General features: G+C 42.1%; 1 pseudogene; it reads right to left on the bottom strand.

Annotated features, from left to right (window-relative positions):
* Nucleotides 1-40020: 40020 nt before the first annotated feature.
* Nucleotides 40021-40590, bottom strand: LOC123796760 (ER membrane protein complex subunit 3 pseudogene; annotated as a pseudogene).
* Between the last annotated feature and the right edge of the window lie 31499 nt (nt 40591-72089).

Raw genomic sequence — 72089 nt, 5'->3', positions numbered from 1 at the left:
AGGAAAAGGACACAAATATGTCTATATTTGCCTATAAAAATGATTCCACTTATATGTAGTGTCCAGAGAGACCCACCGATATGGTTTAAGTCAAGGAATTCCCCACTTTCTATGCTGACCTCCAGAAAGTTCTGTCAGCTGGGTTTGTGTCCCAGACCATCCCTCCCATTTCCCTGTTTCTTAGTGTTCAAGCTGCAGTTCAGGCTTTTGCCACAAGGCGGCTCCAAATTACCATCATCATCAAACTCCGCTCTTAAGTACTGTCTGCAAGGTGTAAAATTATTAAATAACTAAGTAAATGAATTAGTAAGTAGATAAATAAATAGAATGGTTGATCCTTGAAAATATTAAGCTAAGTGAAAGGAGTCAAAAATACAAAAGACACAAATTGGTCTATATTTGTCTGTAAAAATGATTCCACTTATATGCAGTGTCCAGAGAGAGCTCACTGATATGGTTTACTCAAGGAATTCCCCAGTTTCCATGCTGACCTCCAGAAAGTCCTGTCTGGCGGGTTTGTATCACAGACCCTCCCTCCCATTTTGGGTTCCTTAGTGTTCAAGCAGCAGTTCAGGTTGTTGCCACCAGGTGGCTCCAAAGTACCACCATCCTCAAACTCCACCCTGGAGTATGGTCTACGACGTGTAAAATTAATTGATTGATTGATTGATTTAAAAAAATAAATCTCCCTTAAAAACCAAGATTTGAACGTATACACAATATTATAATTCTGTCTCAAAAACTGTTAGGTGTAAATAAAAGACCGTGGAAACATATATCCCAGGGTCTGCTGATGATCAAACAACCAGTGTCAGTTGCACGCTTTGGCGGCCGAGGTAAGTGTGTGAAGGACCGTGCAGGTCAGAAGAGGGGGCAGGTGCCTGAGACAGGTTAGGCCATCAGAGCGGGGTCTGGGTAGCCGTGTCCTGTGTCATGGACAGGGGATGACAGACGGGGTGGGAGAAGGTCTGGACAGCAGGTACAGGGGTGGGGTAATGCAGGACGAACGCCCTGTTCTCTGGCAACGACCCAGTGTACAGTCCACACTGCACGTCAGCTGACGGTGATGAGGGGAGAGAGAAAACGAATATGAAATTTAGGCTCAAGAGCAAATGGAACTGCTTTAACATACTCAGGAATTTCTGAGCAGAATTGGTATCACCGGAAACAAACTGTTTCATGATTTTTTAACTCTTTGTGACATGTACTTCTTTCAGTGAAAAGAGAACAACAAAAATGCAGAGAAATGTCATGCTACCTGGTGGTCAGATCCAGGATGGCAGCTCAAAGAGTCCCAGACCAGGGGGCTCCAGAAGGAGAAAGGAAGATGGAGGTTAGGAGCTTGACCTCATGCGATCAAGCCCCAATATCTGGATTTTCACATAACTGGAACAATTCCTCTGTATCCATCACTTTTCTAGAACATAAAGAAACACATTTTGGGGGATGCTGAAACTTGAGATTGGAAGTCCAACTCTGGCCTGAACTGAGAGTATAAATGAAATGTGAGCGTGTATGGGGGTGGTAGAGCTGGCGGGGACAGAGGAATACCCACCACACAGAGTCAATTCAAACAAAAACTAAAGAGAAAACGGGTTGGTTTAAGTTGTAGAGTCAAGAGTTGTGTGTTCTCTATTACAGCGTTCAGTAGAAAATTACATACACGTGTTGGTATAGAAATGGCCGCCTGCCTCTTTTTTGGTACAGTTGATCCAGATGGAGTTGTTTCCGGGCCACCCTTACCTATGTGTCTGCCAGCAACTGTCCTCACTACCTTCTTACATACATACGTAAACTCTCGCTCATGCAGAATGACTGGGAACTGAGATCTTTTCCTCAACTCCATATCCATATGCCGTACAAACCATTGATTTTTCAGGAAGTTTGGATTATTCCGAATACCAGATCAGAAACTTGCATTAACTAACCTGTCTTTAGTGATCCCAAAGGCGCTTTAGAATCCAGCAGGGTCTCAGGGTCACTGATTTTTGCCGGGCAGTAATAAGAGATACAGCATGTTTACTAAGTCTGCTCTGGCTCCGTGTATTTACTCGGAAAACAGTTTACTTGAATGAAGCTTTGACACGTTTGCTCTGTCTGTCATTCCCTATGCTCAAAACAAACAACACAGGGAGCTTCCCTTTGTTCATGCACAGTTGCTACATGTTCAGAAACAAAAACACATTATTTGTACAAAGAAACTATTATAAGAAAAACTAACAAAAAATGAAAGGTAAAATGCAAGAACTTTGTATCCCATAAAATCAAGAGTTTACTGTGGATAGAAGTCAGACTAAGTGAACATAATAAGGAGGCATAATGACAATGCTTTTCCCATGCACCAAAATTTTGCTAAGTTTTGAACGTTGTCACTAGCTTCAGGTCTTTTTCCCTTTCATGATTTTCACTACTGGAATTACCAGTCTGTAGCCACGAGCTCCTCTTCCACATCACTAGTGCCTACTGGGTGATCTGACAGCTCCGAAGCATCCCACTCTGTCTTGCAATCATTACTGGTGTCTGCAGGCATAGCCTTGGCAGTTCCAGTTGCGTACAACCACCCAGTGCTCATCTCAACACGTGCCCCCCTTAATCCCCATCACCCAGCTACCCACCCCCACCCCCTCCCTTCTCTAACCCTCGGTTTGGTTCCCAGAGTCCAGAGTCTCTCATGGGTTGACTCCCTCTCTGATTTGGAAGGGCCCTTGTTACGATGCCTTTCGTCATGTCTGTGAGCATAATGGAATGAGTCAGAGGAAAATAGGCACTACCTTCCTTTCACTTGTTTTTAAAAATCCATCCTCTGACTTGTTGATGTAATATTTTCTGCCTAGTTGCATGGGAAACATCGCTGTGCCTGTTATTTGGAAATTGCCTATTTGCTGATGTATCAGGTTATGATGAGGTTTTAGGGTGGGCCCTAATCCTATACGACATATGGCGTTATAAGAAGTGAAAATGTCTTTGAAGATAGGGACACTAAGGGAGAACGTGTGACAACAGAGGCAGAGACTGGAGTGACATTGCTTTAAGCAAGGAACATCAAGGATTGATGGTTGCCACCAGAGGCTAGGAAGAGGCAAGGAGAATTCTCCATGGTGTCCCAATGTGCAAGGCACTAGTGACATCTTGATTTCAGTCTTTTATCATCCAGAACGGTGAGAAACTCAATCCTTGTTGTTTTGAGGCACTAATTTGTATAGTTGACTACAGCAGTCAATGGAAACAACGACAGAACCTTAGTTTTGTTTCTTTTCTGGTTGGATTGGTTGCTTTGCTAAGATAAACCATAAGGCTGTATTTTATGATGTGGGGAACAGTAGCATATACTGGTCAGATATATTCACCCAGAAGCCACCCAGCCTGTGTTCACGGCTAAGCCTTGAAACTTACTAGCCCTGCCCTCATTGCTCCTCAGTTCCGTGATGTTGAAAGTCAGGCAACAGTAGCTTCCCCTCATAGGTTGTGGTGAGGATTAATGAGTGAGTATAGGTTTCTCACGTAACAGTATCGCACAAAGGGAAGGTAACAATAAATATTAATCATGTGATCATTACTATCATGTCAGAATGGACCTTTAACGTTTTGAGAGCCATTTTTATTATTTTGTGTATTCATATTGTGTGGTGTCGAGTGACCTTCATAATATAATATTTATCATCAAAAGCAGTTTAAAAAGCTACAAATTGGAGGCTCCTGGGTGGCTTAGTCAGGGAAGTGTCAGACTCTTGGTTTTGACTCAGGTCATGATCTCAGGGTCGTAAGATGGAATCGTGAGATTCAAGAGAACCTGCTTAAGATTCTCTCTCTCTCCCTCTGCCCCTCCCACCCCACTCATACTCACTCTCTTTTGCGCAAAAAAAAAAAGAAAAGCGGTAAGTGGGGTATTATTTCATTTCTGTCCTTATAGTTACATTTGCACAGTGAAATTTCTTTTTTTTTAATTTTATTTATTTATTCGACAGAGAGAGAGAGAGCACAAGCTGGGGGAGCGGCAGGGAGAGGGAGAAGCAGGCTCTGGCTGAGCAGAGAGCCCAACGTGGGGCTCGATCCCAGGACCCTGGGAGCATGACCTGAGCCCAAGGCAGATGCTTAACAGACTGAGCAGCCCAGGCACCCCTAGAGGATGATATTTTAGCATCAAAATAAAAGATGAAACAGGGCACCTGGTCGGCTCAGTCAGTTGAACGTCGGACCCTTGATTTCAGCTCAGGTCATGATCTCAAGGTCATGATTTCGGGGTCTTGGGATGGAGCCCTGCATTGGGCTCTGTGATCAGTGGGGAGTCTGCTTCTCTCCCTCTCCCTTTGCCCCTCCCCCAGCTCACGCTCTCTCTCTCTCTCTAAAATAAATAAATAAACCTTAAAAAATAAAATGTAAAAAGTGAAAAAAGACAGAAATCACATCAAATGGAAAGCAATATCTGCTAAAGGGTTAAGATCCAAAATATAGAAGCAACTCATGCAGCTCAATAACAAAAACAAACGAAACAACCCAGTGTTTAAAGGGCAGTAGGTCTGAATAGAAATTTCTACAAAGAAAAGATACAGATGGCCAAAACTGCGTGACAAGATGCTCAACATCATAGCCATCAGGAAAATGCAACACAAAGCCACAGTGTGGTATCACCTCATGCATGTTAGAATGGGGATTATGAAAAAGAAGATATAAAGAGTGTTGGTGAAGATGTGGTGAAAAAACCCCTCATACACTGTTGGTGGTAAGTGGGTACAGCTACAATGGAAAACAATATGAGGGTTCTTCAAAAACTTAAAAAGAGAGCTACCACATTTTCTGGCAATGCTGGTTCTGGATTTCTCTGATGAAAACAAAAACACTAACTTGAAAATATATATGAACCCCACGTTTATTACAGATTGATTTACAATAGCCAAGACGTGGAAACATTGATGGGTGAATGGATACAGAAAATGTGAAATATAATACACACACACACACACACACACACACACACACACAGAGGCACAACTGACTATTACTGAGCCATAAAAAGAATGAAATGTTGCCATTTGTAACAACAAAGATGGATTTTAAGGGCATTATGCTGAATGGAATAAATCCCACAGAGGAAAAAAAAATACCACAGATCCTTACTTACATGTGGAATTGAAAAAAACAAGCAAACAAAAACAAACAGAAAAACCAAGAGGAGAGATACTTAGAATAGATTGGTGGCCGCCTGAGGTGGTGGCTGAGCGGTGGGCAAAATGGGGAAATGGGTCAAAACATACAAACTCTAGTTATAAAATAAATAAGTCACGGGGATATAATGTACAACACGGTGACTATAGTTAATAATACTGTGCTGCAAATGTGAAAGTTGCTCAGCGAGGAAATCTTGAGAGTCCTCATCACACCCACACAATCTGTAACTATGTAAGGTGATGCATGTTAACTAGACTTACTGTGATGATCGTTTCAGGATATACAGGTCAATATCATATTATGATGTTCCACACACACAAGTAAAAAGTAATCATAATTTGCTTCCTCTTCCTCACTGTCATGAGGTGACTCATCTACAAAGAAATGGCACCAAAGCTAATCCAGCATATAAATACATGTCCACTTCCATTTCTTCTGTGTCAAAGCCCAATCATCCCTACGAGATGTTCATAGCTAAGTCCTCTCTTTTGTTGGGGCGTGTGGAGAACACAGGAGTGACTATACATATATTTGTTGAAATTTTACAACATTACAAGTATGGAAGTGTTGAATCACTATATTGCACACCTGAAACTAAGTTTACCTGGTATATCAACTAATTGGAATTTCAATAAAAACTTAAGATAATCCACAGATTCCAAAACAAAATGTTGAAGAAAAAATAAGTTTATGTAAAGAATAAAAACTAAAAAATTAAACAAATACAACCCAGAAATGAAAAAAAAGAAGTCAGATACTTGTTATTGCTTTGCTCATTTCTCTTCACAGCACTCTGTGCGGTAAGGATCAACCCGCCTACTTTACAGATCGCCCCCTACAAGGTCACGCGTATCTATGTAGAGGCATCATTTTCATTTTCTGCAGGTTATTTTTTCCCAATGAAAAGACGTGATTTTAAACGCAGCAACAAAAACTTTTCTTCAAACCAGATCACGAAACAATAACTATAGGGTGATCCCAATACTCTTTGAAAACTTCATGTGTATCAAAGGAACGAAGGAACATACACAAAGTTTCACATCCTGCTTACACCTACATCTACACGTCACAGTTATTAAATGTGAATTAGAGGTCTCCTGTGTGCCAGGCACTGTCAGTCCCATTCCACACCCACATCCATGTCTTCCTTCTCTCTATATCTAGACCGGACAGCTGGAAAGGTCCACAGGCAGCCAGATGGATGGTAGTATCCGCCAATTGGGGTGGTGAGGTTTGACCTCAAACAGACTCCATTCCAAGCTGGTTAAGGCAGGGCTTAACCATGAGTCCTGCAAACCCAGCAGCTAAATGGGAAATAATGCAGTTGAGAGTGGCTAGACTGTACCTTGGGAAAGTGAGGCAACTTGTATCCCATACTTTTACCCTCCTGAATAAGACTCAGAGGCTATACCTTCCTCTGAGGAGACCTCACTACCAGATACAGAGTGAAGGACAAGGTTATATTGTGTGGTGTCAGTCTGCTTGTCTCAGGGGTGGGAAATAGAAGGTTTACTTTTTAGTCCATGGTCAGGTTGTATGGTAAATTTGGGGAAATATTTTGTGTTTGTTTTATGCCTCGGGTGTTGATGTTCCCATTTAGTCCTGAGAGGGGTCCATGTGAGATGACATGGAGTTACTGCTTCATGTAAGACCACATCTCCCTGTTGTGGGGGCCTGGACTCAGATCCATAGGGGAAAGAGGAGACACGAGGGTCTCAGAGACAAGCACGAAACCAGGACCCTGACTTCAACATCAAATTCTCCTGACTTAGTAACATGGTTTCCACAGATTTCTCACAAGAAAGTCACCTCCCCAACTATTCCTCTTAGAACAGACACCCCAGTATGATCCATCTCTCTCTCTCCTCTCTCTCCCTCTCTCCTCTCTCTCTCTCTCATCACTTTCCTGTTCACAGAACTAGGCCCAGCAAAATTCCTTTATAACCTAGTGGCGCAGTAAACTTTTCCAACTATGACTAACAACCCTGAAGCGATTAGGGAAAAGGGTGATGTACTTGATTTCATTTAAAAATTGCATGACAAAAGCAAAAGCATAAGCAATCTAAATTGAAAAATTACACTTTTGAAAAACATTTATAACTTATGTCACAGAAGGTTTGATCCCCTAATATATAGGGAGTCATGAAAAAGTAAAGGCAAAAATACCCCCAAGGAATACAAGAAGAGAAATAGAGGCAATAGATATAAAACAAGGGTTTGACAAAAAAAAAATTCATTACCTCTTCTTAACAATATGAGAACAATATGATAGTCTCTAAGGAAATCAGCATTCCCATGCATTATGGGAGGTAATGTAAAATGGTACAAACCCTGTAGATGGAATTTGTGCTATCTAGTAAAATTATATGCAAATTTCCTCTTGGAACCAGTAAGCTTTCTTATAAAAAATATATCCTAAAACAAAAACAAAAACAAAACAACAGAAAAGACAAAAAGGCATAAATACAGGGCGATTCCTGTATTTAGAGAAATTTCTAACAGCAAAACCTAAAAAGAAGACGGATGTCCCCCAATAGGGGGCTGGATGAATAAGATACGACACACCGACCTCCTAGCATGATACGCAGCTAGAAAAGTAATGAGGGCTCCCTTTCTGGACTGCTGTGGATTGATCTCCAGCTTATATTTGGTGAAAAAAGCAACGTGATAAAAACGTGTAGAGATGCTGCTGTTCAATATGGTAGACAAGCCACACAGTAACCATATTTTAGGGGCTCAACATACACGGGTATAATATTTTTTTAAAAAGGACAAAAGTGATCACCTATATGGTGACAGAAGAGCAGCCCAAGATGGAAGGAGATGATGTATATTCTCCTAACGATTATAATACATTTTCACAGGCTCCATGTCCAGAAAACCGCAAGAAACAATGACCAACCCAGTAGAAATGACCAACTCCAGTTTCCCTGTGACGCCCTACCTTACTGGTGCCGACCAGAAAATTCCTGACTGACAAGTTAAGACAACATTTCTGGAGGAGGTTGAAAATGTAATTATGTGAGGTATTAAGGCCCAGTTTGGTGACTTGGCCCAGCATAACCGACTGCATTTTGGCCCTGTGGTTTTCTTTTTGACACCACTGAAGGAGATAGAGCCCTGGCCTAATGTCACCCACCATGGGCCAACACAGCTCAGCAAATGTCTTGTTCTTCTTCCTCCAAAGGGTACTGTTTACTTGTGGGAGCTCTGTAGACAGACAAGGCCTAAAGCCTAGTTCTCCACTTGGAAACGGTGTGAGTTTGCTTAACTTTTCTTTCCCCTTACACTAACTCAATGGCCTAAACTGTAAAATTGCACTTATGCAGTACTGACTACAGAAGAAAACTGTTTAAAACAAAAACGTATGCTTGTGTTTTGATTTTTACAAGGATGAATGGTGAGGAATTGCGTCATTTTTAAAATGCTACTGCAGAGACATTGGGATAGCTGGCTCTCTCTGAGCCCTTTAAGAGTGAAAGAACTTCTCTGTGCCTCAGTTCCTTCTGTAAAATAGGGAAAGTAACTGGACCCTTTTCTTGGGTTGCAGTTTTGAGAACCGATTGGATGAATACACAAACACGCTTAAAACACAGCAGGGCACACCGTACTGGCTCAATAAATGTCAGATGTTTTTCTGTTGTTATGAATTTTCTTCAACTACATGGAGTATCCATTATTATTATTTTTTTAATTTTTAATTTTTATTTTTTTGATGTAAAGTTCAATGATTCATTAGTTGCGTATAACACCCAGTGCACCGTGCAATACATGCCCTCCTTACTACCCATCACCGGTCTATCCCATTCCCCCACCCCCCTCCCCTCTGAAGCCCTCAGTTTGTTTCTCAGAGTCCATAGTCTCTCATGCTTCATTCCCCCTTCTGATTACCCCCTTCTTTATCCCTTTCTTCCCCTACCGATCTTCCTAGTTCTTATGTTCCATAGATGAGAGAAATCATATGATAAATGTCTTTCTCTGCTTGACTTATTTCACTTAGCATTATCTCCTCCAGTGCCGTACATGTTGCAGCAAATGTTGAGAACTCGTTCTTTCTGATAGCTGAGTAATATTCCATTGTATATATCGACCACAGATTCTTTTTTTTTTAAAGATTTTATTTATTTATTCGACAGAGATAGAGACAGCCAGCGAGAGAGGGAACACAAGCAGGGGGAGTGGGAGAGGAAGAAGCAGGCTCATAGCAGAAGAGCCTGATGTGGGGCTCGATCCCAGATCGCCGGGATCACGCCCTGAGCCGAAGGCAGACGCTCAACCGCTGTGCCACCCAGGCGCCCCTAGACCACAGATTCTTAATCCAGTCATCTGTTGAAGGGCATCTCAGCTCCTTCCACGATTTAGCTATTGTGGACAATGCTGCTATGAACATTGGGGTGCATATGGCCCTTCTCTTCACTATGTCTGTATCTTTGGGGTAAATACCCAGTAGTGCAATGGCTGGAAACCACAGTCTGTAAGAAAGAGCACAGAAACTGGAAAAAAAAAAAGGATGTCAATATATTAATTTTTGTGTCAGGAGGACACAAATATTCAGACTATTAACACATTGGTACTGTAACTACAGAAGAGGCTGGGAAATAATTATTCTGGGAGTTTGTGTATTCAGCTAAAAACTGAGTTCTGTTACTCCAGGAGGGGAAACCTGTAGCTTAGTAAAGAATTACCAATTCAACTGTAAAAAAAATAAATGCAAGGTCAGGTTCTTTTAGTTTTGATAGTTTTATAAAATGTTTTCATGTGTTTTTTAAATTTACTTATTTTAGAGAGAGAGAGCATGCTGGGGGAGGGTAGGGGCAGAGGGAGAGAGAAATGCAAGCAGATTCTGTGCTGAGTGTGGAGCCCAACACGGGGCTCGATCCCACGACCCTGAGATCAGACCTGAGCCAAAACCAAAACCTCAGCACTCAACCAACAGCACCACCCAGGTGTCCCAATTTTCATGTGTCTTTAATAAGGCTTAACAATTTTACAACTGAATCCTATTCATCATCTGAGGCATATTTCAAATCACTAACTTCCACTATAATCACTGACAGATACCTAACTAGTTATGAGAATATCTCGGCAGCACTTGGAACAACCAGTCTTGGGAAAGACCACCAGCATCTCTGCACTTGAGTAAACAACATCCAAGGGCTCATCCTGGATTCAGCCTCGTGCCAACAAACCCCTGGCCACAGCCACTGCTGGACCTGCATGTCCTATCTCCAGCAGGCTTATTCCAAGGCCACCCTTGCCCCCCGCACCCTGCTGCTGTACTGAGACAACCCACCCTCATCCCTCCCTTGACTTCTGGAAGATTCTCCCAATGCTTATCCCCACAGCCATCTTATCTCTGTCCAGTCCGGTCTCCACACAGCGGCCAGAGTCACCTCCTAGCACATGAATCTGATCACGTCACTCTCGTACTGTAACCCTCCACCTTCAGAAGGACCCCATTCCCTTACATGGCCCAAATGGTGTGGCTCCTGCCTGTCCTGCAATATCATGCCCTACCATCTGATTTTGTCTTACCGGGCTCTGGCCACTTCAGCTTGTTGTCTGTTCCTGGAATAACTGGTACCATGCACATCACAAGCCAAAAGGCCAGCCCAGGCCTGGTTTTCTCTAGGTCATCAGAACTCAGCTCAAGTGTCACTTCATGAGAAAGAGTGTCACGGGCAACCCCATTTATAAAAATCCCAGGCCCCATCATTTCCCACTCAACGGATTGATTTACTTTCTGTAAAGCACTCATTCCCATATACACTGTCCCGCTTACGGGCTGGCTCACCTGCTTACTGCCAGTTTTCCCAGCTAGAAACAAAGCACCAGGGACGATACCTTGTCTTGTGCGCTGTGTTGTGGCTCCAGCAACTAGTTCAGCGGCTGTTATGGGTTGAACTGAATCACCCCCAAAAAGATGTCTTGAAGTCTTAGCCTAGTACCACAGAAAGTAACCTGGCTGGAAGTATGGTTAAGGCAGATGTAATTAGTTAAGACGAGGTCATCCTGGAGTAGGGTCGGTCCCTAAACCAATGTGACTAGTGTCCTTATAAGAAGACAGCCACGTGAAGACAGAACACATGTTTTCATGAACGTTCAAAACATGAACGTAACGCAATGTGACGAGTGCAGACGTTGCAATCACACAGCTGTAAGCCAGAAATGCAGAGATTGCCAGCAAACTACCAGGAGCTACGGAAAAGCAGGGATAGATACCCTGAAAGGATTCTGAGGGAGCACAGCCCTAGCAATACCTGGATTTCGGGCTTTCAGCCTCCGGAAATGTGAGATGATAAATTTCTATTGTTTAAGCCACGTAGTTCATGGTACTTTGTTATAGGACCTTAGGAAGCTACTGCAGCCCTTTCCCATACCAAGCACTGAGTAAGTATGACTGAAGAGAAAGAATTGTTCCCTTTTGGCTCCTCTGGGAGCAGACACAGGTAGTGAAAACTGAGTTACAGGAGAAACCGACACCACTAGAAGACATGAGAGGATTCAAAGTTTTAAGAATAGCTTGTTACAAGTTCACAGCAGTGCTTTTCAAACTTGCATGAACACCAAAACACGAAGGAGAAATTATTCCAACTGTAGACACAGCCAACCTGATTTCTCAGTGTGGGATACGGCAGACCCAGGGTGGCCCATGTAGCCGCTATTTCGATGTGCACTTCCTGCTAATTATGATGAGGTAGCCCAGGAACCACGCTTGTAAAACTCGTGACCTAAACATTGGGCGTGCATTTGTGTATCATTAGTGTAATGTCTACCGTGCAGAATTCTGTGATATATGGGATGTGTCTGTTAGTATAATTATCCAATGGACACGGGCTCTTCCCTCCCAACTATGACCACAGATTGCATTCCCACACGGATTCACAATTAAATTCCACAATATCCCCGTGTTGTTGCAGAATTGTGTATTGTTATCCTGTTGTAAAAAAAAGACACTGGAAAAAACTTGCAGTGACGTAACAAAAGTGTCCCAGTGAAGGGACCCTGATATCCTCACTCTCGCTCCAAGAAACTGTCTAGCACATTGTGCTGGACATCGTACTTGATTTTTCTCTATCAGCTCCAATTCCTGGGGCTCAGAGTCCACACCCTTCTCTGCTGTTTCACTAGAAGTCAGAGTCAGGGGGTCAGCCAGCACATGGGATAGAGAGGAAAGGGATAGCCAGAGCGCATGAAACACAGGGGAAGACGAGCACGTGCTTGCCTGTCCCACTAAGGTCACTGGAGGCTGGGCAGTGACGCTGTGCTCTTCCCCAGCTCCATCACACAGCCCCCTCCCGCACACAGCAGTGACACCGCAGCTCTCACATCACAGAAATGTGGGATCATGCCTGCATGTTGCTCCATGTCCAGGTATTCTCTCTAGCAGTCATGGTAGAATGTTCACATCCAAGGCAGCCCGTTGACGATGAAGGAGCCAAAGCTGGAATGGGCAAATAACCTGTTGAGGGCTTTCTGTATGCCACATCGTGTAGATTGCTGTTTTCAGGCTTCTCCTCTTTAAATCCTCAAAGCATTGCTCTGAAGTTTGCAACAGTACTTTCTTGCTACAGATTGGGGGATACTCAGGCTCAAAGAGCAAAGTACATGCATAGAGAATTCATGGGAGGTAATAAACAGACACAAATGCCAATCCGAAGGCGCTAACGCTGGCTAATTCTGGGACAATTTGAGCACCAAAATACATAAACATAATGTCAGATGCTAAATCTTTGAGCAAAACAGGAATCCAAGCATCACACCAATAAGATAAATACTGAAGGGAAAAAATAAGTAAATGACCCGGGAGAAGCGAAAAGCTCTATTCAATATTTGAATGTCAGGTTTTAAATCTAGAAGGAATGACAGCATTATAAAGGCAACACGTAACAATTATCAGAATAATGAGTGAGTCAGGCAAGAATCATAAATGGATTTTCAGTTTGTACCAAGTTTCACAGCAGTCACGGAGTCACCATGGTAATCATGCTGGCTCAGGAAAGCTGAGAGAAAACAAACTGCAACCATCCTGCCTTGTCTCCTAACATGTGCGTGGAACTGAGGACAGACAGAACCCACAGTAATTCACCTCACACATTCCTCACAAGAAATACTCCTCACAGCTTCACCAACACAGACACACACACACAGGGACACAGACACACACACGCACACACACATGCACACTCATGCATGCTCTCTTGCTCTTTTTCTTACCACCAAAAAACTCTGGAATCCATCCTGGTGCATTTGTTTAAGGAAAAATCCATAACTCCATTCTAATCACACAAAGTGGAAAGCTACTCAACTATTTCATACTAGTGAATAATTTTCTAAGGACGACCTGTAGAATTTTCTGTAGGTCATTTTACTCCCTAGATTCAGTACGTTGCTAATCATATCTAAAAGCTACTATGAAAGTCTTGGCAAATGAATCTGGTGATCAACAATTTCAGGTGTCAACTTGGTGAGGCCACGGTGGCCACATATTCGACCAAATACTTTTCTGGACGTTTCTGTGAGTGTTTTCGAATGAAACTTACACTGAAATGGGTCAACTTTGAGGAAAGCAGTTAGCTCTCTTTGTGGGTGGGCCTCATCTCATCAGGTGAAGTTCTCCCTAGAAAGGAAGGATTATCTTCCTTGAGCCAAAGGGAATTTTTCAAGTGGAGTGCCTTCGACTTCATGACAACATCTGCACCTTTTGGTTCTCTGGCAGACAGTTTTCAGAGTCCAACTGAAACTCTTTCCCGAGTCTTCAAACTGCCAGCCCCCCCCATCAGATACTGCCAACCCTCCACAATCCTGAGTCAATTTTTTAAAATTAATCTCTATCTATATGCCAACATCTTCTTCATTCTCTTTCTCTGGAGAACACTGACTAATACAGGTATTAAGCAGCAAGCGTCTTTACTATACTAGACTAACTTGTGTTTTCAAATAAAAAGATTCCCCAACAACATTTGGCTCCCGACAGTTCAGTGAAAATATGATACCTGAAAACTGTAACAAAAATTACCACCATTGACAACAGCATAAAGAGTATGAATGACACAGAGGTAAACTATGCACAGATGTGCAAGGCCTGTATTCTGAATACCGCAAAACATCACTGAAGGAAATAAGGCCTAAATAAATGGCAGAACCTACTGTCTTCAGAGGTCAGAAGACTTAGTATTGTTACGTAGACTATTCTTCCCAAATCCATCTATACATTCAACCTCATCCCAGTAAAAATTTTAGCATATATATATATATATATATATATATATACACACACACATTTTAAAAGAATATGACAAGCTTATTGTAAAAGTCACCTGAAAATGCAAAGGGCCTACACTATTAAAATAACTTTGAAAAAGAAGAATAAAGTTGGAGGATAAACACTGCCTTATTTCCAAACTAAATATAAATTTACAGTAACCAAGACAGGGTGGGATGGGGATGAAGGTAGAAATGTATATCAGAAGAACGACATGAAGAATCCAGAAATGGACCCACACATATACGGACAACTGATTTTTGACAAAGCTACAAAGGCAGTTCAATGCAGAAAGTACAGTCTTTTCAACAAATGGTGCTGGGGCAAGGAGGTCTCCATATGCACAAACATCAACTGGGATCCACGTATCACACCGTATTTAAAAATTCAGCTAAATATGAATTACGGACCTAAATAGAAAAGCTAAAACTATACTTCTAAAAGAAAACACCGGAAAAAATCCTTATGACCCTAGCTTACCTGAATATTTTGTAGATCTGCAAAATCAAACCATAAATGATAAATCGAAAACTCAATTTCCTCAAAATTTAAAAATAACAACAACAAAACAACATTTTGTTCTTCCATAGACTTGTTGAGGGAATTAAAAGACAAGCCACTGACTTGGAGAAAATGTTTCTAAATCATATATCTGATAAAGGACTTGTACCCAGAATTTAAAAATCTCACAAAGGTCAATTAAAAGAAAACCAACACTCCAACAAATAAATGGGCAGTGTATTTGAAAAGATAGTCCACTAAAGAAGATATACAAATGTGAAACACACAAGAAAAGATACTGAACATGATCAGTCATTAAATGTAATACCACTGTATCCCTGAGAACAGCTAAAATAAAAAGATTGTCCATACCAAGTCATGGCAAGGTGTAGAGGATGGAAGTCTCATACGCTGTTGGTGGCAATGAATAATGGTGTGACCGCTGAGGAAAACGGTCAGTTTCTAACAAAGTTAATTTTATAACTCCTCTCAGTAAATACACTTAAGTATTAGAGAAAGAAAGCATAGGTCCAAGCAAAAACTTACACCTAAGTGTTCATAGCATCTGAATTTACAAGCGCCCCAAATTAGAAACAACCCAAACAGCCATTACCAGGCAAATGAAAGACCAGTGACACATCCACATGTTGGAATATTAGTCAATGATTTAAAAAAAAAAAGAAGGAAATATTCATACAGGCAACAAATGGGTAAATCTAGAGATAATTAGGTTGAAGGAAAGAATACTGACAAAAAAGGAATACACATTGTAGGCTTCCACTCACCTAAAATTATAGAAGAAAACGTCTCCATAGTGAGAGATCAGTGGTTGCCTGAGAATGAGGTCGGGTGATGTGGAGAGGGAGGCTGGCGTGAGGGGGCTGAGGCCATTAGGCAGGGGCACAAAGAGGCTTTTCAGGGGATGGATATGTTCATCATCTTGACTGTAGTACTGGATTGATGGGAGCACACACATACCAAAGCCTTTAGAGCATATCCTTTAAATAGGTAGTGTATTGTATATCGACTGTACCTCATGAAGTATTTGACATTTATATATTCATAATTGTCTGGTGTATTCGTATGATTATGTTTTTATAGCATGACCAGACACACGCCATATCTAATCAACTGGTTCACACTACATAGAACCAAAGTAGAAATCGTCATTTCCAATTAAATGGATTCAAATATTTAGAGAAAGTTGATTTTCCTTTCCTTCTGAAGTACAGAAATAAAAATGTTATATTTAAGAAAATAATCCTAATGATATTTAAGAGAACTGGTTATTTTGTGGAAAGAGGCTGAGTATCATTATAATTGAGCAAACCCTGGGGTATTCAATTTTTTTTGAAATATTCAATTTTCAGGGGAGTGGGAGGTACAGGCTTCCGGGTGTGGACTGACTGAGACATAGGGACGAAAAGTGCAGCATGATGAATATAGTCAATGGTGTGGTAATAGCATTGTGTGTTGACAGATGTCAGCTACACTTGTGGTGAGCACAGCACAACAGACAGAGTTTTCCAAACACTATGCTGTACACCTGAAACTAATGTAACTTTGTGTGTCAACTCTACTTCATTGAAAACAAGATATTAAATTCTAGTCATTTCAAACTATCATTTGGAGGGGTTCTGGACCCTTAAAGTTTTTTATTATGTTGTGGAAAGAATCGTGGGCACCAGGGAAGAATTTACCTTGTAATATCAAATTGTTAGGAAGGTCTAACAACCGCACATTTCCACACCCACCTAGGAGATACATGGGAATCGCTGATTATTATCTCTACAGTGAGAACAATTTAAGTTTATTTATGCAAATGGCTATTAAAGACCTACTACGTGGTCGAACTGGACAGTTTATTACATTCCAGCAATCAAAGGCACCGCGAAAATGGGCCTTGAGGGCTACTGCACAGCATGTAGCTGCTGATGGAATGAAATTCCACCTGCCAAACCTCTTCTCCCATGACAAGATCAGAGCAGCTTTTTAAATTTTAGACTAGTTGATGAACCTGGAAGGAGTTATTCCACATCAACATCACGCTTTTGTTCAGATCTATGCACTCACTAGAGCTGGGACTCATATCCAGCCAGGGATGTGAGGTGCTGGAGGCTCCTCAGGACGGTTGCCCTTGAATCTGGAGTCAAAGTTTCAGGAGCCAGCAAGACACAGGTCCTCAGAACCTGCCTCTTTCAGGTACTTGATATGAGCCGGGCCACTAACATGAAGAGCTGCATAAGGACAGACGGATCCAGAAGGCACTCTCCTTTTCTGGTGTAGCTATATGCCCAGCAACCATGCTGGGCACTAAATTAGTGACAGCGACACAGATACAATTGGTCACGATCATAACAATCACAAGTTATAACGGACTTCTCACCTGATGCTTTTCTTCTCCTTGCCTCATGTATCTTCAAACAACAAAGTTGAAAAGGAGTAAGAAGTGGCCTGAATTCATGCAGACATTCACAACCCCACCTTAACCACTGGACCGTGGGCTTGCTCTGTGTATCTCTGACTGTTCTCAGCGATCCAGTGATTCTCATCTCCTATTGTACAGGGGGGCTAACTAGGGCTCAGAAGAGGCCACTACCTGTCTTCCCTCCCGGGCCCTGCCTTTAGACAAAAGCAGCTCCAGGACACTCCCGGAGGAGAATCCACACTCACCAGGGCAGGGCAGGACCCCGATGGCTTTACCTACAAGACTGCCTGGACACCAAGCCCCACAGCTGGAAAGAGGCAACTTGGATCTGGATGCCTTTGTCTCCCCACACCCCAGGGAGATTTGGCCGAGCCCTGGGGACCCACACCCTCAGCTGAGACCCAAACACCTGAAGGCTGGACCCTGCAATCCTCTCCAAGCACGTCTGTCTCCACAAAAAGTCAGCACAACTGCAAGGCTGACTTCTGGTTTCTATGGCAACGTGAAGCACAGGCTGCCTCTCCACACAAGAAATGCCTCCAGGTTAAGTCTGCATGGCCTGGTCTTTCCCTAAAAGCAAAACACCTTAGCTCTTCAGGCCAGCACGTTAGAGAGCATAGTAATTATAATCTCTAGACTGAGACCCATGCAATTAAGGGAACTCTGCCGATGTTGATGGCACAAAGAGTATCTCTGTCCTCAGGAGTTTCGACTAAGGGAAAGCAGGCAGCAACCTCTTTGATCTAGGCTGCAGCCACTTTTTCTTCTTTTTTAAAAGATTTTATTTATCTATTTAAGAGAGAGAGTGAGAGAGCGAGCACATGAGCACGGGAGGTACAGAGGGAGAAGCAGCCTCCCCTCTGAGCAAGGAGATAAATGCAGGGCTTGATTCCAGGACTCCGGGATTATGACCCAAGTGGAAGGCAGCTGCTTAACCAAGTGAGCCCCTTGGATGCACCTTGCAGCAACTTCTTACTAGGCATGTCTCCAGAGGCTTGGGAAACAAAGGCAAAAATGAACTATTGGGATTTCATCAAGATAAAAAGCTTCTGCACAGCAAAGGAAACAATCAACAGAACTAAAAGGCCACGGAGGGAATGGGAGAAGATATTTGCAAATGACATATCGGGTAAAGGGTTAGTATCCAAAATGTATAACACCCCAAAATCAAATAATCCACATAAGAAATGGGCGGAAGACATGCATAGACACTTTCCCAACGAAAACATCCAGATGGCTAACAGACATATGAAAAGATGTTCAACGTCACTCATCATCAGGGAAATAGAAATCAAAACCGTAATGAGATACCACTTCACATCTGTCAGAATGGCTAAAATCAACAACTCAGGAAACAACAGACATTGGTGAGGATGCAGAGAAAGGGGGAACACTTTTGCCCTGTTGGTGGGAATGCAAACTGGCGTAGCCACTGTGGAAAACAGTTTGGAGATTCTTCAGAAAGTTAAAGTAGAACTACCCTATGACCCAGCAATTGCGCTACTAGATATTTATCCAAAGGATACAAAAATGCTGATTCTAGGGGACACATGCACCCCAGTGTTTATGGCAGCACTGTCAACAATACCCAAATTATGGCAAGAACCCAAATGTCCATCAACTGATGAATGGATAAAGAAGATGTGGTGTATATATATATACACACATACAAACATACACAATGCAACAACATGGATGGAACTAGAGTATATTATCGTAAGCGAAATAAGTCAGTCAGAGAAAGACAAATATATGATTTCACTCACATGTGGAATTTAAGAAACAAAACAGATGCACATAGGGGAAGGGAAGGAAGAATAAAATGAGATAAAAGCAGAGAAGGAGGCAAACTATAAGAGACTTTTAAATGCCAGGGCACCTGGGTGGCTCAGTCTGTTAAGTGTCTGACTCTTGGTTTCGGCTCAGGTCATGATCTCAGGGTCCCGGGATCGAGCCCTGCCTTGGGTCTGTGCTCAGTGCAGAGTCTGCTGGAGATTCTCTCTTCTTCTGCCTCTGTTCCTCCCCCTGCTCTCTCTTTCTCTCTCTCACTCTCACCCTCAAATAAATAAATAAAATATTTTTTAAAAAGAGACTCTTAATTAAGAGAACAAACTGAGGGTTGCTGGAATGAAGGTGGGGGGGATGGGCTAAATCAGTAATGGGCATTAAGGAGGGTACTTGTTGGGATGAGCACTGGGTGTTATATGTAAGTGATGAATCACTAAATTACTCCTGAAACCATGACTATAGTATATAGTTGTAGTATATAACTTGTGTATATATATATATATACACACACACACACACACACACACATATATGTGTATATATATAAAATAAGGGAATATACATATATTCCCTTATTTTAAAATTTTTAACAGATATACATATATGTGTGTGTATATATGTATATGTATATATAATAAGGTAATAATAAATTTATATATATAAATAAATATATATATAATGAAATTTTTTTAAAGCTTTTATTTATTTATTCGACAGAGAGAGAGACAGCCAGTGAGAGAGGGAACACAAGCAGGGGGAGTGGGAGAGGAAGAAGCAGGCTCATAGCGGAAGAGCCTGACGTGGGGCTCGATCCCAGAACTCCGGGATCACGCCCTGAGCCGAAGGCAGACGCTTAACTGCTGTGCCACCCAGGCGCCCCATATAATGAAATTTTTAACAACTCTGAATTCCTTTGTGTTAGGTATAGCTCTGGAAAAAGGATAGTTTTGGATTTCCTTCAATAGGCCATTTGAAAATGCTTTACTTTTACTAAGGGAATTCAGTGTACTTACATTAACTGATATGATCAATGTGTTTGATCATTTGTGCTCAGTTTTGTCACATAGTTAATAAGCTCTTAGAAATTATATATTTTTACATGAGACTGTGTGTTTCATTTGTTCTCTCTTTTTACTTAGTATTTAGGATGGTTGTTGTTTTGTTCCAGTGGTACTTTTGTACTAAACCATTGAGTACCCTACTTAATATCCTGGATATGGAATGAAGTCTAACTAATGAATAGAGAAATGGTCAAATGATATGAGGAGATAATTCACATAATAAGCAATATACATGCTCATTAAACCTAAAAAAACAGATCCCCAGTTACAATACATAAAGGAATGAAAATTAATATCTGGGCTACCATGCCAAGTTAAAAAGACAAGTTGCTGAAAAATCAGTAAAATGGAATAGTAGGGGCTAAAATATATGTAATGAACATATTTTGTAGAACCGCATTCCTGCCTCTAAAGATGTGTGTGACAGTGGAGTTGTGAATTACCCTTTGTGAGCTTGAACTTGCTCATCTTTAAAATGGGCATAATGATATTAAGCTTAGAGAGCTGTTATGAGAAATGAGCAAAGCTTTAGAAAGCATCTGATACATATTATTTCAGCAAATATGTATGATCTTTACTGTGTTCTTCTACTCACAAAAGACATGTGTTGAAAATAATGAACATCTCATAGAGATTTTTTGGATTGAGCAGAAGGAAAGAAAATGCATACATATTTACATGATGGGTAAGCTTAGGTGATATTTCTTTATAGGGCAAATTACCTGAAGATGGTGGAAATGATGACATGAAACCGCCTTTTTATTGTTTTCAACGTTTCTGAGCTTTTTACCTTCCATGTTAACAGTGGAATGGCACCTTCCTTTGAGCTTCAGAAAGGAGACAGTACAGAGTAACAGAGTATCAAGATGGGTCTGTTGTACAACAGACGGAAATCAAGAGGTCTGAGTCCCAAATACCACATTGGTTCCTCCTATAGTATCATGGGTGGTCACTTGCCCTGTGACATTTGTAGTGTATGTATCTAGATCATTCAGTCACGTGATTATAAAAAGTTTCTTAGTTTTCTAGCACAGATGGCTAACTGCTCAGCATGGCCATGATTTTGGCGGTGACCCTACAAGGACCAGCTCATCTCCAAGAACCCTAGGATATCACCCTGTGGATCTGTGCCCTGATAATAGGCTCCCTAGTGTCTCTTAATCAAAATTCCTTTTTAAAATTTAAATTCAAGTTATATACTATACTGTAGTTATATACTATATATAGATACACAATACTATATACAAGTTATACAATATATATACTGTAGTCATGGACTTGCCAATAACAAGAAAGAAGGGGTTATAATCTTGGTATTTGAGAATTCAGAATTGAGATTAAAATGAGTGTAAAACGACAAAAAAGTCGTTTCTAATGATAACAGCTAAATATCACAAGGAAGATGTGCAATATTTATACTCATATGCACAATACACAGCAAAATATGTGTAGAGCAAAAGAGCAAAAGACTACAGTAGGTACAAGGGGAAACAAAAAGAAACACACTAATAATAGATGATTCTAACACACTTCTCTTTTTTTTTGTTTTTTTTTAAAGATTTTATTTATTTATTTATTTATTTATTTATTTATTTATTTATTTATTTGACAGAGAGAGAGAAAGCCAGCGAGAGAGAGGGAACACAAGCAGGGGGAGTGGGAAAGGAAGAAGCAGGCTCCCAGCAGAGCAGGGAGCCCAATGCGGGGCTCGATCCCAGAACCCTGGGATCACGCCCTGAGCTGAAGGCAGACGCTTAACGACTGAGCCACCCAGGCGCCCCTCTAACACACTTCCCTTAATGCAAAAATGGTCAAGTGGAGAAATATTTTGTCATTGTAGAGAAGAAATAAACATAATCCCAAGGGCAGATGTTATAGACAGAGATACTAAATGGAGATCCCTGTTAGACAAGACACTTTTCAGAAGAGCATGGAATATTCATGAGAATTGATTCTATTTGAGATCGTTAAACAAATCTTGGGCCCAAGTGGAAATACATATTGAAACTGCCAAATCTTGGGAGAATGATGATAATGAAAACACGACGTATCAGAATCAAGCTAAAGCAACTGTCAGAGGATTTTTGAAGTATTAAATACCAACATGACGAGTGCTGAGTGGGGAAAACGGGTGAAGGAGTCAAAAGGTACAAACTTCCAGTTATAAAATAAAGAAGTCATGGGAATGTAATGTTCAGCATGGTGACTATCGTTTGAGAGTTATTGATACTCTTTTACATATCTGAAAGTCACTAAGACAGTACATCTTAGAAGTTCTTCTCACAGAAATTAAACTTGTAACTATGTGGAGTGATGGCTATTAGCTAAACTTATTGTAGAAATCATATGGCTATATATACATATATCAAATCCACTATGTTGTACTCCTTGAACTTATACAATGTTGTATGTCAATTATACCTTGATCAAACTAAAGACAAATTAAATAATAAATACCTATATCAATAAAAATGAAAATAAATGATTAAACATTTAGTTCAGAAAGCATGATAAAGACCCACAATGTAAACTATAAGAATGAGATGGGAAAATAGTTAAAATGAAGGATGAGATAAATGGGTTAAGAAACAACATCCGTGTTAAAGCTCAGAGCAGTTGAGATGGAAAGGCAGCAAAAGTTGGCATTGTGGCTGATGCAGCAAATACTGCCCTGGGACGTGGAGGGAGGTTTCCTCTTGCCTTCCTCACAATGCTTCCTTGAGGGTAAAGATCAAGTGTGTGTGTGTGTGTGTGTGTGTGTGTGTGTGTGTGCACGTGCTTGCACATATTACACATATACACATTATATACACATGCATAAACATTATATATATGCACATTATATATATGAATGTATGTATGGACACACAATGCTAAATTAGCAAGTTGGAGGATGAGGACACCTGTTGTGTTTATGTGTATATGTGTTTGCATGTCTTTGTGTAATGAAAACATACAAAACAATACTATATTTTATTTAAAAGGAATAAGAGGGTATTTCTTCAAACTGCTTCCTGAAACACACGGAAAATCACTTCCTCAGAAGATGGCTTGGTGAGTACGTAATCAGAACAGGGTTATTATTCATTTTGAGAAATGTTCTCAAAAAGTGTCCTGAAGGTTTTTCCTCTGATTGATACAGGGATAGCCTCGCAAGGCAGCCACTTTTCTTGAGTACACATAGACAAATCTCCTCCGTCAAACAGAGAAAACATATGCACTGCAGTCCTTGATGTTTCTGACTGTCCCTATGCAGCACTGCTCATTGGAAAGCTTTGCTCAGTTCTGGGGTTCATTAGTAGGAAGCCCACCTGCTTGTGGCAAATCTAAGCCCCATTCTCCAACATCACCTTTATAAGAAATAGAGTCAATGCATTCTCCTTCTTTTGTCCTACTTTTTAGTTGGCCTAGAGCCCAGATGTGGAGGAGAGTGGTTTTTTTTTTGGGCGGGGGACTCTTAAAGGTCAAAACATTTTGGAGCAAGACCATAGGAAGAGTGTGGGAGCCAGCAAGACATAGAAAAGTGGAGAGGAGCTGTGAACATATTTTTAGACCTACCTCTGAAGGCAGAGGAAAACATGTGCTTCATCAGGGCAGCTTGCTAAAAGAGTTTTGAAGAGAGGGGCCTGTGCAACCCATTTGTCCCTCCAACCTCACTGATCAGATAAGTGATTCTCTAGGTAGAGAAGCAAGTGTGTAGAGCAATTAGATGTGTTTGGTTGTGCATTTCCCAAACCTGGAAGAAAATATTGGGAATGGAGGGGAAGAATTCTCTAGGAAAAACAATCACATGGTTTAATTGGCTAGATTTCTGCTTACTGACTATAATAGTTTAGGCCTACCTCACCGATATAACTCTGAGACTTCTTAAGTGATAATTTTCTGTGTATGTATCTAGATGATTTAATCACACGATTATAGGCAGTTTCTTAGTTTTCTGCCACAGGTCGCTAGCTGGTTAACATCGCCTTGATTATCCATGTTGATCCTCCATGGGATGGCTCATCTCCCAGAACCCTATGATACTTCCTTGGGGCTCTGTGTACTGGTAATAGTCCCCTACTGTCTCCTTAAGACAAACAAGATTCCTGAGAACAGAGAAATTCTTTGTTCCATCAACCAAGGCTGAATTTTTCCCATTGCCTGGGGTCCCAGTCTAGTGCCTCCAATTACTGTGCTTTTTCATGTGTGCCTAAAGAACTAAGGTGTTTTCTTTTCAGGGAAATAGGCGGTGGTGGATGAGTGTGTGGAGGCTTCTCTGGTGTGGGGGATCAGCCTAGGCTCCCGGTTGCCATAGAATCCTGATGTCTCTTATGAAAAACAGCATGGTACCAGCACAAAAACAGACACACAGAACAAGAGAACAGAATAGAGAGCCCAGAAGTGGACCCTCCACTCTATGGCCGACTAATCTTCAACAAAGCAGGGAAGAATATCCAATAGAAAAAAGGCTCCTCAATAAATGGTGTCGGGAAAATTGGACAGTCACATGCAGAGGAACGAATCTGGACCATTCTCTTACACCATACACAAAGATAAACTCGAAATGGTGGAAAGACCTCAATGTGAGACAGGAATCCATCAAGATCCTAGAGGAGAACACAGGCAGTAACCTCTTTGACCTCGGCCACAGCAACTTCTTGCAAGACACATCCTAAAGGCAAGGGAAACAAAAGAGAAAATGAACTGTTGAGACTTCATCAAGATAAAAAGCATTTGCACGGCAAAGGATACAGTCAACAAAACTAAAAGGCAACCTACAGAATGGGAGAAGGTATTTGCAAATGACATAACAGATAAAGGGCTGGTATGCAAGATCTATAAAGAACTTATCAAACTCGACACCCAAAAAACAAGTAGTCTAGTCAAGAAATGTGCAGAAGACATTATCAGACACTTCTCCAAAGAAGACATACATATGGCTAACAGACACATGAAAAAATGCTCCACGTCACTCGCCACCAGGGAAATACAAATCAAAAGCACAACGAGATACCACCTTATGCCAGTTAGAATGGCCAAAATTAACAAGACAGGAAACAACAAATGTTGGTGAGGTTGTGGAAAGAGGGGGACCCTCTTACACTGTTGGTGGGAATGCAAGTTGATACAGCCACTCTGGAAAACAGTACAGAGGCTCCTCAAGACATTAAAAATAGAGCTACACTATGACCCAGCAATTGCACTACTGGGTATTTACCCCAAAGATACAGAGGTAGTGAAAAGAAAGAGTCCATGCACCCCCAATGTTCATAACAGCAATGTCCACAATAGCCAAACTTTGGAAGGAGCCGACATGTCCTTCAACAGATGAATGGATAAAGAAGGTGTGGTTCATATAGACAATGGAATATTACTCAGCCATCAGAAGGTGAATACCTACCATTTACATCAATGCGGATGGAACTAAAGGGTATTATGTTAAGTGAAATAAGTCAATCAGGGAAAGACAATTATCATATGGTTTCACTCATATGTGGAACATAAGCAATAGCGTGGAGGACCATAGGCAAAGGGAGGGAAAACTGAAGGGGAAGAAATCAGAGAGGGAGACAAACCGTGAGAGACTCTTGACGCCGGGAAACAAACTGAGGGTTGCAGAAAGGGAGGTGTGTGGGGGGATGGGGTAACTAGGTGATGGGCATTAAGGAGGACACATGATGTGATAAGCACTGGGTGTTATACACAACTAATGAATCATTGAACACTACACCAAACACTAATGATGTAGTGTACGTTGGCTAATTGAATTTTTTAAAAAAAGAAAAAGGAGGAGGGGAGGAATACTGACGTCAAGATGGCGGTTGTGAGGACATTTAATAGAGATGCACTTGCCATGGTGGGGATTGCAGGGGCGCAGTTCAGTTGTCTGGATCTTAGCTGAGGGCATGGGTACCATGGTGCGGGGAGACGAAGGGATCCAGATCTGAGTTGCCTCTTTTCCACTTTGGGGCTCAATACCCAGTCTCATAGGTAAGGCCATTGGGGTCCTGCCTGTCCACAGTGAATGTGCGGCCTGCTCCGGGAGTCTCCTGGAACTACTTTTTTCTAAAAGCAGTGGCACTGGATGTAAGACAGGTCACAACTCTGTGCCCTGGCTTCCCCCTCTGCAAAATGGGGATGAGAATGCTTCACCTAGGGGATGGATCACTGAGAACAGTCAGTGATATACAGGAGCAAGCCCGTGGCCCTGTGGTTACTGCGGGATCATGAAATCCTGTATGCATTCAGGTCACTTCTATTACATTTCCCTAATGACTAATGATGTTCGGCATCTCTTCATGTGACTATTTGATATTTGTATATCTCTTTTGGTGTAGTATCTTTTCAAATTGTTTCCCACTCATTTATTGGAGTGTCTGTTTCCTTCTTATTGTTCTGAGATTTTTTTTTATCCTGGATACAAGTCCTTTATCAGATATATGATTTGCAAATATTTTCTCCCAGTCAGTGGCTTGTCTTTTAATTTTATCAACCATCATAGGGAAGGGAAGGAAATCTGAAGCGGGAGAAATCAGGGAGGGAGATGAACCTTGAGAAACAATGGACCCCAGGAAACAAACGGAGGGTTTCAGAGGGGAGGGGAGTGGGGTGATGCTATAACAGGGTGATTCATTTTTATTTGACTTTTGGGTATGGTGCAATACAAGTTGATATTTGTGTATATGGAGACCCACTTGTCACAGGACCCTTTGTCGAAAAGGCTGTTTTTTTTCTTTATCGAATTGCCCTTGCAGCTTTGTCAAAATTCAGTTGTCTATACGTGTTTGGGTCTACTTGTGGACTCTTCATGTCCTTCCTTTGATATATATTTCTACTTTCATCCCAAAGCCACATTGTCTTGATTACTGTGAATTCGTAATTAGTTATGAGGTAAAATCGAGCTTATCTTCCAACTTTATTCTATTTCAAATTTTTTTCATAGTGTAGGCCCTTCCCATTTTTACATGCATTTTCACATGACTTTAGAATAAGACTGAATTTCTTTTTAAGTATATATGCTAGGATTTTTATTGGTATTTCATTTCATCTATAGATCAGTCTGGGAGAATAGAAATTTTAACAATACTGAGTTTTCTGAACCCTGAAGAAGATGTGTCTCTCCATTTATTGCGGACTTGTTCAATTTCTCTCAGCAATGTTTTGCAGTGTTCAGTGTATAGACCTTGTACATCTGTAGACATGGATATGTTACATAGATTACTTGTATGTAGGTATGTATGTATTTTTAAATTTTATTTAAATTCCAGGTAACGTACGGTGTAATATTCATTTCACGTGTACAATACAGTGATTCAACACTTCCATACATCACCCAGTGTTCATCACAAGTGCATTCCTTAATCCCCATCACCGATTTCACCCGTTCCCCTACCCACCTCCCCTCTGGTAATCACCAGGGTGTTCTCCATAGTTAAGAGTCTGTTTCTTGGTTTGCCTCTCTCTCTTTTTTTCCTCTGTATTCATTTGCTTTGTTTCTTAAATTCCCCATGTGAGTGAAATCGTGTGGTATTTGTCTTTCTCTGACTAACCGATATTGCTTAGCATAATACTCTCTAGCTCCATCCATGTCATTGCAAATGGCAAGATTTCATTCTTTCTTCTGGCTGAGTAATATTCCATTATACATACACCACATCTTCTTTATCCATTCATCAGTCAATGGGCAATGGGGTTGTTTCCATAATTTGGCTTCTATCCATAAAGCTTCTATAAACATTAATGTGCATGTATCCCTTTGAATTAGTATTTCTGCATTCTTTGGGTAAATTCCCAGTAGTGCAATTGCTGGATTGTAGGGTTAGCTCTATTTTTAACATTTGGAGAATCTCCATACCGTTTTCCAGAGTCTCTGCACCAGCTTCCATTCCCATCAGCAGTGCAGGAAAGTTACCCTTTCTCCACATCTTTGCCAACATCTGTTTTTTCTTGTTTATTGACTTTAGCCCTTCTGACAGTGTGAGGTGATATCTCATTGTAGTTTTTAAAAATTATTATTTAAATTCAATTAGCCAACATATAGTAAGTACATCATTAGTTTCAGATGTAGAGTTCAGTTATTCATCACCTGCGTATAACACCCAGTGCTCATCACATCCCCCGCCCTCCTTAACGCCCATCACCCAATTACCCCATCTCCCCACCCACCTCCCCTCCAGCAACTCTCAGTTTGTTTCCTATCTTTAAGATTGTAGTTTTGATTTGTATTTTCCTGATGATGAGTGATGTTGAGCATCTTTTCATGTGTCTATAGTCATCCGTATTAGCATTTAGCTGTGATTGGCAATGTACTGAATATAGGGATTGATATGGGCCTCACAAAATTCTGAAGGCAGAAAAGCAGTCACTAGTACGAAATAGGGTGGATTCTTGGGTGGTAAGAAAAAGAGGGAGAGAGCATGTAAGAGTGTGTGTGAGTGTGTGTGTGTGTGTGTGTGTGTGTGTGTGTTGGTGAAGATGTGAAGAATATTTCTTGTGAGGAACATGTGAGGTGAATTACTCTGTGTTACATCAGTCCTCCTCATTTCCGAGCACATGTTAGGAGACAAGGCAGGATGGTTGCTATTTGTTTTCTCTCAGCTTTCCTGGGCAGCATGGTTACCATGGTGACTCGGTGACTGCTGTAAGATTTGGTGCAGAATGAAAATCCATTTATGATTCTTGCCTGAATCACTCAACTCTGATAGCTTTTAAGTGTCCCTTTTATAATTTTGTCACTTTTTCAAGACTTATAAATTGTCATTCAAATGTCAGTCAGTGGTTGTCCCTTCTCCCCTATCAATTATGTACTTATTCATGTGTTTATTTCATGGGTCTAACTCATGGATTCCTACTTTAATCAAAAGATTACCATGTGACATAGTAATTATATATATTTTGATGCCCACATGGTCACACAGCTTTGCTTCCTTCATTCCATCAATGAAATAAATGCCTCTGACATGAACATGCTAGCATGACTACTAGAGAGAATACTTGGATATGGAACAGCAAGCAGGGATGAACCCACATTTCCATAATGTGAGAGTGTGGGAATGTCACTGCTGTGTGCAAGAGGGGCTGTGGAATGCCGCTGGGGGAGAAGCACAGTGTCATTGTATGGATTCTAGTGCCTGAGCAGGGACATGCGATCACATGCTGATCCCTTTCCCCTGCATTTCATGTGCTTTCCCCTCTCACTTTCCTCTCTACTCCACATGCTGTCTGATCCCCTAACTCTCCTTCTAGTGGAATGTCAGAGAGAATGTGGACTCTGAGTCCCTAAAACAGGAGCTGATAGAGAAGAACCAAGAATGATGTCCGGTGTCGTATACAACTTCCTGGAACAAGAGTGAAGAGATCGGGATCCCACCATCGGGACATTTCAGGTAAGTCACTACTCTTTTTGCAGTGTCTTCTGTACAACAGGATAACAATACACAATTTTCCAACCACCCAGGAATATTGTGGATTTTAAGTGTGATTCCTGTGGGAAAGCAATCTGTGGTCATGGGTGGGAAGGAAGGACCAGTGTCCTTTTGAGTGAATATAAGAACAGAGACTCCACACATACCACAGTACTCTGCGCGGTAGGCGTTACGTTAATGGAACACAAACATCAAGATGCTGAATTTACGATTTTTCCAAGTTGAACCCTTCAGTGTCTTATTTTGGTGTCAATTTCTCCGGCAGCACAGCCTTAAATATCTGTGATTATTCCCAGGGCATCAAAGAGGGAACGATTCTTTCTCTTCAGTCATACTTACTCAGTGTTTGATATGGGAGGTACTGTGGTACTTTCCTAAGGTTCACATGACTAAGAACCACAAATTGTGGATTAAACAGGAGAAGTTTGTTGTCTCACAGTCCTAGAAGCTAGAAGCCTGAAATCAAGGTGTCGCCAGGGCCATGCTCCCTCAGAATCTTTTTGGTGTGTCTATCCCACTTCTTCCCAGCTTCCGGTGGTTTGCTGGCCGTTTGTGCATTTCTTGGCTTGCATCTGTGTGACCGCAGCCCTTGCCTTCATCGTCACAGGGTGTTTTCCTCTTCTGTCTTCACATGCCTGTCTTCTTATGAGGACACCAGACAGATGGGTTTAGGGACACGTCCTACTCCAATAGGACCTCATCATAACTAATTACATCTGGAGCGACCATAGTTCCAAAGAAGGTTACGTTTGAGGTGCTGAGAGTTCAGACTTCCATGTCTTGTTTGGCATGATGCAATTCAACCTGTATCAGCCCCTGAACTAGTTGCTGGGGCTGCAACACAGTGAGCAAGACAAGGCAGTGTCCCTGGGGCTTTGTTTCTAGCTTGGGAAAACTGTCTATAGGCTAAGCAAATCAATAACAGGACAATTGTATGTGGATATGAATGTTTTATTCTTTTTTATTTTTGTTTATTTTTTGAATTTCTGGATATGAGTGCTTTAACGATAATAAATGAATCCATTGAGTAGGAAATGATGGGGACGGGGATTATCGATGAGGTTGTCAGTCCAGCACTTTTTCAGGAAGGGACAATTTGAGCTGAGTCCTGACGGCCAAGAGGAGACCAAGCCTGGGCTGCCTTTTTGTTTGTGTTGTGTGTGGCACCAGTCATTCCAGACGCAGATGACAAGTTCTAGTGGAGGGAACAAGATGACAGTGTGCAGACAGTGGAAGGTGAGGTTCAAGGGCAGACAGGAGCCGCGTCATTTGGATCATGGAAGGAGACTGCAGTTGGTTTTGTTTGTTTACTGCATGGAAGTGCCATGATCTGATTCACATGCTCAGAGGTGACTCTAGCTGTTGTGTGGAAAATGGACTGAGCAGGTACATGATGACTGTGGGGGTGACCATTAGATGCATCTTGTGGAAATCCAGGAGAACAACCGACATGGATTGGCCCAGCATTGGAGCAGCCTGCAAGGGACACAGCTGGCTCAGCATAGGGTTTGTTGGAGGTCGGATATGTGGGACCTGCAGTAGCTGTGGGTGGGGATGTGTGACCATGAGGCAGGATCCTTGATGAGCCCTCAGCATTTTATTCAGCCACATGCAGAAATGGTGGTGCTGTTTTCTATGATGGGTTCTTCAAAGAACTTTTGAGTCATTCTCATGATTACTAGGTATCCGACAATGGTTATAGTGAAAATTGCTGATTTAAAACATGCATCAGTTGATGACTAGGATTCAGTTGTAAGACTATTAAGCTCTATTAAAGGCACACGAAAACCTTTTGTAGAACTATCAAAAGTGTAAGAATATAAACTTGCATATATTTACAAAAACTTCTAGCATTTATTGAGCTGTTACTGTGTGGCCTTGCACTGTGCCCAGTGTGTTTATATATGAACTCAATGAATTTTCAAATGATAACCCCTGAGACAGGGCTGATTGTTTTCCCTATTTTTGCATGAGGAATACTGAGGCACAGAGAAGTTTTTTCACTCTTTAAGGGTTCAGAGAGAGCCTGCTCTTCCAAACTGCAGTACAATTTTGAAAATGATGTGATTCCTGATCAATCATCCTTGTAATCACCAAAAGATGGGGGTATATAGAATATTTTTTTGAAGTATAGTGAACATACGATGTTATATTAGTTTTTGGTTTACAACATATTGTCAACAATTCTATACATTACTTGATACTTACCAAGATAAGTGTAGTGACCATTTGTCACCAAACATTATTACAGGATTATTAACTATATCTCAGATGCTCTATTTTTCTCTCCATTATTTATTTATTTTATACCTTAAAGTTGATGCAAGATGTAAATCGGATTGCTTTCTTAATTTTTCTTTCTGCTACTTCATTTTTAGTGTATAGAGATGCAATAGATTTCTGTGTATTAATTTTGTATCCTTCAAATGAATGAATTCACCTATCAGTTTGAATAGTTTTTTGATGGAGTCTTTTGGGACTTCTATACATAGTATCGTGCTGTCTGCGAATAGTGACAGTCTTACTTCTTCCTTACCAATTTGTATTACTTTTATTTCTTTTTCTTGTCTTAATGCCATGGCTAGGACTTCCAGTAGTATGTTGAATAAAAGCGGTGAGAGTAGACATCCTTGTCTTGATGCTGATCTTAGAGGAAAGGCTTTCAGTGTTTTATCATTGAGTATAACATTAGAAACTTTTCCAGCTAGGACCAAAACTCCAGAAGCAATGAGGGAAAGAGTGATATATTGAACATTTTAAAAAAATATGTGGCAAAAACAAAAAAACTTAAACTGAAAAAGTAGAAATTGTACTATTTTAGGCCTGCTTCCCTGAAACAACTCTGAGGCTTCTTAAATGACATTTTTATGTATCTAGATCATTTAGTCACATGCTTATAAACAGTCTTTAGTTTTCTGCCACAGATGGCTGACAGCTTAGCAGGATCTTGATTTTACACGTTCACCCTCTCTAAGAGATAGCTCCTCTCTAAGAACCCAAGATACCTCTCTGGGGCTCTGTGTAGAGATTATGATTCCCTATTGTCTGTTTAAAGTAAGCCAAGTTCCTGATGACAGGGACATTCTTTGTTCCATCAACCTGGACTGATTTCCACCCATTTCCCTAGTCTCAGTCTATAGGGTTTAACTACAGTGCTTTCTTATGTGGTAGCCTGAAGAGCAAAGGTGTTTGGCTTTTGGCAAAAGGCCAGGGGTTGGATGGCTGTGAGGAGTCATTTCTGGTATGGGGAACTGCCTGAGTATGGCACTTGCCACAGAAACTTGACATCAGGGTTCTCCAGAGGAACAGAACCAATGGGATGTTGATATATTGAGGGGCATTTATTATAGTAAATTGACTTCTGAGACTGTGGGAGCCTAGCAGAATCTGATGAAGAAGCCCGTGAGCAGGCTGACGACTCAGAAAAGAGTTACAGTTGGAGACTGAAGGCAGTTTGCTAGGGAACCAGGAGTTACTGATACTGTAGATGAATTCAGAGGCAGTCTCTTGGGAGAAGGAGTCTGCAAAGAGCAGCCTATATTACTGGCATCTCGAAAGACATCAGAATGTTAGCTGTCTGTTCAAGCTTTGCCTTCTTCATTCTGTCAACGTGCTGCCTCTGACATGAACACCACAGCATGGCTACCAGACAGAACACTGGGACATGAAGCAGCAAGCAGGCATGAGCACACATTTCCATGATGTGAGAGCTTCAGTGTCACTGCTGTGCGCAGGAGGGGGCTGTGGGATGGAGCTGGGGAAGGTGCAGAGCCTCACTGCACAGCTTCCAGTGACCTGAGTGGGGACAGGCAAGCACATGCTTACCGCTTTCCCCTGCCTTTCATGTTCTCCCTTCCTCTCCCTTTCCTCTCTATTCCATCTGCTATCTGGCACCCTGGATCTCCCTTCTAGTGGACCATGAGAGAAGCACGTGGACTCTGAGCCCCAGAAACAGGAACTGAAAGAGAAGAACCAGGTGTGATGTTCACTCTGCTAGATAATTTGCTGGCTCAAGAGTAGAGATCAGGGTCACATCATTGGGACACTTTAGTTAAGTCACTACCCTTCCTCCAGTGTCTTCATTACAACACGATAACAACACCCAATGCTCGAACTATCCAGGAATATCGTGGACTTTAAGTGTGATCCCATGAAAGGAAGGAATTTATGGTGGAAGGTAGGAGGGAAGGACCAGAGCCCTTTTGAGTAATGAAATTAACAGAGATTCCCCACATACCACAGAACACTACATGGTAGGCATTAAATTAATGGTACACAAAAGTCAGATGTGGAGGTTAGGAGTTCACTAAGTGTGGTCCATGGACCACCTCATCAAAATCAGTAGGAGGTGCTTGTTGAAACAGTGGGTACATGAGCCCATCCTAGGTCCGCTGTATCCAAAACCGGGAAGTGGGGCACGAGCTCTCTACATTTGTGTAATTTCTCCTGGTTTTCGTGGTATTCATCCAAGGTAGAGAGTCACTGCTGTGTGTGTGCAACAAGGTGTTCTTAAAATTTCTCATGTTTTAATTTCTTATTTTGTAACTCCTCTTTAAGTGTCTATGCCTTTTTCCAGTGGATCAAAAAGGGAATAATTCTTTCTCTTCAGCCATTCTTATTCAGTGATTGATACGGGAGGCACTGCAGTGGTTTCCTAAGGCTCCTATGACTAAGTACCCAAACCTGGGTGGTTTAAAGCATAGAAGTTGATTATCTCCCGGTTCTGGAAGCTAGAAGCCGGAAATCAAGGTGTTTCCAGGGCCATGCTCCCTCAGAATCCTTTTGGTGTCTTTATCCATCCTTCTTCTTAGCTTCTGCTGGTTTGCTAACAATGTGTGCATTTCTTGGCTTGTAGCTGTAGGACTTCTGTCTCTATCTTCATAGTCACCCGGTGTTGCCCGGGCTCTATCTTCATGTGGCTGTACTCTTAAAAGGACGCCAGTCACATTGGTTTAGGGACACACTCTACTCCAGTGTGACCTCCTCTTAACTAATTACTTCTGCAAACAACCATAGCTCCAAATAAGGTTACATTGAGGTACTGGGGGTTAAGACTTTAATGTATCTTTTTCAGATTATGCAATTAGATCCGTAATAGCCACTGAACTGGTCACTGTGGATGCAACACAGTGAACAAAGGAAGACATTGTCCTTGCTGCTTTGTTTCAGCTTGGGAAAACAGGCAATAAGCAGGTAAACAAATCAAAAAGGAGAATTCTATGTGGGAATGAGTGCCTTAAAACAATAAACAGATGCATTGAGTAGGAAATGATGGGGACAGGGATGATTACAGATGGGTTTGTCAGTCAGATTCTCTCAGGAATTGCCTTTTGAGTTGAGTCCTGAACAAGAAGAGGAAACCAGACCTGGGTTGGCTTTTTGGTTTGCTACGTGAATGGCATCAGTCATTCCAGAAGCACACGATGACCTCAAGTGGCTGGAATCTCGCAAAGAAAGTGCAGACAGTAGGAGGTGAGATCAAAGGTCAGACCTGAACCACATCGTTTGCATGTAAGGAGTTGGAGTCATTATGGTCATTATGACGGTGGAGGTTTAGAGTGTAGGGGTGACATAATCGGATTCATGTGCTTACAAGGTGACGTTCTCTTCTAAGCTCAGTATCATATAATTGCAAATTTGCAAAGGAGGCAACTGAGTGACCCTGAGGGGGAGCAAAAGTGTCAAACTCACACCATTTTTAAGTGGAGAACTGGGGTATAGACCTAGTCTGTCTAGGCTGTGCAGATGCTGGATTTCCAGGACTCAGAGTCAAGCTTTGACTAAAAATGTTTGGAATGGAGTCCATTTGAGGTCAAACCTCACTGCCCCATGTGTTGGGTACTAATATCCATCTCGCTGCCTGTGGCCATTTCCAGTTGTCCCGTCTACTTATCAAGGGAAGGAAGATGTGGATTCAGATGTGGAACTGGAGTGACACTGCCTGGCACCCAATAGACATCTAATTCACATTTAATAAGTAAATGAATGTGGATGGAGGCATAAGTAGGGAATGAAATTATGTGTATGTCATTCGTTTTATACACGTATTAGTTTTTCAAAGAGCATTGGGATCACACAACAGACACTGTTTCATAATTAAGTTGGAAGAAAAATCTTTGTTCTGTGTCTAAAATTGTCTTTCCACCGTTTGTTTCTGTGTCTAACATTATGTCTTTTTTTTTCTGGGAAAAAAATAACCTGTAGAAAATGAAAAAGATGCCTCTGTGTAGATGTGTGTGACCCTGTCTTTGGTCATCTGTAAAATGGGCAGGTTGATACTTACCTCACAGAGATGTTGTGAGGAGAAATGAGCAAGCCAATTGAAAGGACCCAACATGTAACAGTGTAAAGTTTCTGCAAAGACATGTATGGTCTCGCCTGTGTTCTACCCCCAATAATAGAGATGATTTCACCATGAAGAACTCCTAGACACCATTGGGCTTTAATGCAGCAGGAAAGGACATGTATACATGATTATGTGCTGGGGTAGGTGTGGTGCCATTTCTTTGTAGATGAATTACTTGATTATGGTGAGGAAGGGGAAGCACATCATCCTTTTATTACTTATGGTTTTTTGCGTGTATGTGTACAACATAATGTGATCTTTTTATACATATTGTGAAATGATCAGCAGAATAATTCTAGTTAATATCCATCAGTTGAAATGCTTACATTTTTTGTGTGTGATGAGTACTTTAAAGATCCATTCTCTTAGCAACTTTCAAATATGCAATACAGTACTGTTAACCAGAGTTGCCATGCTGTGTATTACATGACCATGCTTATGAATTTAGAGGAATTTATATATTTTCATTTGCTTTATAGGAAGTTTCTGCCTTTTGACCCCCTTTACCAATTTGTCCCGCCCCCCACCCCTGCTTCAGGCAACCAGAAATGTGTTCTCTATATCCATGAGCTTGTTTTCTTTCTTTGTTGGTTTGTAGTGGTTTTTGTTTTGTTTTGTTTTGTTTTTAGATTCCACATGTAAATGAGATCATATGGTAATATTTTTCCCCTATCTGACTTAATAATTTAGTGTAATGCTTTTATTCCATCCATGTTATCACAAATGGCAAAGTTGTTCTTTTTTATGACTGAATAGTATTCCATTGTGTGGGTGTGTATAAAATTATATATGTGGCATTATATGTATGCCACATTATCTTATTCTAATCACCCATCAATGGACACAGGTTCTTTCCATACCTGGTTGTTGTAAATACTGCTGCAGCGTTCATGGGTGTGCATATATCTTTTCCATTTAGTGTTTTCATTTTCACCAATTAGCCAGACATGGGATCGTTAGGTCATATGTTAGCTCTAATTTTAATTTTTTTGAGGGCTCCCCATAATGTTTTCCATACTTTTTGGAACAATTTACATTCCCATTAACAGTACACTAGTGTCCATTTTTCTTGATGTCCTCACCAACATTTGTTATCTTGCTTTTATGATAATTCCCAATGTAACATGTGTGAGGTGATATGTGTGAGGTGACTGGGATTTTGGTTTGTAGTTCCATGATGCTTAATCGTATTGATGCATATTTTCACATTCTAGGAGAGACTGTGTATTTATTGCAAGTACATGTTAAAGAACAAGTCCTCGTCAAGTGGAACCATTCATTGCTTTCAGGCAATGGCAGATTTCTCTAAGATGGGGCTCAAGGGCTATTACACTAAGCTTGTAGCTGCTGACAGAATGAACTTCCACCTGTGAAACCTCTTCTCCCATCATGAAATCAAAGTAGCTTCTCTACATTCAGGCTAGTTTGTGAGCCTTACTGGAGCTATTATATTACATGATATTCTTCATACCAGTGAACCCACCTGATCCAGGGTTCATATCCCACCAGGGTTGTGAAGTTGGGCTCTCCTGAGAACTGCTGCTGTTGAGTCTGGAGTAGAAGCATCAGCAGCCATCAGGACTCAGATCCTCAGAACCTGTGTCCTTCAGACACATGAAGGAGGGTCAGCCACCAACATGAGCTCAGCCACCAGCATGAAAAGCTGCACAGGGAGAGACAGATCCAGCACTCACTATGCTTTCCGGGAGTAACTACACACTTGGCCCCATGCCAGGCACTAGTTTAGTGACATGCCACTGATGCAATTGGGTCCTGATCATAACCACCACATGTTACAATAGACTTCTCACCAGGACCTTTTTCTTTTCCTTTCCTCCTTTACCCTCTAATGACAAAACTGAAGAGGAGTAAGAAGTGACCTGGATTCATGTCGGCATTCATGATCCCACAGTAGCCACAGGGCCATGGGCTTGCTCCTGTGTGTCATTGCCTGTTCTCAGCGATTCTGTGGGTGAAGCATTCTCATCCCCATTTGGCAGACGAGAAAGCTGGGGCTCAGAGTCCTTACCCATCTCTCCTCCTGCACCCCTCCCGCATTTAAAGGAAAGCAGCTCTAGGACACCCTTGAAACAGGACCCACACTCACTGGAGTTGGCAGGAACCCACGACTATCTTTCAGACATCCAGGGCACTGAGCCCCAAAGGGGGCAGGAGGAGACTTGGTTCTGAGTCCCTTTGTTTCCCCACTTCCCAGGACAGATCAGCACCCTCCTCCAGGATCCATACCCTCAGTTGAGTCTCAAGCACTTGAAGTACTTGCTCTTCTTACCAAGCAGTGATTGTGTCTATTACAATGTCATCATGATCCTCACAATGACCTCAGGTCTCCTTGGTGACCCTTAGGTCAGTTCCGCACACCCACAATGCCTTCCATCTTGAAGCCATCAGTTCCAGAGTCCTGAGAAACTGCATCCTCTTTGCCACTGAGCACCATGGTTCATCAGCTTCCTGAAGAGCTCTGCTTTGAGACATAAAATTCTGTGACTTCCCAGCACATCTTAGACACTTCCTACATCCATCCTTCTATCCATTCACCCATTTATCTAATTTACAGGCATTAAGACCAAACTCTACCATTTGGTTATGTTTAGGGCTTCTCCAGAGTGGAAGCAAGGATGCCCAGACTGGATAGGGTAGTGTTGTCAATTTAGACATTAAATCTAAGAAAAGATGACTCCTTCCCATTAGGATTTCAACCTGATGCAGTCTCTTAGAATTAATGATTTTAAAATTTGCTTGAATCCCTGGGACCCTGTCTACATCTCTAGTTATAGTCCCCTTTACATATATTCTCATCTTTGCACCAAAATTCTAAGAAAGATTTTCAATACTCTATTCATATTTCCCTGCACCTGCCCTCCAACTCAGTCTTCATCCCTCATGTAACCAGGCCATGGTCTCCCTTGCTTCCATAGGAATTACCCTGGCCAAGTCAACTATCATCTGTCTCGCATGTAGAGATCAAGAATGTTGAAAAGACTGTGCAAATGAAGACAAAGTATTTTCCCACAGGGAGAGGATCTGCTTCCTCCAGGACAGACTACAATTGCTTGAGTAAAACAGGGATTGTATTTCAATGCAGTCAGTTACCTAAAAGTTAGAGTTGTAAAATACTTTCCATAGAGTCAGGGTCAGGTAACTGTGTGTCCACCAGCAATTGCCCTCTCTCCCTTTTTACATAGATATGTGAACTCTCTTATCCACAGTAACTGGGAAATGAGGTCTTTTCTTCACCTGAGTATCCAGATACAGTGCAGCATTCATTGATTTACCAATGGATTTGATATATTCTGAACCCCAGATCAAGACTTCACATTATTTAACCTACCCTTGATGATCCAAAAGACACTTCAGAGTTCAGCAGGGTCTCAAGGTCACTGGTTTTTGATGGACAATATTAAGTGATATAGAGGGTTGGCTAAGCTGTCCTGGCTCTGAAAGTGTTTCCTTGAATATGGTTTTCACACACTTGCTCTGTATGTCATTCTGTAGGCATAAAACAAACAACACGGGGAACTTCTCTTTGCCGATCCACAGCTGCTACATTTTTGGCAGTGAAAATGTATGATTTGTGTAAAAGAGTTACAAAAACACTAACAAAAGATTAAAGGTAAAATGCAGCACATTTGGATCTCAAGAAAACATGGATTTACTGAGGTAGAAATCAGGATGACCGCTCATAGAATGATGTGTAATTGACAATGCTTTTTGAACAGACTACGTTTTTGCAAAGTTTTGTGTATTATCATTAGCCTCGGTTTTCCCTCTTTCTCTGATTTTCATTACTAGAATCAATAATTGGAAAATCCAAAACATATCGATAATAACTATTTCTAGGTAAGTCACCCAGTATACACTTCTCATATCTCTTCTAGTTTCAGACACAAAGGGAATCTCATCTCAGAGAAGAACAATCCTTGCTGCACACCCACCAGCTCATGCATTAGCCTTTTTATGCTGAGAGGCTCCAGCTCTCATGAAAGTTACAAGGTTAAGTGATCCTCTGATTTTTGACATAGCTAGTTCCTTGTGGGTCTTCAAAAAATATAGGTCTGCAATTCCTTCTTAAATCTGCCTTCCCAGTGGAGGTCTTTGGCCATGAGCACCTCCTTGACTTCATCGAGTGTCACTGGTGATCTGTGATTTCCAGAGCTTCCCACTCTCTCTTGAAAGCTTTGTTGGTGTCTGCAGGCATGGCCATTGGTGACTGCAGTCATCTGCTCCTGCATCATTCCTGATGGGCCTGTGGCAATATCTTGGACCCAATCAGAGTAATTGCTCTAAAGCCCAAAGACACAGGGGAGGTACCAGGATGGAAACCTGATTCAGGACACACCTGAGTAGCTGGATTCTTTGTTGTAGCCTAGGTTTAAAATAAATGGTCAGTGGAAACAGGACCTTGTTTGTGACAGAGCCTCAAAATGTCACATGGAACCATTCACCAATAATCATAGCAAGGACATTTGTTATATTGCCTTTCATCATGTCCGTGAGTATAGTGGGATGAGTCAGAGGAGTAGGCACTATTTTCCTTTCAGTTTGTTTTTTGAATCTATTCTTACGTTGTTGAAGTAATGTTTTCTCTTGTTACCTAGGGATAAAGTCATTGTACCTGTTATTTTGTTGTATTATTGAGAATGGGAACTCATTGGGAAATAGGATCTTTACAGATGTAATCAGGTTAAGCAAGATGAGGTTATTAGGGAGGGCCCTCACCCAATATGATTTATGGCATTCTAAGAAGGTCAAAATGCCATTGAAGACAGGGACGTGCAGGGAGAACCTGTGATGACAGAGACAGAGACAGGAGTGATGTTGCTGCAAGCAAGGAACATCAGGGTTTGATGGTCAGCTCCAGGGGCCAGGAAGTGCCAAGGAGGATTCTCCCTAGTGTCTTAATATGCAAAGCCCTACTGACACCTTGATTTCAGACTTGTATCATCCAAAACTCAATTTCCGTTGTCCTAAGCCACTAGTTCATTGTATATTAAAACAGCAGTCCGTGGAAACTAATACACTATCTTAGTTTTGTTTCTTTCCTTGGTGTATTTGTTGGTTTGCTTTGATGAAAAATAAGGCTATTTTTCACTCTTATGTGGAATATAAGAAACAGTGCAGAGAGGATCATAGGGGAAGGGAGGGAAAACTGCATAGGAAGAAATCAGAGAAGGAGACCAACCATGAGAGACTGTGGACTCCAGGAAACAAACTGAGGGTACTGGAGGGGAAGGGAGGTGGATGGGGTAACTGGGTGATGGACATTAAGGAGGGGAGGTGATGTGATGAGCACTGGGTGTTATATGCAACTAATGAATAACTGAGCTCTACATCTGAAGTTAATGATGTACTAGATGTTGGCTAATTGGATGTAAATTTAAAAAATAAGGCTATATCTTATGATACGGGCAGCAGTACCATATACTGGTCACACGTTTTCACTCAGGAAGCTGTGTGGCTCCTGTGTTCAAACCTTAAGCCTTAAAACTTGCTAGCCCTACACTTGCTGTGCTTCGGTTCCCTGATAGTTAATGTCAGGCAACAATCATTACTCCTCTTAAGTTGTGGTGAGGATTAATGAGTAAGTGCAGGTTTAACACTTAGCAGTATTGGGTAAAAGGAAGGCAACAATAGCTATTAATCATTGTTATCATTAATATCATTGAACTTTTGACAGCTATTTTTATTATTATATGGATTCATATTGTGGGTCATGTATTAACCTTCACAATATGGTGTTTTTCATAAAAAAGCAGTTTACAAAGCTGTAGGTAAAATATCTAATTTGTATTTTCGTATATAGTTACACTTGCATAGTAAAATTTCTGAAAAAATATATATTGAAATGGAAACAGTGATTATTCATGAAGAATAGACATTTAAGGGCTTCCAGTGATTGTTTCCTTCCCTGTATTTTTCATTTTGATTCACAAAAAAAGTAGTTGGGTTTAGAATTTTTAAAAATAATGAGAAAAAAGTCCCCACCCGTTTCCATAGATTAGTGCATCAATGTCAGATGCACAATATCCCTAAAGCAGGGGAATTCAGTAATAAGGTGGTCACAGCATTAATTTTGGAATCTACCATACGATAGTCCCAATTGGGTGACATCAAGACATTACAGAGGCCTAGGGGAAGGAGGAGCACCTCACTCAAAAAACCTTACATCCTTCAGTCCTATAATATCTCCACTACCCAGGGTTTAGTGAAGGCCATGAGAGGAAAGTCGTTTCACAGCATGCTTCTTTCTGTTCTCTCCAAATAAAGGCCCTTGAACTGCAAGCAGGCTCATGGGTTTAACCTCCCAGTTAGCCAAGCAGGGAACCCATAGGGGAGGTAAAGGGTGAGGCTGCATGAGATGGCCCAGCACTCAGCCCACAGCTTCTAGAGGGGAGATGTTTCAACAGCGGGATCCAGGGGGAAGTTTAGTCACAGGCCCCTTCAGCCCAGGGCCCGGCCCAACCAACACACATGGATTGAAACAACTTTGAAGTATCTTCTTTGTGCAACTAAAACACTGAAAGGGAAGAAAAATATACACGTGCCCACCACTTGTCATACAAATTAACTCAAGTTCAAAATGGGACGCATCCCTGAGTAACTGTGTGAATGAAGGCCAGAATACTAGGCCTAGACAAAGGAAGACATTTCATGTTCAAGAGACACTGGGGCACTGTTTTGGGCTAGCTGGAGCCTGGGAGCTCTAAAACTGAACACAGCTGATAAAAAAGGGGGGGATTGAACACAGTATCTGCTGGTTCTATTAGTGCTCCCTACAGCATGGACAGTGAGAAAATGGGTGTGTCCCTTTTAAAATCTCTGAAAGAGAACACACATGGCAAGGAAGCATAGATGGCAGGCCACCCTGTTGAGATGTGAATGTGGATTTGCTCTGTTTATGTTTCTTCCTCCTTCTCCATAACATAGCCATCTGTGGCATCATAGCTATCTATGGATAAAACAAGTAACGAAACCATACTACGTTTCACTTAAAGAGAAACTATACAGAAAGATCTCGAGTATAAAACCGCAATTCTTGATAGTCATCACCTCCAGGATTTCATAGAAGTATACAATGTGAGGGTCACCTATCTATGTAATGTTTTATTTATGAATATCGGTATATACCAATCATATATAATTTCTGTATAACCATCTCATGTCTATAGTATTTCCTATCAATTTCAGTGTTGTAAGCTTTAATTGTAATTTTGAAAATGGTACATACTAATTTAGAGAAAGTTGAAAATTTGGTCAAAGCCAGGTACGAATAAATAATTAGTCTGCAACCTACCACTTATGACTATTTTTTACATATCATGTTTGTGCATTTCCTCCCTGGATTAGCTTTCTAGGGCTTTCATGACAAAGTGCCATAGACTGAGTGGCTTAAACAAGGGAAATTTATTTTCTCATGGTTCTGTAGAGTAGAAGTCCAAGGTCAAAGTGTCAGCGGGTGGTTTCTTCTGAGGCCTCTCTCCTTGGCTTGTAGATGGACAGCTTCTCATTGTATTCCACACATGGTCTTTCTTAGGTCTGTCTTTTCTGAATTTTATTCTCCTTTTATAAAGATACCAGGCATGTTGGTTTAGGACTCACTCAAATGTTTTCTTTTACTTGAATTTCTCTCTAAAGACCCTGTCTCCAAAAACAGTCCCATTGTGAAGTACTGGGGTGAGGATTTCAATATATGGATTTTATGGAGATACATTTCAGTCCATAACACTCCCATCATATTCTCCATGTGTGTACATGTAATACACATATATTACATGTGGGTCTCATATATGTGGAAATTCAACACTTGCTAATGATCGTTAAACCAGTAATTAAATGTACCCAAGTGTTGTCCCTACTCTAACCATTGGGATAGGCGATCTTTTCCCATGTAAGGGCTGAGGCTGGCACAGGAGATGTCACTACCCATGATCCTGTAGGGAAGGACCAAACTTAGGCTCCAGATCAAGTCTCCTGTTTTTAGTTTGTTGTACATAGCAGGCCCATCTTTACAGTGTTATTCTGTACTGTCTTTCTTGGGGGGATCAATGAGAGACTGATATTCCACTGTCAAAATGGAGGGTAAATAAGATCAGAAATCACATCAGATAAAAAGCAATATCTGATAAAGGGTTAATATCCATCATACATAAAAAACTCATGTAACTCAATTTTAAAAATCTGATTTAAAAATAGGCAGTAGATGGGGTGCCTGTGTGGCTCAGCCGTTAAGCGTCTGCCTTCGGCTCAGGTCATGATCCTAGGGTCCTGGGATCAAGCCCTGCATCGGGCTCCCTGCTCAGCGGGAAGCCTGCTTCTCCCTCTCACACTGCCCTGGCTTGTGTTCCCTCTCTTGCTGTCTCTCTCTGTCCAATAAATAATAAATAAAATCTTTAAAAAAATTAAAATAGGCAGTAGATTTGAATAGATAATTTTCCAAGGAAGACACACACATGGCAATCAATACATGAAAAGGTACTCAACATCACTAATCATCTGGGAAATGCAAAACAAAACCACAAAGAGATACCATTTTCCACGTGTTAGAACAACTATCATCAAAAAGTCAAGAGATAACAAGTGTTGGAGAATGTGGACAAAAGGGAATCCTTGTGTCTTGGTAGGGATGGAAATTGGTGCAGCCACTGTGGAAAACATTATGGCGTTTCCTCAAAAACACATAAGTAGAGCTACTGTATGGTCCAGTAATTCCATGTCTGGGTATTTATCTGATGAAAACAAAAACACTAACTTGAAAAGATATATGCATCCCTATGTCAATTACAGCATTATTAACTGTACACAAGATATAGAAACAACGTAAGTGTCCATCTGTGGGACAATGGGGAAATTTTCAATATTATTCAGTCATAAAAAATGAAATACTTCCATCTTGGACAAATGAATGGGCCTTGAGAGCATTATGATAAATGAAATAAATCAGACAGAAAAAGACAAACATTGCATGATATCACTTAGAAGTGGTATCTAGGGGCGCCTGGGTGGCACAGCGGTTAAGCGTCTGCCTTTGGCTCAGGGCGTGATCCCGGCGTTATGGGATCGAGCCCCACATCAGGCTCCTCTGCTATGAGCCTGCTTCTTCCTCTCCCACTCCCCCTGCTTGTGTTCCCTCTCTCGCTGGCTGTCTCTATCTCTGTCGAATAAATAAATAAAATCTTTAAAAAAAAAAAAAGAAGTGGTATCTAAACAAACCAACCAATGAGCTCATGGGTATAGAGAACACAGTGGTGGTCTCATGAGGCAGGGCTGAGAGACGGGCAAAATGTGTGAATAGCGTCAGAAGGTTCAATGTTCTCATAAAATAAATAAGTCATGGGGATGTCATGTACAGCGTGGTGGCTGTAGTTAATAACATAGTGTATATTTGAACGTTGCTAACAGAGTGAATCTTAAAAGTCCTCATCATAAGAAAGAAAATATATTTAAAGATGAACTATTTAGTTGAACTTGAACATTTAAATAGATGAAAGAAAATCTGTTTGAAGATAAAATTATTTAAGATGATGGGGATTAGCTAGCCTTATTGTGGTGATCATCTTTTGGTACAGATATAAATATCAAATTATTATGTTGTACACACACACACACATACACACACAGAAATACACAAAGAGAAATGAAGGGATGATTGCCTTCCTCTTCCTTACCATAATCAGGTAATTCATCTACACTGAAATGGCACCAAATCTAATCCAGCATATAAATAAATGCATTTTCTTTTCTGCTGTGTCAAATCCCGTTGATCACTATGAGTGTTTCCTGGTTAAGTCATCTCTGTTGTTGGGGAGGGAACACAGGAGAGACCTGCATATAGGTGTTTACATTTTGCCTATTATGTGCCAGATACTTTCCATTGGTTTGTTCATTTCTCCTCCCAACGGCTCTGTGAGGTATCAACCTGTCCGTTTTACAGAAGGCCCATCACGGGGTCATACACATCTATGTAGGGGCATTTTTTCCATTTTCTATATGTTACTTTTTTCCCAATGAAAACACATAACTTTCAGAAACAGAAATAAAAAGTTGTCTTCATGCCGATTATGAAACAATAAGTTTTATGATCCCAAAGCTCTTGGAAAAATTCACATGTGAATAAAAGGACGAAAAGAACATATACATAATTTTGTATTACATTTATGCCTACATCTGCATCTTATGTTTATTAAATGTAAATGAAATGTCTACGGTGTGCCAGGCACTGTTAGTCCAATTCTACATCTGCACCCACATCTTCCCTATCTTTGTATCTAGATGTGGATAACTGAAAATATCCACAGGCAGCAAAATGGATGTTAGTGCCCACTCAATGGAGTGGTGAGGTATAACCTCAAATAGACTATGTTCTAAGCAAGTTTTGACCAAACTTGACCCTGAATCCTGGAAACCCAGTATCTAAACAGGAAGTAATTTGGTTGAAAGGGGAGGTTGTGCCTTGAGAAGCTGACACAATTTGTAACCCAGACTTCCATTGTCTAGAACAGCACTCGGAGGCTAGTACTTTCTCCTGAGACTTCACTCCCAGACAGAGTGAAGGACGAGGTAACACGCGTGTGCTTTCAGTCTTGGTTCTCTCATGGGTGCCAATTAGAGGTTTTATTTTCCCTTTGGTCTCTGATCAGGTTGTGTGGTAGATTTTAGCAATGAGCTTGTGTCTGCCTTATCCGTAGGATGGTGGTCCTACCATTGAGTCCCCTTAGGGGTCCATCCGAGGTGACACGGACTTTCTGCTTCATTTCAGATCTTGTCTTCCTGTGGTGGGGGCCTGGACACACATCCACAGCCCTCAGTTTGTTTCCCAGAGTCCACAGTCTCTCATGGTTCATTCCCCCTTCTGTCTACCCCCCCCCATTATTCTTCCCTTTATTCTATATTTTAAATAATGCTTATTGCACTAGAGTTTACATACTGTAAGCAGCTACTTTTAAATCTCATTACAATTATATTCTAATACATAATATTTGTATTTCTGCACTTCAGAAGGAAATGGACATTAACCTTTTCTAAATATTTAGGTAACTTCCATTGCAAATGTTTGTTTCTATTTTGATTATATGTAGTATGGACAAATTTGTTAAGACATAGTGTGAGTCCGTTAACACTATAAGAATATAATCATGGAAATCTTTCACCTGATTAAATTACATCAGAGAATTATGAATATGTAAATATAAATCAAATACTTCATTGAGGTATGGTTGACATACCCTGTATGTATTTAAAGTATAAGCTGTAGTATTGTTTTTATATCTGTATACACTTGTGGATCCGATGCTATGGTCAAGATAAGGAACACATCCATCACGTCAAAAAGCTTCGTCATGCCCCTTTGTAACGGCCCATCTACCTCTCTCCAGCCCCCCTCTCCATGTCACCTTATCCCATTGCTAGGCAACCACCGATCTTCTGCCACTATGGATATGTTTTCTTATTCTATAATTTTATGTGAACGCACTCGTACACTCATGTGTATTCTTTGTTGCTAGTCTTTTTTCTTTCAACCTATTTCCAGATGCATATCCCTTAAAAGCTCTGCTACTTATGAAATATTTCGGTTAAAAAGCATTGTGAGCTATAAAATTAATCCAAATTAAGAAAAATTTCTACCCTTCCTTCTTTCTATCTGCCTAGAGATTATCATTACCCAAATGAGATGATTATCATTCGCCTGCATTCTTTCATCCTGTTGCTCCAAATGAGAGCCTCCTCACAGGAAATATGGTATCGCTGTGTATGTTTTCCCTACACACACACACACACACACACACACACACACACACACAGCGTGCTCATCCTTCTCCTTTCTAATTTCACATTGTGTGTGCATACATATATTCATGTATGTGCAATATATGTGTATTATAATGCACACACACACACACACACACACACACACAGAGATAAAAATGTGATTCTTATCCTCAAGGGAGTGTTGTGAGGAGTTCAAGGGGAAACCTCGCTCGAGACCCCAGCACAGTGTTGGGTGCATCAGCCACAATGCCAAGTTTTGCTGCCTTTCCATCCCAACTGCTCTGAGCCTCAACAGGGGTGTTGTTTCTTGATTCATTCACTTCTGCTTTCCCTTTAACTATTCTTTCCATCTCATTCTTACAGTTTAGGTTGTGATTCTTTATCATGCTTTTTAATTGAATGTTAATTCATTGGTTTTCATTTCTATTTATATAGGTTTCTTCACTTTATTTTCTCCTCTCTCATTTTATTAAGATAAAATTGACATATAACATTGTGTAAATTTAAAAACTACAACATAATGATTTGATATATGTATATATCGCAAAATGATTACTACCATAACTTTAGTTGATACCATCACCTGGCATAGGGATTATTTTTGTTTCTTGTGGTAAGAACTTTTTTAAAAAGATTTTATTTATTTATTTATTTTAGAGAAAGAGAGAGTGTGCAAGTGGGGAGAGGAGATGTGAGGGGGGACCAGCGGACTCCCCACTGAGCATGGAGCCCCACACAGGGCATCCTCCCACAACCCTGAGATCATGACCTGAGCCAAAATCAAAAGTCAGATGCTGAGCCAACTGAGCCACCCAGGCCTCCCCGTGATAAGAACTTTTAAGATCGACTCTCTTAGCAACTTTCAAATGTATAATACACTATTGTTAACTATAATCACCATGCTATACATGACAACTGCATAACTGATTTTTTTTAATGGAGGTTTGTACAATTTGACCACACCTACCATTTCCTTTTTCTTTACTGAGGTATAATTGACAAATAACCCTATATTAGTTTCCAGTGCACCATAATGATTTTGTATTTGTATATTTTGCCAAATGATCAGTGTAATAAGTCTGGTTAACATCTGTCGCCATACTTAGGTACAAAATTTATTTTGTGATGAGAATTTTAAGATTCACTCTCTGAGTAATTTTCAAATACGCAATACAGTATTATAAAATGTGTTCCCCATGCTAAACATCACCTCCCATGACTTATTTATTTTATAACCAGATGTTTGTGATTTCTGACCCCCTTCAGCCATTTTGCCCACCCCCCACTCCTCATATAGATATTTAATGCTTCAAAATGTCTTCTGGCCGCTGCTTTAGCTAGATTCGGTTATGTTGTGTTTTCATTATCATTATCCTTATCAAATTTGGCAATTTTAATCATATTTCCACTTGGATCCAAGATTTGTTTAATAGCCTTGGATAGAACTGGTATTCATTAATGTCCCATGTTCTCTGAAAATGAAGTGATTTGTCTGATAGGGACCACAGCTCAGTATCTCTAAGATCTGCCATTCGGATTACGTTGTTTAGGTCTTCTCTCCAATGACTATTTCTCCACTTGACCATTTTTGGATTAAGAAAAGTGTGTTAGAATCATCTATTATTAGTGTGTTTCTTCTCCCCTCCCCCCCCCCCCGGTGACTACTGTAGTTTTTGTGCTGTGAATACTTTAGCCGTGCGATTGGTTATGTAAGTATTCATATGGCACATCTTCCTGGTGAAATTTAGCATTAGAAACTGCCTTTTTTAAAATCCATTTTTATCTCAATTGTACTCTCTCTAATAATTAGATATAACTCCCTTTTCCTTGTTATTGGCAATTGCCTGATATATTTATTTCTTACTTAAAAATGTTTAACCTATCTGAATTCCTTTATTTTGTTTGTTTGTTTTGAAAATAGGGGGGGCAGAGAGAGAGGGAGAGAGAGAATCTTAATCAGGCTGCAGGCCCAGCATGGAGGCTGACACTGGGCTGGATCTCACAACCTTGAGATCACGACCTGAACCAAGATCAAGACTCGAACGCTTAACTGAGCGAGACACCCAGGCACCCCTGAATTCCTTTGTTTAATGTTTACCTCTGGAAAATGTATAGCTTTGGATTTTCCTACAATTGGCAGTTTGAAAATGCTTGCTTTTACTGGGTGATTCGAGCATGTTTATTTTACTGATATGATCCATGTCTCTGATGCTTTGTGTCTGATTCCGCCACATATGCATGGTTTCATCGTGTTCCTCCACTCACAAAACAAACAGCTTGAACATGAGCATCTCATAGAGATCCTTCAGACTGAGCAGAAGGGGAAGGAAATATACACACATTTACGTGACGCCCCGGAACTGATAACCAGCAGAAGCAGAGGAGGTCTGCAGAGACCCAAAACTGATTCAATCCCTTTAAAAAGGGGAGGGTTTTTGCAGCAAACTCTCAGACTCTTCAGACCCGATCCCTCTGTCTGACCGCTTAAAAAAGGCAACTGCCGCCGAAGGCTCTGCCTGACTGATCTCTGAACAGAACCGAGATCCTTCGCTGCTTGAACATCAGAAGCAGTTTGTGCCTGGACTGGACCAAGACCTCATCTCAACTGCACGCCCACAGACTGACTTCGCGTTTGGTTCGCTAACTTCCTGCACCCTTGTGTTACCTTGTTTGTTGTGTGGTTTGTCTTATGTTCTGCTCTGTGTGCTATGTAAGAAGCCAAGTTTAATCACACGGTGAAATGTCACTGAGTTTGGAATCTGGAACCCGCTGCTTTAGAATTGTGATTTAACTTTGCTTTATAAGATTGCATAAAGCTGACATTGTAGAAAGGCACAACTCGTGTGTGTGTCTTCATAGCGTGCTCGTGACAAGTACATTTTACAAAGGGTAAAAAATACCACGAAGTGGTTTGTTTACCACGACACCGATTCTGCTTGGAAAATTCATATCTACGTTAAAGAAATTCCATATACTCCATTGAAGTAATTCCATATACTCCATTAAAGTAATTCCATATACTCCATTAAAGTAATTCCATATGCTGTTGAACCTAAGCTACATCACGTTCATCGATTTACCTCTTTCCTCATCACTGTCAGCTGATGTTCAGTGTGGCCTCTCCAAAGGGACCCTATCAGAGAACAGGGCATTCATCATCCTTTCTCGCACCCTTGTGCAGGCTGCCCAGACCTCCTCCCACCCCTTGTCTGTCAGCCCCCGTCCATGACACAGGACACAGCTGTGCAGACCCCGCTCTGCGGCTCCCTCCTCTCTCAGGCACCTACCCCCTGTTCTGATCTGCACAGCCCTTCACACACCTGCCACACACTGCCCAGGCATGCCGCTGCCACCGAAGCTTTCATCCTCTGCAGGCCCAGGAGTGTATTTTTCTACAGTCTTCTATTACCCCTATCAGTTTCTTCAGGCAGAATTAGAACCTTCTATATAGCTTCGAAACCTGGGTTTTAAAGGTTATGTTTATTCTTTTACTCCTTGTGGACATCTAGGAAAGTTTCACGACGGCGGTACGTTGGTGCCACCTTGTGACAAAAGTCTGAACTACAGCATGAACCGTTGTGGAGCCTGAAAAGTGGAAAGCGGGGCCGTGACCCGACCCCACTAGAAGATCTTTCTGGAAGTCAGGATAGAAAGGAGGGAATTCCTTGGACACAGCTATATTGATGGCCTCTTTCTGGATAGTTCATATAAATAGAATTACACAATATATGGTCTCTTGCGTGTTTGACTTCTGTCACCGGCGTAATGTTTTCAAGGTTCATCCATGTTGTAGCGTGTATCAGTACTTCATTTTTTTTATGACCAAATCATATGCCTCACTTTTTATCCATTCATTAAATGGTTGACATCTGGGTTGTTTCCACTTTGGGCTATCATGAATAATGATTCTATCTTTGTGCATTTGTATACTAGTTTTTGTGTAGACGTGTGTTGTCATTTGTCCTGGCTGTCATTTGTCCATGAAGCCCGGGAGTGGAGTTGCTGAGTCATATAGAAACTCTCTGATGAACTGTTCGAGGAACTGCCAGACGGTTTTCATGACCCTGACAGTCTTCAGGAGTTATTCTTCTCCTGACTAGACTCTGGTTATGGGCTTTGAGAAAGAATACCACAGTTGAAGTCTCCTTCTCATCACCTCATATTAAGGAGGACATAAGACCCATCTGGTATCATTGGGTCAATAAGGATGCTGACCCTCGTCACAGGGTTAGGGTGGTGTTTGTCTACTATCTCCAGTGTACATAACGATTTTCCATTCACCTACTCTGTGCTTTAGATGGAAGCCGCTAATTCTTCCTTCAGAGGTGGGAGGCAGATTAAAGTTCACCTCATGGAGGCAGAGTATTTATATATATTATTTTAAATTAATTTGATAAAGACCGTTTGCCACTCGTGACCCATTTTTATTAATTAAGACATTTATTTATAGCAATATGGATTCATATTTACTTATTTTCTCATTTTAAAAAAAATGAATCCATCCAAGAAGCTTTAGCATCATCATTTCTATGGTGAAGACAAAATTAATTTTGACTCAACAGGCAGGAAACTATGAAAGAGTTCTCTATCTCTGCCATTATGTATCACCACCATCTATGGTCTAAATATGGTATATTAGAGAATGCATTTAGACAACGTATTTAACTGTGTGGAATTTGGAACAACATTATGTATTGAGACAATTCTATTCCATACTTGGTTTCATAAAAAAAGAAATAAAACACTGATAACACAGAGGTTACTGAAATGAGCATAATGTTATTGCTAACATGGACAAACATTTGTGTAATCCTTTTCTTTTTTTTAAGATTTTATTTGAGTGAGAGAACAGGAGAGAGTGGGAGAAGCAGGCTCCCCGCTGAGCAGGAAGCCTGATGTGGGGCTCCATCCCAGGACCCTGGGGTCATGACCTGAGCCCGAGGCAGACAGACGCTTAACCAACTGAGCCACCCAGGCGCCCCTGCATAATCCTTTTCAATGAAGCAAAATAAGAGCTATGCTGGAGAATATGTGGGCTTCATTTGAAAACTCATTGTCTAAAGCGCAACCCTCTGGTTACTTTACCCTGACTCTGTAGCAAATATTTAAATCTCTACGCTGGGTGTTATACGCAACTAATGAATCATCGAACTTTACATCAAAAACCAGGGATGTACTGTATGGTGACTAACATAATATAATAAAAATATATTATTATAAAAAAATAAATATTTAAAAAAAAAATAGGGGCGCCTGGGTAGCGCAGTCGTTAAAGCGTCTGCCTTCGGCTCAGGGCGTGATCCTGGCGTTCCGGAATCGAGTCCCGCATCAGGCTCCTCCGCTGGGAGCCTGCTTCTTCCTCTCCCACTCCCCCTGCTGTGTTCCCTCTCTCGCTGGCTGTCTCTCTGTCACATAAATAAATAAAATCTTTAAAAAAAAAACAAAAAAAACCAAAAACAAAACAAAATCTCTAGCATTTGCGTAACAAATTGCACTGCAATAGAATCCTTGTCTATACACAAGAAATTGGGTTCTATTATTGGAAAAGGACATCCCTTTCTCGTGGGGAAATACTTTTGTGTTTCCATTGGAACAATCATTTCAACATTCCTGATCTGTGCATGTGACAAAGAGATGGTGTGGAATTGTCAAGTGCAATCTCTGTAGGAGCATGGGCGAACGCATCCCCGTTAGAAAATGGACGCAGATTGAGTTGGAGGGGAGAATCGGGAGATTCCAATTGCTTATCAAAAATTCTTAGAATTTTGGTGCAAAGGTGAGAATATATGCAAAGAGAGCAGTAATTAGAGATGCAGACAGGGGTCCAGGGTATTAGAGCATATTCTTCAATCATCACTTGTAAGAGACTTGATCAGGTTGAAATCTTAATGGGTAGGAGCCACCTCTTCTTAGATTTAACTCCTGAATTTACTTATCCCACCCTTTCTGCACTTTACTTCCTTGTTTTCATCCTGGAGAAGTGTAAAACTTAACCAAAGGGATGCTGTAGAGTTCGGTTTTAATGCACGTTAACCAGATGAATGAATGAACAGATGGGGGGATGGATGCAGGAGGTGTCAAACGTGGCTGTGGAGTCATGGATTTTTATGTCCCAAGGCAGAGGTCTTCATGCACCTGACTGACCCTTGGTCTTGGGTAGCTGAGAGGATGCAGCTTCTCAAAAATTATCAACTGATGGCTGCAAGATGGGAGGCATTTCTGGTGTGGGGAACTGGCCTGAGCATTGTGGTTGCCATAGAAACCTGACATCACTGTGGCAGCCATGTGGACATTTTAATAGAGACAGTCTTGACCTGACAAGGTCCTGCCTTCAAGTGTTTGAGAAACAGCTGAGGGTGTTGGTCTCAGCAATGAAGGCTGAATGGTCTTGGGGTGTGTGGAAGCAAAGAGAAACCAGATCTAAGTTGCCCTTTCCCGTTTTGGGACTGGGTGCCCAGGATATGTCATAGGTAAAAACTTTGGGGTCCTGCCCAGTTCCAGTAAGTGTGGGAACTACCAGAGGGGTGACCTGGACCTGCTTTCCTCTTAAGTCAGAGGCCTGGGAGGAAAGACAAGGAAAGACTCTGAGTCCCAACTTCCTCTTCTGTCCGGTGTGAATGAGAATGCTTCCCCCACAGGACTGCTGAGAACACTCCGTGATACATAGGAGCAAGCCCATGGCCCTGTGGCTACTGTGAGATCATGAATGCCTGTGTGAATTCAGGACACTTCTTGCTCATCTTCAACTTTGTTGTTAGGGGATAGACTAAGAAAGGAGGAGAAAAAGTCCCTGGTGAAAACTCAATGATAACATGTGGTTGTTAGGATCAGGACCCAGTTGTAATCAATGGTATTGTCACTAACCTATGACCTAGCATGGTGGGAGCCCATATTTACTAAAGTAAATCATAGTGATTGCTGAATCTGTCTCTCTTGGTGCAGGTCTTTATGCCAGTGACTGAACTCATATCAGGTGCCAGAAAGAGACAGGTTCTGAGAATTTTCGTCCTGATGGCTGCTGAAGCTTCTACCCCAGATTTAAGGGCAGCAGTCCTCAGGAAGCCCCAACACCTCACATCCCTGGTGGAGCACGATGCCTGGCACAGTTTAGTTCGTAGATTCAACAAAAGCACATTGTGCAATAGCTCTTGTGAGGTTCACACACTAACCTGAAAGTAGAGAAGCTGCTTTAATCTCATCATGGAGAAGAGGTTTAGCTGGTAGAATTTCATTCCACCAGCAGCTAAATGCTGTGTGATAGACTTTGACGCCCATTTCAGAGAAGTTCTCTTTTGTCTAAAAGCAATGAATGGTTCCACTTGACAAGGACTTGATCTTTAACATTCACTTGCAATAAATAAACATATTTTTCTGACTATAGAAATAATTAATAAACTCTTATGTTCTCCCAGATGGATGTGAAAACATGAAGTTAGTTAGAAGGGTTCCTAGACATTTCTCCAAAGAAGACAGGCAAATGGCTAATAGACAGATGAAAAAATGCCCAGCATCACTCAGCGTCAGGGAGATACAAATCAAAACCACAACGAGATACCACCTCACACCAGTCAGAATGGCTACAATTAACAACTCAGGAAACGACAGATGTTGGCGAGGATGTGGAAAATGGGGAACCCTCTTACACTGTTGGTGGGAATGCAAACTGGTGCAGCCACTTTGGAAAACAATGTGAAGGTCCCTCAAAAAGTTAAATATAGAGCTACCCTATGACCCAGCAATTGCACTACTAGATAATTTATCCAAAGGATAAAAATATAGTGATTTGAAGGGCCACATGCACCCCAATGTTTATAGTAGCAATGTCCACGACAGCCGAAATATGGAAAGAGCCCAGATATCCATCGATAGATGAATGGATAAAGAAGTTGTGGTGTGTGTGTGTGTGTGTGTGTGTGTGTGTGTGTATAACTCAGCCATCAAAAGGAATATTACTCAGCCATCAAAAAAATGAAATCTTGCCATTTGCAACGATGTGGATGGAACTAGAAGGTTCGCTAAGCGAAATAAGTCAGTCAGAAAAAGGCAAATACCACATGATTTCACTCATATGTGAAATTTAAGAAACAAAACACATGAACATAAGGAAGGGAAAGAAAAATAAAATAAGATGAAAATTGAGAGGGAGGCAAACCATAAGACACACTGAACTCTAGGAAACAAACTGAGGGTTGCTGGAGGGGAGGTGGGTGGGGGATGGGATAACTGTGTGATGGGCGTTAAGGAGAGCACTTGATGTAATGAGCACTGGGTGTTGTATGCAGCTAATGAATCGCTAAATTCTACCTCTGGAACTAATAATACAGTATATCTTAACCAAATGGAATTTAAATAATTTTTTTAAAAAAAAGAACATCCCCCTAATACTTCTTGTGAGGCATGCTGACTGGCAACAAAGTCTTATTAATAAATAGAGAAATGGTAAATGAGAACAGACTACTCACATAGCAAACAATATACACACTTATTAAACTTTAAAAATATGCCATGTTACAATACATAAAGGAATGTAATTTAAATTACCGGGCTATGAAACTCAGTGAAACAGATAAGTTGCTTAAAAGTATATATAATGTAGGTGGGAGAGGAAGACAGCAGCAGAGTAAGAGAACCCGGGGTTCATGTGTCCCATGAACACAACTAGATAACAAACAAAACACCCTGAATGCCCCCACAAATTGACCTGGAGACTGACAGAACAAACTCCACAACTAAAGAGGGAGGAGTCCACATCGCAGGAGGTAGAGGAAGTGTGGAGACGCGATTTACCAGAGAAAAGGATCATGGAAGAACTCAAGAGTTCAAGCTGGTTTGATACATGTATGTATTACAAAATGACTACTACGGTAACTTTCGTTAATATCCATCACCTCACTCAGTTGCAATTCTTATTTCTTCTGAAAAAAACATTTAACACTTAACATCTACTCCCTTGGTAAATTTCACATATACAGTACAGCATTCTCAACTACAGTAACTATGCCGTATATTACATTTCCAGAACTGATTTATCTTGTAACTAGAAGTTTTTTTTTTTTTACCTTTTAACCACATTCACTTTTTTGTGAGGTATAACTGACCTATAGTATTATAAGATTTCAGGCATGCACCATAATGATTCAATATTTGTATTTTGCAGAACGATCACCTCACTAAATCTAGTTAACATCCATTACCCTACATCGGTAAAGATAAATACCCAGAAATGGAATTGCCGGGTCATATTGTAGCTCAATTTTTATTTTTTTTAGAGACTTATTTATGTATTTATTTATTTTAGAATGAGAGAGAGCAGGGGAGGGGCAGAGGGAGAGGAGAGAATCCCAATCAGACTCCCCACTGAGCACGGAGCCTGATATGGGGCTCCATCTCCCAACTCATGAGATCCTAACCTGAGCCGAAACCAAGAGTCGGACACTAACCGACTGAGACACCCAGGCGCTCCTCTACTTTTAATTTCTTGAGTATCCTCCATAATGTTTTCCATAGCGGTTGCACCAATTTACATCTCACTAACAGTACACAGTCTCTCTTTTCTCCATATTCTCCAGCATTTGTTATCTCTTGTCTTTATGATAATAGACATTCTAACATGTGGGAAGTGATATCTCATTTCGTTTTTAATTTCAACGTTATAAAGGCTATATATGGAAGTTCCACAGCTAACATCATGCTACATGTTGAATACTAAAAGCTTTTTCTCTAAGATCAGAAACAACACAAGGATGTTCACTCTCACCACTGTTATTTAACAATAGTACTGGAAGTCCTAGCCACAGCAATCAGACAACAAAAAGAAATAAAAGGCATCCAAATTAGTAAGGAAGAAATAAAACTTTCACTACTTATAAATTACATGATGCTACATATAGAAAACCCAAGGACTCCACCAAAAAAACTGCTAGAACTGATCAATGAATTCCGTAAAGGTTGCAGGATACAAAATCAATATATATAAATCCATTGCATTTCTATATACTACTAATGAAGTAGCAGAAAGAGAAATTAAGAAAACAATCCCATTTACAACTGCATAAAAATAATATAAGAACTAGGAATAAACTTAACCAAGGAGGTGAAAAACCTGTACTGTGAAAACTATAAAACAAAGAAATTGAAGACAACACAAAGGGCTCATGGGCTGGAAGAACAAATATTATGAAAATATTCATAGTACCCAAAGAAACCTACAGATTTAATACAATCCCTATCAAAATACCAAGAGTATTTTTCACAGAACTAGAACACCCAGTTTTCTATTCAAAGAAAATTTGAGATGACTCTGTGTGCGTGCGTGCGTGCGTGCGTGTGTGTGTGTGTGTGTGTGTGTGTGTTTCTATGTTCCCTCCAGCTCTACCACCACCAATACATACTCACAGTTACAGTTTAAACAGTTCCAGAGCTGGACCTTCAATCTCAGGTTTAGATATCCCAGAAAATGTGTTTTATTTATGTCCTAAAGAAGTAATGGATACAAAGGTATTCTTTCAGGTAAGGGAAAATCCAGAAAGCTGGCTGATCCCATAAAGTCAAGTTCCCAGCCTCCATCCTCCCTCCCCCTTATGCAGCCCCCCGCTCTGAGATTCTCAGAGCTGCCATCCTGGATCTTGCCACCTGGTAACATCACATTTATTTCCATTTTTCTTGTTTTTTTTTAATAATATATTTTGGAACAAGTAAAAAAAATGAAGCAATTTATTTACTATTTTACCAATTCTACTTAGAAAATTCCCTGGTTTATTAAAGCAGACCCATTTGCTATTGACCCCAAACTACACCCTGTTCATTGATTTATCTCTTACCTCATCACTGTCAGCTGACGTGCCAGAGACCAGGATGTTCACCTCCATTACCCCACCCTTGTACAGCCTGCCCTGTCCCAGTCCCAGTCCGTCATCCCCTGTCCATGACACAAGACACAGCTGCTCAGACCCAGCCTGACAACCCATTCTCTCAGTCACCTACCCCCTGTTCTGCTATACATTGCCCATCTGTCCTCGACTGCCACCTGGTATTTTTTGTCTGCAGGCCACGGAATATGTGGTTTCACAGTCTTCATTTACACCTAACAGGTTTTTTTTTCAGACAGAGTTAGAATCATTCTGCATAGGTTCAAATCCTGGGTTTTGGGGAGATTATTGATGTGTCTTTGCTCCTAGCAGACACATCTTAGGAAGTTTTCTGATGGTGGTGTTTTGGTGCCACCTTGTGACAGAAGTCTGAACTGCAGGTTCAATATCACAAGGCAGAAAAGTGGGAAGGAGCAACTGTGACCCCACTCCCCCAGACAGAGACTTCTGGAAGTCAGGATGGAACGGGGGATTCCTTGGGTACAGCATATTGATGGGCTGTCTCTGGACACTTTATTTAAATGGAATCTTACAATATATGGTTTTGAGTATATTCAGCTTCTTTCACTTGTCTTAATGTTTTCAAGTCTCATCCACATTATAGTGTGTATCGGCACTTCATTCCTTTTTATTGTCATATAATATACCATTATTTCATCCATTCATCAATGGTGAACACTTGGATTGTTTCCTTTTTTGCTAATATAAGTAATGATGGTATATACCTCCTACCTAAGTTTGATGATAGTGGTACATTGGTGTCACCTTCTGACAAAAGTGTAAAATGCAGCTTAGACATGGTGGAGCAGGAAATTGTGAGTGAGGGCATGTGACCTAAATCCACCAGACAGAGCTGTCTGGAAGTCAGGATGGAAAGGGGGGAATCCTTTGGGCCCAGCTATGTTGATGGTCTTTCCCTGCAAATGTTGTATGAGTAGAGTCATACAATATGCGGTCTTTTCATGTGGTAATTTTTTCAAGGTACATTGATATTGTAGCATATTTCAGCACTTCATCCCTTTTTATTGCTAAATATTATGCCTCATTTCTTAACTCATGCATTAATTGGTTGACATTTGGATTGTTTTCACTTTTGGCTATTACGAGTAATGATGCTACATATATTCGTGTCCAAGTTTTATGTAGACATAAGTTGTCTTTGTCCTGCCTGTGAACCTAGGAGTGGAATTGCAGGGTCCCATGGTCGCTCTCTATTGAAGCGCTTGGAGAACTGCCAGAGTGTTTTTACGACCCTGAGAGTGTTGAGGACTGCAAGCATAATCTGTTATTTTTCTCCTGATTACACTGTTATGGGTTTTGCAGAAGAAAACCAGAGTTGAAATACCCTTCTCATCACTTCATATTCAGGAAGACATAATACCCACTTGATAGCACTGTGTCACTAGAGGTGCTGGCCCTCCTCTCAGGGTTAAGGATGTGTCTTTGCTCCTAGCAGACACTTCTTAGGAACAGTTTTCTGATGGTGGTGCTTTGGTGCCACCTTGTGACAGAAGCCTGAACTGCAGGTTCAATATCACAAGGCAGAAAAGTGGGAAGGAGCGACTGTGACCCTTCTAGTTTCTCTAGTGCGCAGTAACTATTTTCCATTCATCTACTCAAGAAATGAGTCACTAAGTGTACCCTGTCCTCAAGGGTGAGAGGCAGGATTAATATTCACCACATGGAGAAAATGTATCTACAATATTATTTGGAATTATTTGATAAAGACAGGTTGTCTTCTGTGATCCATTTTTTATTAATTGATATGTTTATATATATCAGTTTGGATTCAGATATACCTTTTTTTGATAGATTCCAAAAGAAAGTCTAGCATGATCTCTATGGTACAGAAAACAATTTTGACTGAACGCTTGGTAACAGCAAGTGTTCCCCAACTCTAACATATGTCATCACCGTCGTATGGTCTAAATATGGCATAAAGGCAATGCTTTTAGACAATATATGTAACAATGGCAGAGTTCGGAACAACATTATAATTTTACATAATTTTATTCCACACCTAGTTTTCTTTAAAAAGAAATGAAAATAAGTTCTGAAAGAGGTTATGAAAGTGACCAGAAAATATTATTGCTAATATGCACAAAACATATTTGCAAAATTCTTTTTAATGAAGGAAAAGTAGAGATATGTTGGAGAAAATGTGCATTTCATTTGAAAGACCATTGTCTAAAGCGTAACCTTCCTGTTATGTGACTCTGACTCTATGAAAAGTATTCACAATTGTAGCCTGTACATAATTGATCCCATTGCATTAAAATCCTTATCAACTCTAGGCAACTTATGCTGTCGGGAAGGACAAAAACTCTTCCTCTGGGTGAAATGCATGTTTGTCTTCATTTGAAAAATCATTTAAATCTTCCTGATCTATACATGTGACAAAGATTGGGTTGTAGAATTGGCAAGTGTAATTTCTGTGGACGCGTGGGGGAACAGCACCCCATTAGATGAGGGATGAGGACCAAGCTGGATGGCAAGTGCAGGGAATGTGAATTTAGTATCCAGAATTTTCCAAAGAATATTTTTGCATGTATATGTAAAAAGGCTAGTAACTAGAGATGTGGAGAGGGGTCCAGGGCATTAAACCACATTTATAAGTTATCACTTATAGGAGACATGAGTCAGCAGGCTGAAATTTTAATGGGAATGACCATCTCTTATTAGATTTAACGTCTGAATTTACCACACTACCCTTTTCACACCTTACTTCTTTGTTTCCGTTCTAGAGAAGCCCAAAACTTAACCGAAGGGATGATGTAGAGTTTGATCTTAATGCCTGTTAAATGGATGAGTGGATGGATGGATGAATGTCAATCAAACATATGCTGGAAAGCCACAGATGATCACATCCCAGGTCAGAGGTCTTCATCCAGCTGACTGAACCCGTGGTGTTGGGTGGCTGAAAGGACGCAGCTTCCCAGGACTCTGCAACTGATGGCTGCAAGAAGAGAGGCAGTGTCATTGTGAAGGACCGGCTTGAGCAACTCTGTTGCCAGGGAAATGTGACTTCATTGTGAAGACCCTGATGACATTTGAATAGAGACAAAAGTGGCCTGGAAAGAAGAGCAGGTCCCACTTTCAAGTATTTGGGACTCAGCTGATAGAGTGAGTCCCACAGTGGGGGCTGAACCACCCTGAAGTGTGAGGGTACAAAGGGATCTCAGATCAAAGTTGCCTCTTTCCCATTTCGGGAAGCCATGCTCTGGCTTTTTTCTAGATAAAGCCATTGGGGTCCTGCCCCACCCCAGGGAGTGTGGATCCTGCTCCAGGGACGTCCTGGAGCTGCTCTCCTCTGAAGGCAGGGGTGTAGGAGGGAAGACGAGTAAATACTCTGAGTCCCAGCTTCCCCCTCTGTAAAATGGGGATTAGAATGCTTCACCCACAGGATCGCTGAAAACACTCAGTGATACACAGGAGCAAGCCCACGGACTTGTGGTTACTGCCCACAGGCAGTCATGAACGCCTGTATGAAATCAGGCCACTTTTTTTTTTTTTCAGCTTTGTTCTTAGGGGATAGATGAGGAAAGATGAAAAAGTCCCTGTTGTGAAGCCCATTAAAACAGATTGTTGTTATGACCACAAAACAATTATATGAATGCCATTATCTGTAACCTGGTGCCTAGCATGTTGCCCAGCACATAATTACTCCATAAATCATAGTCATATCTGGATCTGTCTCTCCCTGTGCAGCTCTTCATGCCTGTGGCCAGCCTCCTATCAGGTGGTTGAAGGAGTCAGATTCTGAGGACCTGTGTCTTGATGGCTGCTGAGACTTTTACTCCAGATCTGAAGGCAACAGTCCTCAAGAGTTCCTCACAGTTCACGTCCCTGTGAGATATGATGCCTGGCTCATGTGAGGTCCTAGATCTGAACAAAAGCACGTTGTGAAATAGGTCCTTGAGGTTCACAGACTAGCTTAAAAGTAGAGAAGCTGATTTCACTCATATGTGGAATTTTTTAAAAGATGCTGTTTACTTATTTGACAGAGAGAGAGAGAGCACAAACAGGGGGAGCAGCAGGCAGAGGGAGAAGCAGCCTCCCCGGCTGAGTAGGGAGCCCAACATGGGACTCGATCCCAGGACCCTGGGATTATGACCTGATGAGCCCTGAGCCGAAGGCAGACACTTAGCTGACTGAGCCACCCAGGCACCCTCATATGTGGAATTTAAGAAACAAAACAGACGAGCATAGGGAAAGAGAAGGAAAAACAAAATAAGACAAAAACAGAGAGTGAGGTAAATTATAAGAGACTCAGCTATAGGAAACTGAGGGTTGCTGCAGGGGGAGGTAGGTGGGGGGATGGGGTAACTTGGTGATGGGCATTAAGTAGAGCACTTGAAGTAAAGAGCACTGGGTATTCAATGCAGCTGGTGAATCACCGAATTCTACCTCTGAAACTAATAATCCAGTATATGTTAATTTAAAATGTTAATTAAAATTTAAATTTTAACAAATGTCAATTATAAGAATTTGGAATTTTATAAAATAATAACTTCCTATGTGTTTGCCCTATTATCATGATACCCAGCAATCTCCCCGATACTTAACCAAGTATACTTAAAGAACATTATGATTATATCCTCACGACGTCACATTTTTAGTTCTGTGCTCACCCACCACCTACTCCCTCATCATATCCTATCCCCAGACAACCAGTGATCTTTTTCTCAATAAGTTAGTTTTGATTTCCTATAATTCTATGTAACAGTAATCATACGGTCACGTTTTATTGTCTTCGGGCTTGTTACAGTAAGCTATTTATTTATTTATTCACTCTCGTTTATCTTTTATTTGACATGAATATATGAAACATTATTTGTGAACACTTGGGAAACACTTTCTTGAATATTTAACACATACTGTCTTCCAGAAGAAGACTCATGTTTGGGAATCATTTAGATGACCAGTTCTTTTGTGAATCACCAAATTGTTCATTTCATGTACACTGATGTAGAAAAACATACAGAATTGTGTTCAGATTTAGCATTATAGCAAATATTTCAAAATTGAAAATAACATGTTAGAGATAATAATTCTCCCAAAAAGGACAATAAAAACAGTATTTTCCTCTGCTTTAAAGCAAAATTTTGTGCTTTGACCATCTTAAATAATACAACATGGAAATGGCCTGTTTTTGTTTCCTACATACATATTTAGGCACAAGAATAGGAAGGTTAGTTGGAAAATGATAATCATGAATATTTTTAATATCAGAATTGTATACTATAGGTATTTACTTAACATATAACTTTAAATATAATATCTTGCATGTACATGGGCTGATAAATAATGAAGAATTTTATACATTGTTTTATATGTGTTAGAGTATTATAGTATTACGTATAGGATACTATTGATTTATTTGTTCATTTCTCCCCACAATAGTTGTGTAAAGTAAATATCAACCCGCCCATTTTACAGATGACCCACTACACGGTCATGCATATCCACATGATGTAGATGAAAATGATGTCTGTTATTTTCATTTTTTACAGGTTATATTTTCCTATTAAAAGGCAGAGTTTTAAGATACACACAGAAAGTTTTCCTCAAGCCAAATTACGAAACAACCATAGTGTGATCCCAATGCTCTTTCTGTCTTTGTTTTCAGACAATGTTTTTATTATTATGTTCAATTAGCCAGCATATAATAAGTACATCATTAGTTTTTGATGTTGTGTTCAACGATTTGTAAGCTACGTATAACACCCAGTGCTTCAGGGAAATTTTTTATTCAAATCCTAGTTTGTTAACATGTCATATTAGATTGGTTTCAGGAGTAGAATTAGTGATTCGTCACTTACGTAAAACACCCAGTGCTCATCGTAACAACTGCCCTCCTTAACACCCATCACCAAATTAGCCCATCCCCACCCACCTCCTTCCATCAACCTTCAGTTTGCTCTCTGCCGTTAAGAGTACCTTACGGTTTGCCTCCCCCTCCCTCCTTTACTTTTTTCCCTTCTCACACGTTCATCTGTTTTGTTTCCCAAATTCCACATGTGTGTGAAATCATACGGTGTATTTCTTTCTCTGACTGACTTATTTTGCTTAGCGTAATACACTCTAGCTCCATCCACGTCACTGCAAATGGCAAGATTTCATTCGTTTTGATGGCTGAGTAATATTCCCGTGTGTGTGTGTGTGTGTGTGTGTGTGTGTGTGTGTGTGTGTGTACTACCTCTTCTTTTTTCATCTGTCAGTGCACATTTGGGCTCTTTCCATAGCATGGCTATTGTTGATAATATGTAGACCGCTTTGTGTAGTATACCCAGTCATGTGCTCCACTGACTGAGCCAGCCAGACCCCCTAATGTTTCATAATTTTATGTGTACATATTGTGTACATCTTTTTAATTGTGGCAAAATACTTGTAAAATTTACTGTTTTAACCATTGTCAAGTGTGCAATTCAGGGGCATTAAGTCCATTCATGTTGTTGTGCAACCAACTACCTGGTTCTAGAACTATCCATCATCCCCCAAAGAATACTGCACACTCATTAAGGAGCCCCTCCCCATTCCCCTCTCCCCACTGTGTGCATGTCTTTTAAACTTACCAGAAACAGGATAAAAGCAAACAAAAAGCCTCTGGAATCCAAAGGCAATCAGACTGAGCCTCTTGAGATGGAGAAACCTCATGGTCATTACCATCGTCAACATCATCATAAAAAACAGGTGACTGTTTCATGTGCTTTGAGCATTCTGTGCAACAGGCACTTGACAACTACTGCCTCATTCAGCCCTCCTAAGCCTAAGAAGTGTACACTGTAATAATAGTGTAACTATTCTGCCCCCCTTTTTCAGATGAGAAAACGCATGGATTGACTAAGCAGTGGCACCCCCAGTCGCAGGGACAGCTGGTTTCCCTGGCAGGTCCCCGTCACCCACTGGTGGACAGTGCCCTTCTCTGCAGGAAAGGAGCATTTAAGGGCACAGAGCCTGCTCAGCATGCTGTTGGAGTTTGTGCAAGAATCACGGTGGCTGTATTTCCTGGGCCATCTCCCCTCCCCGCGCCACCTGCGCCTCTCACCACCACCCGCCCCGGGACTGCAGCAGAGCGGGCTGTGGGCCACTGCATAGGGCCAGTCTTTTACCACACAGTGGGGAGGCCCTCATTGATGTGGCCCACGCAGCCTGTTTGTTGATCAGCGTTTTCCCTCTCCGGCAAAATGGCAAGAGCAACTTCTGGCATGTTTCCACGCGTGGCTCACAGAGCGACTCTGAGGAGGGGCAGATGGGAGTGGAATGCCCTGCCAGATGAAGAAGGTGTCGTCACAAAATGAGATGGATTGAATCAATCAATTCGCATCAACCGCTGACTTCAGTGGATTTGGGGGGTTTTCTTATTGCTGACTTTTTTCTTGGTTTCTTAAAGCGAGTTTTCCTCCCAATTTAGTTCCATTTATTTCAATCAATCCAGCCCGGGTTAGCAAACAGCCCAGAGTGTGGGTCTGGACCCAGTGCACGGCTTGGGAGCTGGGTGAGAGGAGTCTGCTCCTCGGCCCCGCAGGTAGCTCTGTCAGGGCTAATCTGAGGGTTTGGGGTAGAGCACTACTCCTTCCCTGCCCTGCGTCCCTCCCACCTAATCACTCCCACGTCCCCCTCTGTATCCTCTATTCTCCAGGCTCTGTGCCCAACCTGCAGGTCTCCTGTAAGTGCCAAGGATGTTCTGGCCCTGGAATTCCCACCCAGGCAACATCAGCGCAGGGTAGGGCTGGCAAGGCATCCCCATCCCTACCCACCTGCCCTGATCTCCAGGCACCCCTAACCACCTTCAAATTCCCCAAAATGTCTCTCATTGTCACGAGCGTCCTCATTTGATCAAAGCAAAAATATCTGGTATGAACACCAGTGTTACACCTGCTCAGTCCCTGTCGGGAAACTCAGAGGCTGGGACCCATGTCCATCTCCAAAGAGCCTCTGTGTTTCGAAAAATCCAGAACCAGAGGGATGGTTGGAGAGCCCGCTGAGCCCGTGGCCCACGAAGGTCCAGCCTGTTTTCCCAGAGCTTCAGGCCAGCAGTTCCCCTGGCCCTTCCTTGTCCTCTGTCGGGGTACAGAATCTCCGGAGTAATGGAGTTCTCCCCCATGCCTCATTGTGCGGAAAGGAAGCAGCTCCCATTTGGACCCGCTCCTGCTGTGGTCCGGCCACCCTCCAGGCGTGAGCCAGACAAGGACAGGCCTGGATGGGGCCTGCCTTGCACTTCTGGGATGAAGAGTGGCTTCCCAGCCTCTTCTACTTTATCATGTCACCAACCCTGCTCCCCCACCCGCTCTGGGGGCAAGGGATGAGGAGGGAGGGAGGCACCTGGGGCCTTGCTGATGACACCCAAGGGCAAGCTCCTGGGTTGGGAAATATGGAACTGATTCTCAGCCTCAGTGTTAGCAAACACTGCTCTCCACCGCTTGGCAGGATAATCAATTACTGCGACTTTTGCCTGGATGATAAGGTTCCTACAGGGACACAGCTTATGAGGCCAGGGCTGCTGACTTCCCTGAGTGTGCTTGTGGGAAGACCCTTCCGTGAAGTCCAAACAGAGTGAGATGCATTTACCAAGCTCAGAGGGTCTTCACCCTGTCCTCCCCTGTCACAGTGGTCCTCACACAAAGTCTGTGGAGCCACGAGACAGTGGTGACTCTGCCGGGGGGCCCTGGTGGGCATGGAATGATGCAGAGTGGGGCTGCTCTCCACCTGCGGGGCGGGGGGGGGGACTTCCACTGTCCAGCATGGCCGCCTCAAACACTTGACTGAAAACCCCACGTGCAGAGCCTGGCACGGGGCTGCGCCACAGGGGAGGCAGTGCGTGTTTGCTGCATGAATGAATAAACCAGCCAGAAAGCATTTGCCTCCAGGGACCTGAACTGCACTACTGTTTTAAAGAAGGGATTGGGTCCTTCTAGAGTGATCTTTGCTCTACACAATCCCTGTGGTGGATGAGAGTCACCCACCCATGGAGATCCTTTCCCCCGTCTCCCTGCCTGCTTGGCTCTGTTGTGCCTACCGGGTCCAAGCGCACTGCCTAACCCACAGCCTCGGTCTAGTCCCCTCCATGCCGACCCTGCACGGGCTTTCCTCTGTAAATCTCCTCCTCAAGAGCACTTGTTCCTTTGTCTATTCAGCTCCATCCAGATGACACAGGTGACCCCTGTGACCCTGCTTCCTTCTGTTCATAAAGCGTTTTGTCCTTCAGAAATTAAACTGCTGCCCCCTTCTATTGCCCTTATACTGACAAGAGCACATGTCCATTAGTAAGACCAGTTTTTAGCGTGGATCATGACAAACAATTTGCCGGAAAACCTCCAGTAAGGCTATAGCACAGAGCCTTCCCTCTCATGATGGCCCTTCGTTTGCCACCACCGTGGCATCCTGGACTACCCACTTCCCGCCCGGTTGGACGCTGAGTCAGTCCTAGACGGGCAGGAGTGGAAACGTATAGAGAAAGCAGAACACGTACTTGGGGTGGGTTTGACTCCTGTTTGCTGAAATGCTTCTCTCGTCACCATCTTGGTTCTTATTTATTGAGCAGCTATGATGTGCCAGAAAATGAGGCTTTGTTAGAAACCCCACACCAGTCCCAGGAGGTAGGCATTATGGTGCCTGATGTCCAGGTGAGAGAAGGGGCCCTCACATGTTCATCCTGGCCTGAGTCTCCCGCACCTCTGCGGTAGGGTGTTTGGACAACCCAGCCTGTGCACCTTCTTAGCTCCATGGGCAAGAATGAACGAGTCAGCCACAGCAGATGCTGTTGCTCTAAGGCTAAGAGAAGGTGGCCTGCCCTTGCAGTGGTGTCCGGGATGGAAATGCTTGCAGACGCCGAAGGGGGAAGCATGCTGCCTGAGACAACAGACGCATTTTTGCAGGAGGAGGCTTGGATGTCTGAAGCAGTGAAAGGGAATCTTCCTGCAAAGACACCGGGGTCTTCATCTGCTTGGCTGCTGTAACAAAATTTGCCCCAACCTGGGTGGGTGGAACAGTGCCAGAGGCAGGGAGGTCCAAGGTCAGGGTGCTGGCAGATCCGGGGTCCCAGCAAGAGCCTGCTTTCGGTCTTCCTGCTGTCCTCACACGGGGGGGGGGGGGGGCGCACAGAGCAAGCTCTCCTGTGTCCTTTTACAAAGACCTTAATCCCATCATGAGGCCCCACCCTCACGACCTCAGCTAACCCTGGTCGCCTCCCAAAGACCCCCCAACACCATCATAGTGGGGGTTAGGATGTCAGCCTGGGCATTTGGGGGTCACACTTGTTCAGTCCAGGGCACTCAGAGTGCCAATGCCCACACTTTGCTTTGCTCCTTCTGCATTTGCCCAGGCGTGCGGTGACACGCTGGCTCTCAGGGACAGTCCGGGTAGATTTCCTTAGGTGATGAACACATTGCCGCAGTGCAGCCACCAGCGCCAGGAAGGGCCTTGGGGGCCCCCTGCTCACCCAGGTGGTGCCCCTGCCCTTTGGAGGAGGGGCAGGGCTGCGCTGGGGGACTCCGCGTGGCTCTACAAGTCCTGCCTGCCCGCTGGGACTCCTGTCATCTCACCTGGGATTTTATTAAATGGCCAGTTTTGTGCTCCAAGGGGAATTGGAGGTGAAGGGCACAATTTTATAAATTTTTATCATAAATAAGAAGTTAACTGTGGGTGGCTTAAACATGACTTTCCATGATGGAGATCATGATGGCAGAGCCACTTCAGTTTAAAGGGTTTTTTTTCTTTTCCCTCTGAAAGAAATTCACCTTTGAAGAGGAGAGAGGTGGGGAGGGGAGGGACAGGGGTTGGGGGGGGAGGAGAGGGCCCTGGCTCATGTCTCAGAGACCTCTTTACTCTGGGCTTGGAGCAGCCCAGATCCCTCTCCCAGGAAGCCCTGGGGCTGAGGCCCTACCTGCCAGAGTCCCTCCTGCTAGATCCCCTCAGGCCACTCCAGTGGGGGCAGGGCACATCCCAGGATTTACTCACCTCCTACCGAAGGGACACACCCGGGCCCTGTCCTAGCAGCACTGCTGACACTGGAGCAGTGCACACGGCAAAGTCGGGTAAAGCCTACCTGGCTGAGTGAGTCTGCCGGCCCCGGGACACAAGTGGCTCAGGATCTGTGCAAACCCTCCTATCTGTTCCCTTGGCCCTGTTTTTCTCTGACCTTCTGTGGCCAATTGGTTCTCCTGGCTGTGCTGAGCTTTGTCATGTCCTGATGAATGTCAGGCCCAGCCCAGCGGCCCCTGTGCTGCCTGGGCCTGGAGCCGGGAGAGGCCCTGTACACTGTCATCACTCATGCTACATAAGAGGCTCTGTCTGGGGGCTGGGATCTGTGGGCACCTTGCCCTCAGTGGGAGGGGTCGTGGGGAAGATCCTTCTGTGGGTTCGCTGAACTCAGCACAGACCTGGGAAGGGAAGTGAGCTCACTGGTCACAGGACAGGTGGCCGTCCTCAGCCGAGGGGCATTGACAGCATCCAAGGTGTCCACAGGCACTACTGTGTATCACCCTCCTGCCCCCGGGTCGGCCTGGTATGGAAACTGAGGCCCAGAGGTCCTCAAGGTCAACATCGTCCAAAGACCCTGCTATGGCCATGGAAATTCCCAGGCTCCCCCGGTTATGGAGGGGAAGCAGGTGGGTGGGCCTTCAGCCCTTCCCCGAAGAGCTTTCAGTAGGCACCGCTGTTGACCCGTCCAGTGTTGGGTTGTTTCGACACGTCTGCAGAACCCCACGGGGCCCAAAGCACGCGGACGAGATGCCAGCTATACTGGGTGGAACAGGAGCACCCTCAGGAATGAACGTCCCCCTGGAACCTGAGAATGTGACCTTATCGGGAAATAGGGTCTTTGCGAATGTAGTTGTTTAAAGGTCAAGATGAGGTCTCCCTAGATTAAGGGGGGGCCCTAAGTCCATTGAGTGTGCCTCCAAGAACCAGGGAGAAGACACCAGGCAGGGCACAGGTGCGGGAAGCCGGGAAGTGGCCTCAAGCCAAGCAACGCCGGGGCCACCTGGAGCTGGAAGAGGCAGGAAGGATTCTCCCCTAGGGCCTCCAGAGGGAGGCTGCTGACCCCCAGGCCTGTGAGAGAATAAACTTCCTGGGTTTTAAGCCCCCAGTGTGTGTTGATTTGTCATGGCAGCCCCGGGATGCTCCTCTTACAGCCTTCTCCACATGCCTTAGAGCAGCCATGGCAATTGTCCAGCTGCCTAGCCACACTTCTCTCCCCCTGGGTGACCCTCTGTGACATTATTCCCGACATGTCAACCCCTGGGACATGGGTTTCATGTCCTTCCCCAGAGATGTCCTTTCCAATGCTCTTCTCCGTCGAGCTGGGCGTCCATGCTGGTGTCACACGACTGGACACTGAGAAATACCTTTCAGAGTGAAGGACCCCAGGAGAACCGATATTCCCCTGGGGAAATTTTGAATCCACTTTTTTATTTGTTTTGTGTTTTTTGGTTTTTGTTTGTTTGAATTTTTTCCTGTGGTAAAATATACATAACAAAATTTATAACTTTAACCATTTTTAAGTGCACAGTTCAGTGGCATTAAGTACATTCTCATTTGTTGTATATCCATCCATCCATCTCCAGAATCCCAAACTGAAACTCTGTCCCCATGAAACACTAACTCCCTCTTCCACTCCCCCAGCCCCTGGAAACCACTGTTCTACCCTCTGTCTCTGTGAATCTGACAACCCCAGAGACTTCTGTAAGTGGAGTCACATAGTATTTGTCTCTTTGTGGCTGACTGATTCCATGTAATGTGAGGTTTTTGAGGCCGGGCCATGTTGTAGCAGGTGTCAGAATGTCCCGTCTTTTTATGGCTGAATAATATTCCACTGTATGGATGGACCACATTTTTTTTTTTGCTTTTTTTAATGATTTTTTATTATATTATGTTAGTCACCATACAGTACATCCCCGGTTTCCGATGTAAGGCTCGATGATTCATTAGTTGTGTATAACACCCAGTGCACCATGCAATACGTGCCCTCCTTACTACCCATCACCGGTCTATCCCATTCCCCCACCCCCCTCCCCTCTGAAGTCCTCAGTTTGTTTCTCATAGTCCATAGTCTCTCATGTTTCATTCCCCCTTCTGATTACCCCCCCTTTCTTTATCCCTTTCTTCCCCTACCGATCATCCTAGTTCTTATGTTCCATAGATGAGAGAAATCATATGATAGTTGTCTTTCTCTGCTTGACTTATTTCACTTAGCATTATCTCCTCCAGTGCTGTCCATGTTGTAGCAAATGTTGATAACTCGTTCTTTCTGATAGCTGAGTAATATTCCATTGTATATATGGACCACAACTTCTTAATCCAGTCATCTGTTGAAGGGCATCTCGGCTCCTTCCACGATTTAGCTATTGTGGACATTGCTGCTATGAACATTGGGGTGCATATGGCCCTTCTCTTCACTACGTCTGTATCTTTGGGGTAAATACCCAGTAGTGCAATGGCTGGATCATAGGGTAGCTCAATTTTTAACTTTTTAA

This window comes from Ursus americanus, chromosome X (genome assembly GCF_024610735.1).
Source record: "Ursus americanus isolate L20-20 chromosome X, mUrsAme1.1.p, whole genome shotgun sequence".
In the NCBI taxonomy this organism is placed as follows: domain Eukaryota; kingdom Metazoa; phylum Chordata; class Mammalia; order Carnivora; family Ursidae; genus Ursus; species Ursus americanus.
Note: the sequence above shows the minus strand (reverse complement) of the source record. Positions and strands in the feature narration are given on the sequence as shown.